Genomic DNA, 57500 nt, shown 5'->3' on the forward strand with positions numbered 1-57500 from the left:
ATGGTCAATGCCAATTTACCACATGATGCATATAAATTAGCCTGATTATCAATGTAACAGGGAAGTCACTGGATAGGTTAGTCATTCTTTGAGTTAATCCCTAGTCAGGAAATGAGAGCCCTGGTCTTACCTGCGTTACGTCCCTCTCCGCCCCCAGGTAGAGCCGCGGCAAGATGGCCGACAGCTGTGCCTCTGTTTCCTGGGACAAGACCATCTCTGCCTGCCTACACACACACACACACACACACACACACACACACACACACACACACACACACACACACACACCAAGCCCCGGGCTTATGGACACCTGCTGTGACACACTTTACTGTAGCCTCAGAGGAACTGATACTCCTCTTTCATTTCTCTCATATCGTGTCTCAGACGACCCCCCGTGCACTCCACTGCGGGCTCCATCTTGAAAGGCCCTACTTTTGTACTTGCCTTAAACCCAAGGTTGTTTTCCATCGAAACAGGCTATTCGTGTTCTTGAATATTGCATGGTTTTCAATACTGAGTCATTTTGTCATTTCTGTTCTTCTGGATGTGTAATTTCCACCGTTGTTGACAATAAATAATATGCACATAGCCTACTGTTGTATTTTGGACTCCTGTGTTGAAGCCTAGCGTAGTCTGTGGCCACCTTGTGATTTGTATCATCTATATTATTCTAAACAGGTGAGTTATATAAAAATTCACCCCCCTTAGGGGACATTCACACCAAAAGCGTTTTTTTTTCAGTCAGAACGCTATGAAAATCATGTCAAGAGCGCTTCCATTGTGCACAAAACACAACGCACGGAGCGTTTTTTTAGTGCTCCATTTGTTTTCCCCTGTAGTCACGTGCAGTACAGATCAGAACACAACGACCACACGGATGGTAACCAGCTAGTTTTGTCTGTTTTGGCAGCAGCCGAGGTTGAGGATACCTCGGGAGGAGAAAAGGTAGGAGAAGAGGAAGCTCCAAAAACGCTTTTGGTCTGAATGTCCCCTAACAGTTGTTATGAAAGGTGAAATTAGCTATATGGCTGTAAATATGCAATCCTGTTACAAAGTGGGGCATCCTGTGGGGCATTTTAACATGGGGATGAATGGGAACGACTCCCTTTTGGGTCCAGCCTCAAGTGGCCATTCGAGGAACTACAGCTTTCCATGCCTTCTTCCTCCAAACCCAGAGCTAACGCACTGTTTCCACCTGTAGCCACAGAAGAGAGGGTGCTGTTTCCCCGCTGGGAAGCGAAGAAAAACAACGGCCATTTTCAATTGAAAAAACCCCTCGGTATTAAAAACGATGCAATATTCAAGAACAGGAATAGCTCATTTCAACGGACAACAACCCTGGGTAATATGGCAAGTAGACTATTGTTTTCTTGTGAATGGAAAAAGTAGGGCCTTTTAGAATGGAGCCCGCCCGCAGTGGAATTCGCGGGGGGTTGTCTGAGACTCCGATATGAGAGAAATGAAAGAGTATCAGTTCTTCAAGGCTACATTTACTGCAACTTTCTGCACATTTACAATCTAGCTTGCATTGAAAAGTGATGCACAAGAACAAAGCCGTAAGGCGTTTTCTACTGTCGTGCAGCTATTTAGCCTACCATGCAGATAAAAAATTTGCAAAATAGTGAATATATTTGAATGCAATACAATAGTATAGTACTCACAGTGAAAGTTGCCCCTCTCAGCTGGAACTCTGCACTGCTGAAAGCTGCCTTGGCTTGGAACTGGATCTCGCTGGAGAATTTAGACACAAAACAAGATTTCCAGATGCTTTCTGTCCACTGGTTCCACACTGGTCTGTGCTCTGTCAGACTGGTTTGAGACTGATCTCTACTGGTCTGCAGCACTGGTCTGTCCTCTGTCAGACTGGTTTGAGACTGGTCTACTCTACTGGTCTGCAGCACTGGTCTGTCCTCTGTGCTCTACAGACTGGTGCGTGTGGAGGATGAGCTCATCCTCTTTCTAACAATAGATTTCTACTGGATGATGTCATTTTCAGCCAATCGGCGCCTTGCCGGACCCGCGCAGGCGCGCCCCCGCCGCATCGCGTTTGCCTCAGCAGAGAGAGAGAGGACTGACAGAAAGAGGGAGGGAGTGTGTGTGTGTGTGTGTGTGTGTGTGGGGGGGGGGGGGGGGGGGGTACTTCAGCAGCCCGTGCAGCTGGACTTGCTTGTCTCATCAGCCCTTGTGTGACCCATTGGTTTCAGTCAGTACGGGTTTGCATGGTGCTGAATGAAACACATTCCCATTGGCTGCTGTGATGCAGTGTTAATGCTGAAACACATTCCCATTGGCTGCTGTGATGCAGTGTTAATGCTGAAACACATTCGCATTGGCTGCTGTGATGCAGTGTTAATGCTGAAACACATTCTCATTGGTTGCTGTGATGCAGTGTTAATGCTGAAACACATTCTCATTGGTTGCTGTGATGCAGTGTTAATGCTGAAACACATTCCCATTGGCTGCTGTGATGCAGTGTTAATGCTGAAACACATTCCCATTGGCTGCTGTGATGCAGTGTTAATGCTGAAACACATTCTCATTAAGCTGCTGTGATGCAGTGTTAATGCTGAAACACATTCCCATTGGCTGCTGTGATGCAGTGTTAATGCTGAAACACATTCCCATTGGCTGCTGTGATGCAGTGTTAATGCTGAAACACATTCCCATTGGCTGCTGTGATGCAGTGTTAATGCTGAAACACATTCTCATTGGCTGCTGTGATGCAGTGTTAATGCTGAAACACATTCCCATTGGCTGCTGTGATGCAGTGTTAATGCTGAAACACATTCCCATTGGCTGCTGTGATGCAGTGTTAATGCTGAAGCACATTCCCATTGGCTGCTGTGATGCAGTGTTAGTGCTGAAACACATTCCCATTGGCTGCTGTGATGCAGTGTTAGTGCTGAAACACATTCCCATTGGCTGCTGTGATGCAGTGTTAATGCTGTATGAGGACGGGGAGGTCCGGACCTCCCCTAATATTTCAGAGGGGAAAAATAAATAAAAAATAAATAAATAAATAAAACAATCTGCATGGAAAAGCATGAAAAACACGGGATCGCTTTTATTTTGAAACGAAAGGCACGTCAGGCAGGAAGTCATCTGACGCTGCCTCCGCGGTAACTTGATTCCGAGAGAGCAGCAGCATGGTGGTGAGTGATGACTGTCTGTCTGCCTGGCGAGATAATTGAAGGTGAGCGAGCTGCGAGACAGTGAGCGAAGTGAACGACAGACAGTGAGTGACACTGACAGATTTTTTAGCAACAACCAAGAAAGTAAGTGTCTAGTCTGTCTCTTAAGTAATGTTACCTGTGTGACACGTTGGGATGCTACTGGCTAATCATGCATGATGCCAATTGCCAAGCTCCCGAAGTCAGGTATGCAGGTGGCTATATGCATGGTTTCAGTTTCATGACCCAATAAGTAACAAAAAGAGGTGGTGTAAAGTTAAAAACAACATAATATATTTTATTTTATTTTTCAATCATTCCTATCAGGAATAAATAAATGTCCCTCTGTATGTTTTTTTTATTATCGATGATGACTTTGTGTGTTGTGTACGGCTTGGGTTGTGTACCTGTGTTTGTAGGTGTCATTTTGATATGAATTTGGCTAAAACAGTTTGTGTTTGTTAGTTACAATTATGTTGACAGGAGAGCTGAGCAGGTGGTGACATGAAAGAGAATATACTGAATAATGACATCACAACAGTATAATCCTAATGTTGATTTAAAATGATATATTACTCTAAATATGGCTAAAAAAGGGGGAAAAAAAACCTCAAATCCGCCTCCCCTTGCTGGACCTCCCCTATTTCGGAACCCTGGTTACGGCCCTGGCTGAAACACATTCCCATTGGCTGCTGTGATGCAGTGTTAATGCTGAAACACATTCTCATTGGCTGCTGTGATGCAGTGTTAGTGCTGAAGCACATTCACATTGGCTGCTGTGATGCATGGTACTGAAACACATTCCGATTGGCTGCTGTGATGTAGCCTGGATAAACCCAGTCTCCACATTTATTACATGTTATCTTTATATTGAGAAGCTCTGAATATTTTAAAACGGCTTATCTTATTATACTGTAGCGTTCCAGGTAATCCAGGTATTACCTGTAATGTGATGTGCAATAGAAGTGTCTAGATCGCACCTAGGAACTAATGTGTGTGGGTGTGTTCCTAGGGGGAAGGGGGGTATATAGAGCCAACGGCCGTGGGCCGGATGTCAGTCTAGCTATGGAGCGAGCTGAGACGGTTGCTGTGTGTAGAGCTAGCTGTGTGAAGCTAGCTGCTAGGAGCTAAAGGAGCCTGTGAATAAAGACCCTGTACCAACTACAACTCTCCGTTCCTTGGCGTATCAGCGATACGTTACAATACGTAAAAGGGAGCAAGTGGGCAATGTTCTTTTTGTGAGCAACACACACACGCACGGCCGCACGCTCGCCAACAGGGCGGTGAGGCCACGCAGCAGCCGAGCTGCGGCCGAGGCCGTGCAGCGGCCGAGGTGCGTATGTGAGCTGCAGAGCCAGCTTGGTGAGCTGCAGGGCGGGCGATGCCTAGTTTTAGTTTATATGAACAATAAAGTGAACAAAATCTTTAAGCAGATTGGCAATTTGGTCCACGGGTCCCACTCGCCGTTGACTTCAATGTAAAATAGCAGTACCAAAGAAATCATAGAAAAATAAGATAATTAATTTTATTTATTAATGACCCAAAAGACACATGCCATGACAATATATTACAACTCGTCTGGCCATAGAATGTGCAAGATACACTGGAAATATTCGTTTTGACCCATATAAATCATGTGACATGTAACATTACACCATGGCAGTCAAGTAGCCAAGCTGGCTCTATCTATCTATCTCTATCTCTCGTAACGGGACAAGCCCCGTCTTTTATTGTCACACGAACACCACAACACATGCATGCGGCCACAACACACTCATGCTGACGGTGGCCGGTGAAAAGTGTCCTCTGCATTTAACCCATCCAGGCATGTCCTTTCCTCCGGGGGGCAGGCCTTTAATGTAGGAAGGCTAAATTAGCAACAGGCGGACACCGGAACTGGAGTCACATGATTTTAGATGGGTCAAAGTAATGTTTCCGATGTACCTTGCGCATTCTGGCTGGCCTTATTGTAATATATTTTGTCATGTCATGGTGTCTTTGGCTGCGTTGGAAAATCCACTCGGACACTCCACACTGCCATGAGAGCGCGGATCTATGTAGGCTACATTACAAAATGGCCCAGTGTGCGCTCTGGAAACGAGATTATTTTATTTTTTATTTTTAACTGCTAATTTGCATTGAAGTCAACCGAGTGGATTGTGTTTTCCCTAAAAAGGGGGCGAGACCATTAGCCGCCTACAAAATTACGTATTGCCGATCTCGTGGCTAAAAAACTACATGTCCCGGCATCCTTTGCCGGCCGGTTTGTGGGGAAATAAAATGGCGGCGATGGATGGGATGGGATCTGGGATGGGCCTCTTTATGTGCTTTTAAAACGGAAAGAAATCACTTGATGTTGTGTATAAACTGTGACTGTCCGTGTTACACACAGAGGCCAGAAGCTTAACCCCACACTGCACAGCAAAGGACTGAAGGTAATTGATTCGCACACATCTTCAGCTAGCATTGGCTAACGTTAGCTGGCTAGCAAAATACCTGCTGTCGGCAAACCCTGGCAGACACCAAGACACGCTTTTTGTTTGTTTTAATGTACGTTATCCAATACCACAAAGAATAGTCGACCTGCTTGCTAATACTCTGCCTATCTAACGTTACATAGACATACCGGTAAGCTAACGTTAACGTTAGCTGGGCAGTAGTGGGTCAATGTTAACACGGTGGCTAACGCAGAGGCATTAGCACTGAGGTTGTCCGATGGTGAGTGTACCCCTAACTGTAGTTACCTCTCAACAATGAGGACATAGGATGCATAACGTTACAACTAACTAACGTTATTCAGTTGACATTAACGTTACGTTACTCTATGGACATTACTAGTACAAAAGCTAGCCTGCCTATCCTGTTAATGGCTGCTGCTCTCACTTACACGATGGAAAGAATCATAAACCAGGGTGAGATTTGTGAAGAAAAAAAACTGGGGGGAGGGGGGTGTTTATGAACCCTTTGTATTCATTAAATAAATCAGAACCATAGGTATAGACTATGGAGCCTATTAGGCTAATTCTTGGAGCTTCTTTACAGTAACATTTATAGAATAGCCTAATTATGAACTTAAATAAAACAATTGTGAAACTTGAACTTGACCACTATATTTGCAGAAATATTTTCATGCAATCCATTTTTAAAAGTATAATTCATCAAGCATATTTTCACCCTTAGTGATGTAAGGGCTTTAGCCTATTATGTGAAATTCATGCTGCATTGTCCTTTACTCATCGAGATGTGATCATATACCAATACAAATAATAATTTCATGCCATAATTAAATCCCCCAACGCTCCTTCATTAACTTCCTGTCAGCCAGACCAATACACTTACTGTGATTCTTGTAAGTCACTGCAGCTCTGCGCACTGCGCAGCAAACGTTGATATTGAATAGAAAATAATCACAACATGGCACAACGTGCTGTCATAAGAAATAGGCTGGACCTTTGGATCCATGTTTGCACTAGGGATGACAATTTATTTTTATTTTTTTCCTGACCGCGACAACCAACGCTCATTAACCGAAATAACCGTCAACATTAAAATTAGGGGTTGGACGATTCACTTATGTCCCGATTCAATACTATCACGATACCTGGGTGCCGAATCGATATATATATATATTGCGTTTCTTAAGTATTGCGATTCTACGATTATTGTGAATCGATATTACGATTTACACACACACACACACCTGTATTATGTATTATAAATGAAAGAAACCTTCAGCATAGGGCTGGGCGATAAAACAATAACAATATATATCGAGATAGAGACGTCATCAATACAATAAAGAAATGGTTTGATAGCAAGTTCGATAGCACGGCTGCATGGTAAAATGTCCCTTGTTAATGGAGCGTGCTACAAGTGACACAGAAACAGCCAATCATTTAACAGACAGGCCAGACAAACCCCGAGTGTGCACCCACCCCAGCTCATAAACAGCCAATCATATCCCTTGACAATGTGCAGTGCTAGTGACACGAACAGCACGTTTGGTTTCAGCCGGCATCACGCCACCACACATGTGAAATTGCAACAACACAGAAGGAAGAGAAAGCTGAAAGCACAACACCGTTGTCTGTAAACGTTACAAAGGATTCAATGTAAGTTTCAATTCATGTTCACCTAAATTGACAATGTGTTAACATGTGTGTTCCACATCGAATTCTTTAACGTTTACAGACAACTTTGTCCTGCTTTGGCATCCCTTATTGACAATTAATTCCTCCATATCTTCTATCTATTACTGTATATTATGCTCCCACTCATCTCCTCCTTGTTCCGTTTCACATGCCGGGTGAGATCAAGTTCGCGTCACTAGCACTGCCCATTGTCAAGGGATATGATTGGCTGTTTATTAGCATTGTAACAGTTTGCGAAGCGGACAAGCCTGCAGGGTAGGCCCGCTACGACTGAGCTAATGCTAACAAAACTCGCTAACACAAACAACAAACATATCCGCTGCATCATCGGCAGCTTTGGTTTAACGTAATGCCAGCTTAGGGGTTTCCCCTCCTCTCGGAACCTGTGTGGGACATGGATTGCAAATTACAGTAGCTTTCTGATCATTGTGAAACTGAAAAACAGCAACACACTACACACTGGCAGCAGCCATGTTTGCGTCGCAGCTGTGATGTCACGAATGTGCGACAACAAAAAGCTCCGCTTCCGAGGCAAAAAATAAACAGGATTATTATCGGATAATTTATTGGAAAAAGGCCATTATCGGAATAATAAATAATAACGCAAAATGGCCATATCGGCCGATAATTTATCGGTCCGATAATTATCGTGCATCCCTACTGCTTAGTCTGCAGATAAAACACAATGACAAAAGGCATAGTAATTTAGACTCTTATTGTCATGTTACTGATCTGTTCAAATTTAGCATTGGTTCCAGTTCTCAGTGAATTGTAGCCTGGGCCCAATGAATGGTGCAGGCACTATAAACCATCTGTGTCGTTTCACTTTTTACTGAAAAATGCTGCCACCAGATTAAAGAAAAGACGCTATGTGATGTTGACTGATGCTTTTTATGTAGCCTAATGTGCACGACTGCGCCTTTGTTTTCCTTATTATTGGCTCTGTTAGATGGCTCTGTCCAGCAGCTAGCATTAGCTCAACTCCAAAGTCCCTTTGGCTTATAGTGGGACACCCGGCTAGCGTGGTTAGCTTAACGTTATCGAGTTGTTTTTTGGAGTTAAATACACAATCCCTGGATGTTTCATTTCGGGTAAAGGGGTTTCCATTAGTTTCTATAAGTTTTTTTTTTTAATCAAAGTTTATTTTCAATTTTTCAACATAAAAACATGGTATTTCAAGAAAGAATGAACTGAAGATTGGGCTCATAGCTCCAATATCCCTCCCCTTCATCTCCCCCCCACCCCACAAGCCCATTAAAAAAACAAAACAGAAACAAAAAACAGGAAAAGAAAATACACACAGCATATTCCCAACTTGGCAAGAGGCATCTCGAGAGCATTTGTGTTGAATTACTTTCCCACATACATACTCATTCATACACACACACACACACACTACAATGGGAAGAGAGAGAGGGAGGGAAAGAGGGATAAAAATCAATATAAAAGTAAATAAACAAATACAAAGAAACAGAATACTAGTCCATTCCAGCTAATAGCTGGGCATCTAAAGCCTCTACAAAATCAAGAAACGGCCTCCATGTTGAATAGAATTTGGAAACTGATCCTCTCATGGTATGTCTGACTTTTTCTAATTTTAATGACTGCATAACCTCCTTAATCCAACGTGCAAAAGTGGGCGGGGAAGCATCTTTCCATTTGGATAATATCAATCTCCTAGCTAATAAAGTAGTGTAGGCTACTAGATTTAACTGAGCAGCACTTAATTGTGCACCAGCTGGAACGACCCCGAAGATGGCACTCCAAGGGGAGGGTTCTAAATGATACTGCAAAATAGTGGCCAGGGCCTCAAAAATAAACTGCCAGAACTGAACTAATTTCGGGCATGACCAGAACATATGACCAAGACTGGCGGTTGTTTGTTTGCATCTATCACAAGTTGGGTCTAGCTCTGGATTCATTTTAGCCAGTTTTTCTTTAGAGTAATGAAGACGATGAACCACTTTAAACTGAATAACACAATGTCGCAAGCATACTGAAGAAGAATGTATTCTCTTAATTGCTAAATCCCATACTTCCTCAGAGATAGGCATTTCCATATCCTTCTCCCATCTATTTTTGAGGGGTTCAAATACGACTTGGTCAAGAGTGTTAATTATAAGGTAAAGCATACCAATATACCCTTTTATAACCGGATTCAATTTAAGGATACGGTCCAAGTGGTTTTCGGGTGGACGCCCTGGAAACTGGCCCAAATTGGACCGAGAAAAGTTACGAATCTGCAGATATCTAAAAAAGTGCGATGGGGGTAGGCTAAACTTATCAGAGAGCTGATCAAAGGATGCAAAGGTGTCCTCAATAAATAAATCCTCTAGAGTAGATATTCCCTTCAGTCTCCAAAGTTCAAAAGTACTGTCAGAAATAGAAGAGGGGAAGGCATAATTCTTTGTGATCGGTGTGTTAATAAGAAAATCTTTAAATTTAAAGGCCTGTCTAAATTGTTTCCAAATCTTGAGAGAGTCACATACAACTGGATTGGTCGTAATTTTTGTAATAGGGAAAGCCCCAGAAAAGGGTGAGCAGAGCAAGGAATGTAAAGACACTTGAGATACAGTTGAAGCCTCCAAAGCCAGCCAGCAAGGAGTCTCGTATCCTACTGGCTTAGACTGCCAAAAGGACATGGCTCTTACATTGCAGGACCAATAGTAATACTGAAAGTTTGGTAAAGCCATTCCACCAGCTACACGAGGTTTCTGAAGGACAGTTTTTCGTATTCGAGGCATTTTACCATTCCAAATAAACAATGAGACAATTTGATCCAAGGAAGAAAAAAATGATTTTTTGATAAAGACTGGTATTAATTGGAAAAGATAAATGAATTTAGGCAAGATGTTCATTTTAACTGCATTGATGCGCCCTGCAAGGGTCAAAGGGAGCCCCGACCAACGTGCCAGATCTAATTTGGTATGGCCCAACAGAGGGAAAAAATTATGTTTAAATAGTTCACTATATCTCCGCGTTACAACAACGCCCAGATAGGTGAACCTTTCAGGTGAAACCTTAAAAGGAAGGGAATTAAACACACATGTGTCTGCTGCAGCGTTAATCGGAATTAGTTCGCTTTTATGTAAATTAAGTTTGTACCCAGAAAAAATACCAAATTCTTTTAGCAACTTCAAAATCTTAGGGATACAAATTAGTGGATCCGATACAAAAACCAGCAAATCGTCTGCAAAAAGTGAAACTTTATGGACCTGGTCTCTGCGAATACCATAAATACTATGGTCACTACGCAAGGCTATGGCCAGTGGTTCTATTGCTAGGACAAAGAGCAGGGGACTTAAGGGACAACCCTGCCTTGTCCCTCTGTGCAGCTGGAAAAATGGAGACATAGTGTCATTTGTGCGTACTGAGGCCCTTGGGGAGGAATATAGTAGTTTGACCATGGATATGAAACCATCACCAAAACCAAATTTTCGTAAAACAAAGAAGAGATAATCCCACTCTACACGGTCAAAAGCCTTTTCCGCGTCAAATGACACTACTACCTCTGGGGTCTGGGAAGGTTTAGAATAGATGATATTGAAGAGACGTCGAAGATTGGAGAAAGACTGTCTCTTTTTGACAAATCCAGTCTGGTCTGGAGAAATAATCTCTGGGAGCACTGTCTCTAAACGGTGAGCTAAAACCTTAGCCAGTATTTTCACATCGGTGTTAAGAAGAGAAATAGGCCGATAGGATGCACAATCAAGGGGACTTTTACCTTTCTTAAGTAAAACAGAGATTGAGGCTTCGCACAGTGATGGAGGGAGCGAGAGTGCAACGATTGATTCATTAAACATTTCAGACAGTAATGGAGAGAGTAGCTTTGAGAATGTCCTAAAAAATTCATTTGGGAACCCATCGGGCCCCGGAGATTTCCCAATTTGCATGGTTCCAATTGCTCGTATTATTTCAGCTTCAGAGATAGACTCCTCAAATCTATCTCTGACGTCAATGCCAATGGAGGGGATCTCCAACTTTTGGAAGAAACTCTCCATTGGTGTCTGATCTTCAGGGAGGTTCGAAGCATAGAGATTAGAATAAAACTTTGAAAATGTGTTGTTAATTTCCTCATGGTTGGTGGTAACCATACCTGAGGAAGTGCGAATCTCAGAAATATTTAGTCGAACCGAAGATTGGCGAAGCTGATGTGCCAGGATTCTGCTCTGTTTCTCTCCCTGCTCATAATTGTTAGAGCGTGACTTCAAAAGAAGACGTTCAGCATGTCCAGTTGTAAGAATGTCAAATTCTGTTTGTAATGACAGTCGGGTCTTATAAAGCTCAGGTGAGGGAGAAGAAGCAAAAATTCTATCAAGTTTAAGGATTTCATTTTGTAAAAAATTGGTTCGTTGCGATTTACATTTGCGAACATGGGAAGAGTAGGACATAATTTGTCCTCTCATATAAGCTTTTAATGTCTCCCATAGAGTAGCTATAGATATTTCCGGGGTACGATTAATTTCAAGAAATGAAGTAATATGGTCAGATAAAAAAAGTATAAATGCTTCATCCGACAGTAAGAGAGAGTTAAAGCGCCATGTGCGATGGGTTAAAGGTAAATTTGGTAAAGTTAATTCAAGGAGTAGTGGAGCATGATCGGAGATTACAATGGGCCTATAACTACAACTTTGCACCGATGAGAGTAATTTGTTATCTAACAAGAAATAATCGATTCGAGAATAAGTCTTGTGGACATGTGAAAAAAAAGAATAATCCCGAGCTGTGGGGTTTCGACAACGCCAAACGTCCGACACTCCATGGGCACTTAAAAATGAATTAATGGCAGCAGAGCATTTAGAAAGTGAAGAAGGCTTCGGTGAGCTACGATCGAGAATAGTGGATAGAACACAATTAAAATCCCCCCCTAGGATCAAGCGATAAATATTAATGTCAGGTAGACGAGAGAGAAAATCCCCAAAAAAGTGAGCGTCATCCCAGTTTGGAGCGTATATATTGGCTAATGTAATCGAAGTGTCATATATCCGACCAGTGACAATAATGTACCGACCCCTTGAATCTGCATCCACTTTGGAGACTGAAAAAGGAATATTTTTATCTACAAGAATAGCGGCCCCTCTAGATTTGGATTTGAACTCTGAATGAAAAAGCTGACCCACCCAACCACAGCGTAGCCTAGCCTGATCTAAATCACAAAGATGTGTTTCCTGAAGAAATGCAATCTGCGTATTGAGCTGCTTTAGATGCGTCAGAACCTTTTTCATTTTTATCGAAGAGTTGAGGCCTTTTACGTTCCAGCTGGTGCACTTGATTGATCTACTCGTACCCTTCCCTGTTCCAGCTGGTGATGGCATCATGTGTCATTACAGAGAAGAGCAGTGTGGACATCTATTGACACAGTTGGAGAGAGAAAGATGTAATTAATATGAAACAATAACCTTAAGAGGACCAGTAGTAGACATTTGAATAAAATATGGAAAAGAAAAAAAAAGGGGGAAAGAGGGGGAAAGGAGGGGGGATAAAACAAACATACAACTCACATACACACATACATCCAACCCCCACAGGGGTTCACATACGCGATAGCGTATACCTGACAATCAAGCAGCAAATTGGGGTCCTGCCAAATGGAAATGTGCGAAAAATAGAAACAAAAAATGGATACATTTGTATATATAAGTGTTGGCACTTGGGAGTAATACTGAACCATTTCAAAGGGAGAGGGGGAAAAAGAAAGAATATAAATAAATAATGCACAATCAGACAACTTAAATAAAAGCAAAAAATTAAAGTAAGTATAGGTATGTACATATATCCAAATGTGCATATAGCCCACATATGCATATAAATCATACACACGCACGTGCAAACTCACACACACTCACATCCAGATGAACTATTTCTCTTCACATACAGTACATACATTACCCACACATGTTCACTCGCATATACACTCATCCGGCTATATATACATATAAAAAGTAAAAAATCATCTTATCAATGAAAACATAATACATACACTCTTTATAAAGAATATATGAAAGTAAAGAAAAAGGGAGAAAAGAAAAAAAGAAAAAAAAAAGAAAAAAAAAAAAAAAAAAAAAAAAAAAAAAAAAAAAAAAAAAGGGGGGGGGGGGGGGAGCACATTGGCGTTTAGTCTATTAGTGAGCCATTTCTAAAAGAAGAATTTACTAAGTAGCCATTCTAGTCTGGCTCCTCAAAGAGGGAAAAAAAGGGGTAAGGGCAGTTATAGTGTATTCAGGCACTGACGGCTTATGTAACAAAGCAGTATGATTAATATATATGGAGAGGGCAAAAGAAAAGAATTATTAAATTAAAATATATTCTAATATCACCTCTTACTCACATAGTTATGTATATATAAACACACATGCATCCTTTGTCTAAATACATACCCATACATACCTATTTCGCTTTTTATTAAATGTTATTGTTTTTTGATATTTATATTTATATTTTTATTATTTATAGTTTTTTGATATTTATATTTATATTTTTATTATTTATAGTTTCTATAAGTTTACGCCAGCTCTGTGTATTAAGTGTTTTTGTGGGGCTGTTTGATCACAAGCCACAGACTGTAAAGCAGTTTGTCTGCCAAGTGGACGAGCCTGACGTGTAGGCAGCTGTGATGTCACGAGCGTGCGACAACAATAGGTCCGCTTCCAAGGCAAAAATAAAGCATGATTATTGGCTGATAATTTATCGGAAAAATGCCATTATCGGAATAATAAATAATAACGCAAAATGGCCATATCGGCCGATAATTTATCGGTCCGATAATTATCGTGCATCCCTAGTAAGTAGAGTGCAAACTGCGGAGTAAAATGAGGTTTCCAATATTCCCGTCAGCAACACATGAGCTTAACGTTGCTATGTTACAGCAGGCTTTTCGCGTTAATATCGTTAGCCAATAGCTAACGTTAGCAGCTAAAACTTAACGTTGCGATTGGCAGTGAGCTAACAAGCTAATTAGCCTTCATCTGCATTCGCCACAACGTGCTTCCTTTTGAGATGCTCGTGCATCATACTCGTTCTGCCATGATAAGCGAGTTCAGCTCATTTAGCAGATTTTGCACTTCACATTATTGTGGGTGAAATGCTCCCACACTTTGGACGTATGAGGACGGCTAGACATTTTTTCTGTGGAGCACTGGGAGCAAACTGCAAGCACTAGCAGAAGCTCACACAAACAATTAAAACCAGAGGCTTGAATTAGGCATGGGTCAATTTCCGGTTTTGCCGGTCCGGTGTACGAGCTTAAACCGGTTTGATTTCCTGGCAACCATCTAAACGGAGATGTTTCATTATGCCAGGAACTGGTCAATTAAAACACAACTTTAAAAGGCAGCCTCAGCAGTAGGGGTGTCGCGATTTCTATTCCATCTCACCGCTGCTGCAGTCAGCCCTGCTGCCTGTCACTGACCTAGTCATGTTGTCATGCGCAGACAGGAGAGGATGAATATTTCTCGCATTGCGAATAGAACGACAAACTTATGAATAAAAGGCATTGGACTCGGTGTGCAATGTGATGTTTCTTTTCCGGATGACGGATTAAAAAATAAAATAAATTCGGGCATGTGCCAAGATCATTAATAGGACAGAATCAGAATGTTACTAGATGTAGCCTACCGGTGTTTTCAGCTCATGGACTGGGCTCAGCTGCTGTGTCGCTCCGCCTCCGCTGTGTCTCATTGAAAAGGTGTGTTTGTTTTTACTTAGCGCACGTGCAAGTGGGGTGGAGAGGGGGAAATAATACTGGTCTGGGAGAATCGCGATCCTGCCTGTAAGTTTGATGATTGAAATCGAACGCTCATTTCGATAATTTTTTTGATTCAGAATCGAAATCGCGACGCCCCTAGCAGGGAGTTCCCCAAGCCCCGGTAGCTGGCGATTTCTCCGCCTACTGGCCTCTGGCCTACCGGTTACTTTATACACTGTAAAAAGAAATCCTGTGGGAAACATAATTATTAGAATTTTCTTTGTTCTTAAAAATATACATTGCCTGTTTGTGTTTTGCAATATGGATATTATTTTATTTATAATTAAATTGAGCATTGGGTCTTTATAAGAATGTTTATTTGTATTATTTCAATTGTCACACTCATGGATACATATTTGAGGTTTGTTTATTAATTGGGAAAAGGACCACCGGAACAAACGCCGTGAACATGATCCGGCTACTTTTTCAATCTGACTGGCTACTCAAAAGTTTGGGGAACTCTCTGCCCTAGTATATTCTCCGTTCACTAGAAATTGCAGTTCATTGTGGGTATTTTACAGTGGACTATATAGTGAATCACATTAACAGTTGAGAATTCTGACTATAGTACAAAATGGCCAACACACTATATAGTCCACTATTTGTCACAGTGGCTCATGGTTCCTCTCCTTTCTTCTAGGACTTTGTGGATTTCTGTCCTCCAGTGTGGCCTTGCCCTCCATCACTCAGCTCCAGGTTCCAGGGTGTTTTGGACGACTGCTGACCTCTGGGTCAGCAGTCTCCCTGACCTCTGACCTCTGGGTCAGCAGTCTCCCTGACCTCTGACCTCTGGGTCAGCAGTCTCCCTGGCCCATGGACTTGACTCCAGCCCCAGGCTTCAAAAGGAGGCCTGCTGCCTCCTCTTCCCCCCATGGAGTTACAGAAATGGCCAAGAGCCCTCCTCCCTTCTCTCCCCCCTCCTCTCCCTCATTTCCCTCCTCCTCTCCCCCATCACCCTTGTCTCCGTCATCTTCTCCCGGGGCGACAGCGATGGGGTACCATAACCATGTGAAAGGCCACGCCCGGGTCTCCTCCACCTCAGCCTCCCTAGCAGCTCCGCCTCTCTTCACCCCTCCCCAGGTTATCCGCGGGATCTTAAAAAGTATTAAAAGGTAATCAAGTCTTAATCACCATTTTATGAGGTATTAGATTTGGTAGTTATATACTGCCTAGTTTATATACTGCCTAGTTATATTCTGCCTAGGTCGCCGACTCCCGTCCGAGAGAACGACGCCATCCACAAGCGATGAACTAATCTAGTGGACAATCTCCCCTCACTCTACCCCACCTTATCTGTTCCTTCTGTTAGAACGAGAAGGCTCATATTCTCTGGAGCTGTGTCCCCTGCCGGCCTATCTAAATTCTGCTGGGTCTATAGAAGTTATCACAAACTAAGACACTGTTTATTTTTGCCATCTGAAAATCAGTATATAGTAAATGTAAGTTAAAGGTAAATCAGTATATAGTAAATGTAAGTTAAGGTGTGTCGCTGATGGGATGAAAGTGCAGTTGAGGCCTTAAAATATTTAGAAAAAGGTCTTAAAAGGTATTGAATTTAACTTGAGGATTCCTCTTCAGGTTTGACGGACAAGACAAGAGCGGGGAGAAGGAGATATATGACCCCTTCCATCCTACTGAGGGCGAGCGGGACGGGAGAGCAGAGGACGAGTCAGAGGGGGACAAGTATGACCCCTTTGACCCCACTGGCTCCCCAGCATCAGATGCTGGAGAGGAGACGGGACGGGACGAGCGGGAGGACGGGACTGGCAAGGAGGGAGGGCTGAAGAGACCGAGTGATGAGGAGAAAGAGGAAGCCCCCCCAGACTCCACCAACAGTCTGCCTGTACTCCCAACCACTCTGCTCCCCCCGAGGAGGAAAGTGGAGCGGACCAGAGAGCCGGGGGAGAGCGGCGACTCGGACCACTCTGAGATCGAAGAGGGGGAGATAGTCGGGGCTGCTGACCGAGATGGAGGCGGTAAGAGAGCTGCTGGAGGAGTTAACCCTTTGACGCCCGGTGCCTGTTTCTTTGGTCCCAAGCCGGGGGGGATCGTCCGTGTGCTGGACGGGGACGGCTTTGTGTCGGTGCGGACGACGGAGGCCGACTGGCCAGTGGACGCAGAGCCCGAGGAGGAGGAGGAGGAGGAGGAGGAGGAGCCTGTGGTCGGGGTCGGGGACCTGAGAAGCAAGTTGGTGAGCCGGCGGAAGGAAAGATATGGCCCCTGTCCTGACCCCGCCCTCTCTGCTCAGGCCACACCTCTCCCCTCCTCCCCTCCTCCCTCCCCGCCCTCCTCCCCTGTCCTGCTTTCTGTGGAGCAGGGCAGCAAGGCCCGCAAGTCCTCCAAGACCTCCAAGATCTCCAAGACCTCCAAGGACCGCGACCGACACAAGCGCAAGGAGGAGAGAGCCGGGGACAAGGAGGAGAGGAGGCGCAAGAAGAGGAAGGAGAAGGAGAAGGAGGGCAGCCGGGAGAGGAGCAGAGAGAGAGAGAGAGAGCGAGAGAGCAAGACTGAGAGCCAGGCCAAGTCCAGGCAGAGGAGCAGCCGGAGCAACAGCCACAAGAGGAAGAAGAGACGACACAGCAGATCCTCAGGGAGGGTCCACTCTGAAGAGCGCCCACGGGAGAGGGACCAAGACAGAGAGCGAGAGAAACACAGAGACAGGGACAGAGAGAGAGACGAGGACAGAGAGAGAGACAGGGATAGAGAGAGAGACGAGGACAGAGAGAGAGACAGGGACAGAGAGAGAGACGAGGACAGAGAGAGAGACAGGGACAGAGAGAGAGACGAGGACAGAGAGAGAGACAGGGACAGAGAGAGAGACAGAGAGAGAGACAGGGACAGAGACAGGGACAGAGAGAGAGAGAGAGACAGAGACCGAAATCGAACCAGCAGCCGAAGGCGAGATGGCAGAGATGAAGACTCGAGCCGTAGAAAGAAGGAGAGGGAGAGGGAAGGCAGACCACACTCGAGCAGCAGAGAAAGAGCCAGTTCAAACCGGTCCAGAAGAAGCCGGGACAGAGGAGAGATCGACGGGGACAGGCAGCACGACGGGGACAGGCAGCACGACGGGGACAGGCAGCACGACGGGGACAGGCAGCACGACGGGGACAGGCAGCACGACGGGGACAGGCAGCATGACAGAGAAAGACGGAGGGATGGTCGTCCCGTTGTCCCGCCATCCATCCAGGACCTCAACGGTTCCGACCTTTTTGCCATAAAACGAACCATCACCGTCACCACCACCACAACCACCACCACTGTACCTGGCTCCCCAACGCTCTCCCTGGCCTCCGGGGGGAGCCAGGGAGCCATGCAGGACTCTGACAAGCCCCACAAGAGGAAGAAGAAGAGGAAACGCCACAGCACATTTGACGAGGCAGAGGACGGTGGGTCCCTCTCCCCACCAAGGTATCGCAGCTATGATTCAGACCGCTACTCGGACAAACTGGAGATAGACATGCTGTCTTTGGATGGCGAGGCTTTGGACTCAGACTATCCCTCTCTGGAGGACACACCGCCCCCTGCCCTGCCTCCAGAGCCCCCTGCCCCCACCCCCAAAACCAAGACCAACCCCAAAACTGGACGACATCACCCCAAAAAGAAATCTCACGCAGTAAAGAAAACCTCCTCCTCTTCCATTAGAACCAAAGGCAAAGGCCTCCCGCCATTGTCGCCCACCCAGGCTACTTCAGGCTCCGCCCCCATGTCCTCTGCTGTCCCCTCAACCAAACGGGCCAGGAAGTTGGTAAAGGACAAGGAACGTGAAAAGGGCAGCAGAAGAGAGTCCGGCCGCTCTGGCAAGTCCAAGAAGGAGGGTGGCAACGTCCGTAAAGCCAAGCTGCAGTCCAAGGTGTCGGTGCTGGTGCGCGAGGGCGTGAGCAGCACCACAGGGGCCACGGTCGGCTCAGGGAAGCTGGGCATGGACCTCCTGGGCCCAGGCGGCGCAGGTGGGGGTGCCGCGGGCTCTGTGGTGGGTGGATCTATTGCAGTGGTCTTCCGGAGGGACAATGAGAGCCGCTCTCCATTCCTCAAGCCTTGTTCAGAGCCGCTGTCGCTGGGCGGACGCAGTAAGGATTTGCGTAAGGTGGGCAAACGCAGCAGCCTGGCTGCACCCCCCTCCTCCTTAAGCAGCCCCGCAGCTTTAAGGTCCAAGAAAGCCAAGCCCAGCTCCACCACCTCCACCTCCTCCTCGGCCTCCTCCCCCTCCTCCTCTTTGGCCACCAAGCGCCGGCGCCGGCCGGGGAAGAAGACCACACGGGAGAAAGGCGGAGCTGTGGGGTTGACGGACGGAGATGGCAACCAATCAAAAGCCAGTTCTGAGGGCTGGGGTGGAGCCTCCACAGAGATACAGTCAGGGATTGGAGGAGGCAGCAAGTCGCTCAGTCCTCATGCTGCTCTAGCTCCTGCACCCTGCTCTTCCTCCTCCTCTTCCTCCTCTTCCTCCACTGGTGCCCCCCCTCCCTCCTCCTCACCCCCCCACACGCACCCCCCTGTCACAGCCTCCCTGCGGGACACCAGGGAGTCTTCTCCAGACTCTCAGACTGTAGACAGCAGCTGTAAGACCCCAGAGCCCTCCTTCCTGCCTGAAGACTGCTGCCCGGCCCCGACCAGCCCCCTGCTCCCGCCGTCCAGCCCGGCTAGCCTGTCCACCCCCCAGGGGACCGGCCTGACCACGGTGCTGCCTGCACCCAGCGTCAAGCCCCTCCCCCCAGATGATGCACCCAAAGTCCTGGCCTCTCCTCCGTGCTCCTCGTCCTCCTCAGGCTGTGGGCTCCCCTCTCTGTCCCTCCCTCCATCTTCATCAGACCCTTCCTCCTCTTCCTCCTCTGTGTCCTCCTCATCTGCCAGTAAGCCCCCGCCCCCTCCCCCGCCCCCCCCTGTAGTGGCCGCCCTCCCCTGGAGTCTGCAGACCGGAGTGGACTGCACGGCCGGAGGAGTCCTGGCATGTGAGTGACTTCCCTACACGGACTAAAGTCCTTTCATTCTTAGGGTGCAGTCAGGACACCTACAGTTTAGAACCATAAAGCACGTCCAGTTACAAGCAAACCAGATCTGGAAAACAAAAGTCACATGCATTTATTTGTTGAATAGAGTTTTGGTTGGAGAATAGAGATTTTGATGGCAGGGGCGGGTGGGATGTGGTGTCGTCAAAACACATCTGATTCCCCTCCCTGTAACTTTAGCTAAGCATCTTTGCTGTAACCTGAAATGTACCTTGTTTTGTCTATTACTTTGCCATATTTCTGGAATATCATGGACTTTTGAGTCTTATATATTTCAGACAGAAGTTGAGGGACTAAATTAAATTATGTGAGAAATTTAAGCCGACACTATGGGAAGTTCAGTAAATAGAGTTAATCAGTTCGGCTCCGATGGAAGTCCCCAGCCTCAATTGAGCCCCTTTTAGATTGGCCAAAAATCCCACTAATATCCACAAACTAGTGGCATCTAAAAGTTTCCAAGCCGGGCCGTTTAGCCTGACCTCCTATACTTGAGCCGGACTACGTGTGCGTTCAACGCTTTTAACGCACACCTGCCGGCCAATCAGAAAAGAGTATTCACCCACACCATGGTATAACGCACATCTGCCGGCCAATCAGAAAAGAGTATTCACCCACACCATGGTATAACGCACACCTGCCGGCCAATCAGAAAAGAGTATTCACCCACACCATGGTATAAGTTGTAATGCGGCTCTGTAATAATTCTGCTTCTCAGTGACGGCTCTGCTCTTCAAAATGGAGGAGGCCAATATCGCCAGCAGAGCCAAAGCACAAGAATTCATCCAAGCCACCAGTCAGGTGAGAGGGACACTGTGTGTGTGTGTGTGGGGGGGGGGGGGGGTTGTCTTCTGCTCAGTTTTCATTTTAAATTAATATTCCTGATTTGATAATAATGATTTGATAATATTTCCCCAGTCTGAAGAACGGCAAAAGCGTCTTTTCCTCAGAGAAACTCTGCAGGTGCATACTGCTGTTCTTGCTTAATTGTTGTTATTGAGTTATTAACTGCACTTATGGCTGTTTAAACTCTCAAAATGTTAATGTTATTGGCCGCTCGTTGCTTCAGGAGCCGCCATTACTGTTTTGCCAGCGGCGTCCCTGATTGGCCACCTGTTAGGTTGTCAACTACGAGGCAGGTGAGGCTAACTGGCCCGTGAATAGAGATGGCAAAAAAGATTCTTTTTTTTCCCTGAGTACTAGGTTGAATACTGAAACCCGGTACCACTGAGTACTAGATTGAATACTGAAACCCGGTACCACTGAGTGCAGGGCCCGAAATTAGAGCCCGCCACCTGCCAATGGCAGGCAGATTTTAGGTTTGGCGAGTTAGGTTTGGCGTCTGTCCGCCACGTGGCGGGTCCCAAAATAGTCGCCATGTAATATTACAACTGTGTATAGCCGGCTAACAACATGAGTGCTGAGGCTGTTTCATTCCGGCTCTCCCGTATAGGCTACCAAACGTGACTCTGGAATGAAATGCAGTCGTCAATTTAGCGGAGGTAAATTGACAGCCTACGTTGGGCGAATCAATCAATGAATCAATCGCTCTCACTTGTTGCCGACACTCGTATGATACAGTATATATGAGGAGATAATAGTTATCATGTGTGTTTTGGTGTGCAGCTGGCTAACACGAGTGCTTTGTGAGACTGTTTCATTCCGGCTCTCCCGTATAGGCTACCAAACATGACTCTGGAATGGAATGCAGTCGTCAATTTAGCGGAGGTAAAAAGCGTCTTTTAACCTCTGCTAAATTGACAGCCTACATCGGGCGAATCAATCAATGAATCAATCGCTCGCGCTTGTTGCCGAGCTCGTATGATGAGGAGATGAATCAAAATGCTTACCACCAATAAAGCCGAAGGGGAGCCGAGAACGAGTGCAGGAGAGCTAATGCAGGTGCCAGGTGTGGAGTGGGAGAGAAAGTGCGTAGCCCAAGTCAGTGTTTCCCATACATAAAGGAATTTGTGGCGGGCCGCCACAAAAGGATTTTGACCGCCACAAAAAGATGTTGACGTTTTTTTTACAGTGCACCTGAACGCAACATGCAAGATGCTTATTAGAAGCTGATTAAGTGTCCAATAAATGTTCATGCCATTCTGGCCAATACTTCTGTTATAGCATTTCAGTCTGGAATATGGAATATCTTTCAATAATCTATGATTTAGCTGCTAAATTGTCAAATACCGCCATCTGCTCGCTACCCAGGCACTTATGTATGTACTTAACCTAACTAACTTAATAGGGGTGTCACGATACACTCAGTTCACGAAACGATACGTATCACGATACTGGGTTCACGATAACGATACGATACGATACGATTTTAACAATATTTTTTTAAACTTGAATAATGACAATATATGACTGGAAAAGTAGTATTTTATTTGAAATGCACAAATACAAAACATGCTGTTGTGGGAAATTGTTATTACAATAACAACTAGAAAAAACATGAGATTGGAGATAAGGCTTATCTTGAAATAGAATGAGTTACACTGTCACTTAGATTTACTTTGAACTAAAAGGTTTCTCAGCAGTATAAATTCTCATTATGCATCTTCAGTTTTTCTTCAAACTCAAACAACAAGACTTTTCTTAATCTATTTTTTATGCATCTTCAGTTTTTCCTGTCAAGTAAACAGTTTTGCCAGAAACTCAATTGAATGGTTTCTCTCCTGTATAACTTCTCATGTGTCTCTTCAGAGACTTGTTCAACTGAACTACTTTCCACACATTGAACTTCAACAAACAAAGACGTTTCTTAGTCTATTTTTTGAAGAAAAAAAAAAAAAAATTTTTTTTTTTTTTTTCGATATGAGATTTCATCTCAACGATACATATCGTGACGTTTTACTATCGCGAAATTTCGTGGGACGATATATTGTGACACCCCTATAACTTAACCTAACTAACTATCCGGTGTGCACAACATTGTCAGCCTAAACTCCGGCTGACACCCCAAAAACCTACAATCCGCTACAGAAAAATGTATACCGTTTCTTTATTAACTGGCCCCTCGCCTTCTATCATTTCACGAAAGTGGCAAAGCAAGTTGAGTATCCCTGACCTATAGGGAGAAATTTTGTTTGTCATTGTAAACCCACAGCACAGTAATGATGACATGTTCTTCATAGATCTAGCCTTTTAATTTTGCTCTTAAGCTTTCTCAAAGTACACCAAATTCATGCATTTTACTTAAAACTACTTAAAATCCCCCACCACAAATACTCAAAATCCTGTGGGAAACACTGCAAGTTGTGCGCTGTCTGCACTGAGACTGTCGCAGTTATTACTTTTAGCTGCGTCGTTGTTTTTTTTTACAACAATTTAAGCTCAAGATTGACTTGACATGTATTGATAAGATTGACTTAACATGTCATCAATCAATATATTAAAATAATTTGCTTCAAATTTTACTCTGGCCTCTTATTTAAGTGTGTATTCTTCAACGGAATACCTTATCTATTGAAATGTACTGAAACAAATGGATATATATGGATATATGTGACACAAAAATGCGTTTTTTTTGGGCCGGTAAGAAATATGCTTGGCGGGTAGATTATTTCCATCTACCCGCCACTGGCCGGTGGGTCAAAAAGTTAATTTTGGGCCCTGACTGAGTACTAGCTTGAATACTGAAACCCGGTACCACTGAGTACTAGGTTGAATACTTAAACCCGGTACCACTGAGTACTAGGTTGAATACTGAAAATTTGCATACCAAATTGCAACACAGATTTCGGTACCTCAGCTACCTCATTTAGGTGCCAAGTCTGAGCTGCTGATTGAAATATCCGCCCTCTAGTGCTTGGAAACCAAACATCTTCACCTAACATGATCCTAACTGTTATTTACTGTAAAGCCCCAAACGCACAGGGAGCCAAACATGACGCGCGTCAATTTCTGCCCCTATTCACCTTATGTAGCCATGCCCATTTGACCCGTTTGTGTGGTTGTGTCACGACTTCTGGCAAAAAAAAGAAAAAGGCCGGCTGCTCCAATATCATCTAACTCTGAATTAACTAATAATTTAGCCAATTGTACAGTATGTAACATACCAAATAAAAGCAAACGGCAATGTCTAAGAATGCAACGCCATGTAACTGGCTCATTAAGTCTTGCATTCCAGGGAATTACGTTAACGTCTGCGGGTCTTATTGACGTAAATGGCTCGAGCTGCGCTCGGAGGAGAGAAACCCATCTGAAGCTTTCTTTGTTGGAGTTCAGGTTTGTTTTACAAGAAAGTGCTCGTCATTGTCGACAATAACGTTATCTGACCTGGCTAACAGTGGATACTCGGTTTGCTTGCTGTGTACCGAGCTCAAAGTAGTAGGCTACGTTCTTTGTGTTACCCCCTACACTGTCCGCTACAAAAACAACTCTCTTCTTCTGACGTTCTTTTGTATTTCGCGCCGTGACCGCCGGAAGTGTTAACACAAACCGGAAGAATTTGGCCCACCCCCGCGTATGAACATAAGGTGAATAGCGCACTGCAAGCATCAGATCTGAAATCTATACACCACAGAATGACAGAACCATCAGTATTTTGGGGGAAACTTTAGGCCACTAATTTATAATGTAGGCAGGCGGACCGATGAAAAAGAAGTTGTTAGACCGCAGTTTTGAGCCCCTGTCATTCAGAGGCTGTTGTGGATCATCCTACCTGTCTGCCGTGCAGAGGGGGAGGAAAAAAAGGCAGCGCTGCGCGAAAGAATTATGCAATCATTCTGTCCAAACTTTCACCGGTCCTGAGTTTGATTCTTGCCTGGGACGCTGTGGGCGCTGGAGTTGTGACCCCCCCATATCTTCAGTGCCTACTGCCCAGGTGGGCTATCTCGTCGAAAGGGCCTTTCTGTGTGGAGTTTGCATGTTCTCCCGGTACCCCCCAGGGGGTTCCTCCGTACATAACCCCCCACTAAAAACATGCAGAAGATCGTCATCCGACCAGTGACGACAACATCTGAAGTTGGTCCAATGATGGTCCCCGGGCGCTGGAAAGAAATAGCAACCACTGCTCCTGGCCTGCCCCCCGGAGGAAAGGACAAGCCTGGATGGGTCAAATGCAGAGGACATATTTCACCGGCCACCGTCAGCATGAGTGTGTGTTGTGGCCGCATGCATGTGTTGTAGTGTGTTCGTGTGACAATAAAAGACGGGCTTCTGTCTGAAATCGTGTTTTTGTTTCTTTTTAAACCTGTGATCAGGAGGATGAGCAGGCTAGTTATTTAAACCTGTGGTCAGGAGGAGGATTTAGCAGGCTAGTTATTTAAACCTGTGATCAGGAGGATGAGCAGGCTAGTTATTTAAACCTGTGGTCAGGAGGAGGATTTAGCAGGCTAGTTATTTAAACCTGTGGTCAGGAGGATGATTTAGCAGGCTAGTTATTTAAACCTGTGGTCAGGATGATTTAGCAGGCTAGTTATTTAAACCTGTGGTCAGGATGATTTAGCAGGCTAGTTATTTAAACCTGTGGTCAGGATGATTTAGCAGGCTAGTTATTTAAACCTGTGGTCAGGATGATTTAGCAGGCTAGTTATTTAAACCTGTGGTCAGGAGGATGATTTAGCAGGCTAGTTATTTAAACCTGTGGTCAGGAGGAGGATTTAGCAGGCTAGTTATTTAAACCTGTGATCAGGAGGATGATTTAGCAGGCTAGTTATTTAAACCTGTGGTCAGGAGGAGGATTTAGCAGGCTAGTTATTTAAACCTGTGATCAGGAGGATGATTTAGCAGGCTAGTTATTTCCCAGCTAGCTTTAATGTGAGAAACTCCAATGTTTTCTTGTCCTTGGCCTCTGTATGTCTTGCAGATCCTCTCTCAGGCCAATCAGAGCCAGTCCCAACAGCCTTCCTCCTCAGGCTCCTCCTCTTCCTCACAGATCCCGCCCCCTCCATCACTGCCTCCGCCCCCTGGCCCAAGCCCCGCCCATTTCATCCTCCATGGCTCGCTGCCATTGGTTGGCTGCACCAAAACCCCGCCCTCTCACCTGCACCCTTCCATAGGTGGTGGCTGTGCACAGACCCCGCCCCCTCCCTTATCTGTGGGGCTGTCAGGGGCGACTGGGAGCTTTGGTGACTTTGGTGACTTTGGATGGGACAGTGAGAGCAAAGACCCTGATAAGGTAAGGACCTGTGTTCTCTCTGTCATAGGCCCTTTCCATACGATGCGTACGTGGATGGATTTCCTACATGTTCATTAACAATGTGATGTTGGCGGAAGGAGAAGGTAGAACTCAATTGCGAGAGCATTTGCAGCACCCGGACCGTCTACCGCGCGACCCGGCACAGTTATCTTGTCAGCACATCCTTCGTTATAGTAAATCTTAAAAGAAAAAAGGCAGCAACCATTTATTGATTCGTGAAGCTGATTTATGGTAGGGCGCACTCGACAGAAATAGAGAGCCGCGCGACGTTTGTAATTTATGCTTTGGCGAACGTAACATTTGACTGTTAAAGGAGAATTTCGTTTTTTTTAACCTGGAGCCCTCTCCTCACATTAATTATTATCTGACGACTCACCCAGTGTTCTCCGGTGCGATTTGGAGCGTCGTAGGCATTGTTGAGATCTAAATAGTGTCCAAGCCAGTCCTTGAATGCGCTCTGTCGGGGCCACATGGCAGCGTGCTGTTACTCCATGTAAATAGACCGTTTTCTTCCCGTGTTCTTCCCATATCGTCATTATATGATCCCTAAAGAAACATCAGACTGCTAATCACCTCCGGGCTATTTCCAGTAGTCTTTACCAGGGAGACAGGACAGACGCGCGAGAGATATGAGCGCAGGAGCTGAGCTTCCGCACACAGGCCGGCCGGCAGGAAAGTCTCGCGGGACTTGACGAGAGTTGATGACACAGACCACGAATGAGGAAATTAAATCCCTGGTAAAGACTACTGGAAATAGCCCGGGGGTGATTAGCAGTCTGATGTTTCTTTAGGGATCATATAATGACGATATGGGTAGAACACCGGAAAAAAACTGTCTTATTTACATGGAGTAACAGCCATGTGGCCCCGACGGAGCGCATTCAAGGACTGGCTTGGACACTATTTAGATCACAACAATGCCTAGGACGCTCCAAATCGCACCGGAGAACACTGGGTGAGTCGTCAGATAATAATAAATGTGAGGAGAGGGCTCCAGGTTAAAAAACAAAACAAAATTCTCCTTTAAGACACAAGCCAAGTAACGTTATTGGTAAACTTATTTTCATCCAATGAGTGCCAATGGAAAAGGCCTATTTATTAGTCTCTTTGCTTTCCTCCAGGTTTTAGCATGATGGAATGTGTCTGTTTCCCCCCTGCTGCTCAGTACCTGAAGAAGCTGCACACCCAGGAGCGAGCGGTGGAGGAGGTGAAGCTAGCCATCAAGCCCTACTACCAGCGCAAGGACATCAACAAAGACGACTACAAAGACATCCTGAGGAAAGCCGTGCATAAGGTCAGAGGTCAGCCGCAGACACAGGCACCGTGCATAAGGTCAGAGGTCAGCCGCAGACACAGGCATCTGTTATAGAGTGCTGCAGGGAGGGCGGGTTTTTGTAGGCCAACCCGGTAGTTAGCATCACACTGAGACAACCATAAAATAAATGTGCATTTTGTGATAAAGCATATCATTTGGTACACTTATATATATGACCATAATTCTGCCAATAAGAGCCCGGGTGCTTATTATGCTAAATCAACTTGGACCCCGGGCGGTAAAAGGAAGACGGGCGGCAATTAGAGTCAGGCGGTTATTTTTATTTTCACATAATTGAGCCAGGCGATTATTATTCTTTGAACAGAAATGCCTGCTCATCAAAAATGGAAAGTATCAAATTGCTTATTTAAACCAGTGAGATAGTACTTAGTACACACAAGAGGGGTAGGTACAGGCAGTTTTGAACATGCCTAGTATTGTACAACGGACTGGAATGAACGAAAACAACTGATAGCCTTCATCATCATCATCCAACTATGTTACGGTATCAGTTCATTGCTCTCCTCTTCTCCATACCATCTTTTAAACAAGTAACATTAGCCTACCGCTCACACATTCAGCTGTTTGTGTTTCATTGGAAAGAAGTCAACGTTATGAGTCTCGCTTGCCAGACTCTCCCAGCAAAGCAACGTAGAAGGCACGCTAACGTAGCTACCAAGCTAACGCCAAACAAACAGCACTGCAGCACTAGACAAAACAAGCAAACTTAACCAAATACCGGTAGGTAGACGCCAAGTTTCCAATACATGTCCAGTATAATGGGTATAATCCATACTGCATTTATGATCGCTGTTCCGCTGAGAGAAATGCACTTTTACAAGGCACAACTGTAACATTACACTATGTTAGCGTAAGTTGCCCACCGCTCTCGGTTAGATAGCATCTCCAGCACGTTGCATACAGGAATCCGTAGCATTAAACAATGCGGTATGCATACTTGAAACATGTCGGTTACAGCATGTATAAATAAAATATAAAACTGTCTGACAGGAGGAGAAACTTCTGCCTGACTTCCTCCAAAACAACGTCATTACCGTAAGTGACTGAATTTAGTCAACACAAAAACATACAGTACAAACAAACCGTATTTATTCTAATAAACGCCCCGGCGGCAAAAAGAGTTGGGCGCTTATTATGCTAAATCAACTTGGACCCGGCGGGAAATGGAAGACCGGCGGCAATTAGAGTACAGGTGGCAGGTGCTTATTGGAAGAATTAGGGTATATATATTATATATATAATTTGGCACACTTATAACCAAAGGCAAGGTAAGCTGCACAGCTAATTGGCTTTTGGCTTTCAAATACACGCAATATTTTCTCTGACAACATTTTAACGTTATAAATTAAATTCTGCTCAATTTTGACTGTTTTCTGGTGGTTTTCTTACTTAGACTAGTCGACTACTCTAAATTAAAATGTCTGTTTAACCGACAGGGAAATTAGTGGCTAGGAACATCTCTAATAGGCTGATGACTAGAGCATGGCTAATCTGCTGTGTAAGTGCAAAGTTTGTCATGAGTTTTATCAGGCCTAGATTAAGCAGAAGCATGTGCGTCTGTCCGTCCATGTGTCTGTGTTTATTAAGCAGAAGCGTGTGCGTCTGTCCATGTGTCTTGTGTAGGGATGCACCGATCGATCGGCACGTGACCGGAAATGGCCGATTTTCACGTGATCGGCCTCGATCGGTGATCTGCGACTGGTCTGGAGCCAGTCTATAAACTCCTTGTCCATGGATCATTTTGATGTTCTGTTGCACCTGTTTTCTTTTGGAAAAGTAAATGCATGATAGCTGTGGGATATAGGCTATTGGATTTAATTTAATTTTTGTATTCATTGTATTTGCACAAAAAAGCTCTGTCCAGTAGCCTAACCTGGAACACTTTTATTTTGAGATGTGTTTGAGTGAGATGGTCCTACTTCATGCAAATAATAAGAATTGTTTATTTGTTTATTTGGATCCCCATTAGATGTAAGAATTGTTCTATGAATCTTAATTTTCAAACAAAGTTACAAAAACGTTTGTGTAAGCTGTCAATTGTTGTTTTTAGAAAAAAAAATCGGAATCGGCAAAAATCGGTATCGGCAAGTCAGACTATTCAAAAATCGGAAATCGGAATCGGCCAAGAAAATGGCAATCGGTGCATCCCTAGTCTTGTGTTTATTAAGCAGAAGCGTGTGCGTCTGTCCATGTGTCTTGTGTTTATTAACCAGAAGCGTGTGCGTCTTCCGTCCATGTGTCTTGTGTTTATTTTGATCCCGCTGTCACTGTCAGATCTGCCACAGTCGAACTGGAGAGATCAACCCGGTGAAAGTCAGCAACCTGGTCAAGCTGTACGTCCAGCGCTACAAATACTTCCGGAAACACGGACGCAAGATGGACGAGGAAGAGAGGGAGGAGCGGGAGCTAGGAGCGCTGCACTTCCCTGCCTGACGGGGGCGCCGCACCCCCACACCACACGACGTGGTCTGGGCCTGGAAAGCCAGGCTGACTTGTCTTTTTTTATTGTTTTACTATCATCCCACCTTCTCTATGTGCTCATGTCATCTTATACAAGCCCCTCCCACCTTCTCTATGCGCTCATGTCATCTTATACAAGCCCCTCCCCTCGTCTCTCTCTGTGCTCTGGCTGTGAATGCCTCTCCATGTAGAACTCACGTATCCTGTACATGGCAGGTCATGTGACGCCTGCACACGCCCACATTCTGTTGTAGATACTGTAATCACACTACACCACATGCCCCTCCCCCTCTGCACCACATGCCCCTCCCCCTCTGCCAACCGTATGCAAGCTGAACATCTCAGTAAAGTGGGACGTCTGACTGGAGAATGGGTTCAATAGAGATCTGACACTTGTCCTCTGTCATTTATTTCACTCTGAAGTGCTCCCTGTTTTTGTGCATGTGTGTGTGTGTGTGAGTGGCTAGGAGGCCAAGAAGGTGGTTACATTTCTTTACAAATTGACTTCAACGAAATATAAAGGTTGCTTGAAAAACGTATACACATTAGTGTGCTCCTTTCATGTCTTCTATGGTCTGCAAAGTATGTTGTGATCTCTCTTCCACTTACATAGACTCTTTCTCAGTTACAACCCTAACCCTAGTAAATACACTCAGGGCCTGTTTACACTCAGTTACAGTCAAACTTAGGTCCCTACACATATAAGCTGTTTTTTCCGCTTTAAACGCGCCCGAGTTAGTTTCCTCGGATAGTGCGCTTCGTTTGGGGTGGTGTGAAAGCGCAAAGCTCTGGTGGGAACATACAAGCGAACTCTGGTCCGCTTGAAAACGTGGGTCTCGGTTCGTTTCCAAGTGAACTCTATAGCGCGGTTTCGTTTGTGGTGTGAAAGCAACCCGCACTAAACACACGAGCAAATATAGGAAGCGCCAGTGCATCATGAGTAGAAGGCGGTAGAAGGGAGCAAAACACATTGTTGTCTCTCAACAGGGCTCGCGTTCTCCTTCGGCACTGCCTCGCTCGTCTCAGCTGCAGAATGAAATGTTCAACAGCTCGCTGCCTCATCTGCTGCGCATATTGGCCACATTCTTGTCAAATATTCATTTTATAGTTACACTATCATGGTGTTGCTCCATGGTTTGTGTTTCCTGGATTCACTTGTGTTGTTCAGTCGGCCCTCACCAGGCAAGGCAGCAGAAGAGGAGAGATTTCCCTTCTATATTCTGTCCAATAGACGAGTGACTTTTGATCATGTGACATTGTTCAGAAAGTTTGGTGCTTGTGACAAATTGCTGTGTGAAAGTGAAACAGACCAAATGAAAGATGCAACAATGTTGCAACTTCACCCCCCGAATCACACCGAGTCCACCAGCTTATATGTGAAAGTGACCCTATTAGTAAATACACTTGGGGCCTGTTTAGACTAGGGATGCACGATATATTGCCAATCATTTCGGTATCGGCCGATGTTAGTCATTTTTTAACATATCTGTATCGGTCCGATGTTGCAATGTTAATATCGGTTATCGGTATCAACCAAATTCTTCACATTGAGATGAAATAATGCCGTAAATCTATGATTTATGGGCTTTTACAAATGTTTTTGAAATAAAGAAATGCATAACTTTTTCAAATTCAGTGTTTACATGTGTTTTTCAGTATGTACAACATTTTATTATCATAGAAATGTGTTTTTATACAGATCATATCGACATCGGTAAATATCGGTTATCGGCCATAACAGCAATCTTAATATCGGTTATCGGCATCTGCCAAAATTTTCATATCGGTGCATCCCTAGTTTAGACCACAACGGTTTCTGTTTAAAACAAACTTGTGTTTTGTCCTTCTGTTTTGGGGACGTTGTGATACGTCTTGAGGCAGGAGGTCATAGTCATTCCTTAATATAATATCTGGAATATCATCTTTTTCCAATGGTATGACATTATTGTAGCATGGCAGGTTGAGCGCTAGGTGGAGGTAGAGAGCACTGCAGGGATTCACTGATCTCACACAGGAAAGTGGTTGCCTCTCTTTCCATATATGGTAGGTTGGTGTTTTGCTAAAAGGACCAGCAGAGACGCTCTCAGGTGAAAGCAGTGTGGGCTAGCAGAGGGACTGGCTACTTGAGTCCTACAGACACTAGCCAAGAGTCACAAAACAGCACTTCACCGTCACCGATGGTCAGGCTGCACGCCACATCACTCCAATGAACTGACCCCTAACGAGGCCTGAGCTGGCCAAGCCCAGACTGGGAAGTTGATGTGACCAGAGTCCTTCTAATCTCAGACGTCCGGAGAGTCGTATCCATTGTAACTTATTGAATTGCTTCATCTGGGCCATGTAATAAAACATGGGCAGAGGGTGGCAGGATATTTAAAACATGGACTGAGCATCACCAACATTACACTCAACCTAAATGTGGGGAGCTTGGGGGCGGGGCCTTGGCATTATTCCTCTGATCAAAGGTGGGTTTTGTAAGAGTGGATAGCTGGGAGATCAAATAACTGCAAAGATGATGTAGAAGGAATATTTTGAGAATGGAGATTTGTTTCTTCAATCGTCACCATTCATAATATGCAGGCTATAGACAGTTTTAACTTGACAACAATAACAACCGTCACAACCCACCTGAATATCCGGTTTACTTCCTGTATACATAGCTGAGCACAGGCTGATATTCGGCTCATATTAAATGTTAACGTTAGGCCGTGTCTCCGACAGACACATTAACAAGGTAGCCTATTTCGGTCTTTATGTCTTGTAGTAGTTAGTAGTAGTTGTTGTTGATAGTTGCCATAACAACCCCTGTCGGAAAGACGTGCACACGCTGGGTAGGAAGCGTTGTCCCGGAGGCGATATTTTTTTTTGGATGATGGTGAAGGCTATGCAAAGGCATACCCGCCCCTCTCTGCCTCTGATTGGCCTAGTGTCAAACTTCCATCCAAACACATTCGCTTGGCTATCCTGCATTACATCTCTGTTACAGTCTGTGGTCAGACTCAGACATACAGCAGTTACGCTTGCTAGCCTGCATGAAAGTGTTTATGTTTTTAATATAGTCATATCTATGGTTTATAACGCTGCCACTAATCAGAGGCAGAGAGGGCCAGGGGCGGGTTATGCCTTCGCCATCATCCGAAAAAAAGATATCGCTTCCGGTAAGCTAGCTAGCTAGCTAATGTTAGCTGCTGGTTGGTTGGCTAACTAGCGAATGTTAGCCGTTAGCCTCGGGGGGAGGAAGTCCATATATGGTCCACCCGGTCATGGGGCACAGGACATTACTCATCACAGGATAATGCGATTGGCTGGCTCAGATCTGTTTAAATCTGAGCCAGCCAATCACGTTGTCCTGCGCTGTTTGGGACCGTGTATAAAAGGCGACCTGAGAGAGAGAGGAGGGGAGGGGAGAGGAGTGGGAGGGGAGAGGAGTGGAGGGGGGAGGAGAGCGCCGCCAGCGGCACCACCCCGCTGGGCACAGACACCCAGGCCAGCCACCCCAACCTCCAGGCTAAGTGCCCCTCTGCTGGGCAGACACCCAGGGCAGCCACTCCCACCACCAGGCTGCCACCACCCGCCCTGCCCGGGTCCCACACCCCCCGGCTGAGACCCCCCTCCAGAACCCCGCGCACCAGGCGGACCCGGTGCATGGCGCGACGCAGTAAACAAACTCATGTTTCCCTCGTCACCAGTAATGCTGGACATCAGTACAAGTGTGAGATCCCTCTCATTCCCGCAAATATGTAACGTAGCCTACGTAAATACAGTGTTGTGTAGTGGACAGGTTCGCCCATAAGGGGGGGTAAAGGGGTAAGCTTCGAGGGGCGTCGCCACTAGGGGGGGCGCTGGAGCCAGGCATTTTTTTTTTTTTTTTAATACTAAAATATATCTCCCATCCTGAAAATGCGGCAACTAATTTATTTTTATGCCTCCGCCGGCGATAGCCAGGCCGGAGGCATTATGGATCCGGGTTGTCCGTCCGTACGTACGGCCGTCCGTCCGTCCGTCCGTACGTACGATGTTTGTTAACGCGATATCTGAGGAACTCCTGGACGGAATTTCATCAAATTTGTCTCAAACATCGACTTAGACTCAAGGATGATCTGATTAGATTTTGGTGGTCAAAGGTCAAGGTCACTGTGACCTCTCGAACGCCATTTTCAAGCTTGTTAACGCGATATCTCAGGAATGCCTTGACGGAATTTAATCTAACTTGTCTCAAACATCGACTTGGACTCAAGGATGAACTGATTAGATTTTGGTGGTCAAAGGTCAAATGTCAAGGTCACTGTGACCTCTCGAACGCCATTTTCAAGCTTGTTAACGCGATATCTCAGGAATGCCTTGACGGAATTTAATCAAACTTGTCTCAAACATCGACTTGGGACTCAAGGATGAACTGATTAGATTTTGGTGGTCAAAGGTCAAGGTCACTGTGACCTCTCGAACGCCATTTTCCAGCTTGTTAACGCGATATCTCATGAATACCTTGATGTTCAGAGAGGCCTCTTCCCTTGTTTTGTTTTTTAATGGGAGATTTTCCAGAAAGCCGGGAGTGAAGACATCAGAGAGAGGCATGAAGACATCAGAGAGAGGCATGAAGACATCAGAGAGAGGCATGAAGACATCAGAGAGAGGCATGAAGACACTCTTTGTCCAGTTCATTGTGTATCTGGACAGCTTACCGAATAATTCTAGAAGAGGGGGGATAGATTTTTCTGAGTTATGTAGGTATAATATTACATCGTCGGCCTACAAACTAATACGCGTTTCAACACCACCAACCTCCAGGCCTGTAAGACTTGGGTGGCTACGTATTTTTTGGGCGAGGGGCTCGAGCGCAACGGCGAAAAGGGCCGGCGAAAGAGGGCAATGCCGCTGGACCGAGCGAAGTAGTGGAAATCTGGTTGACTTGTCACCATTGGTTATAACTGAACATGTTGGTCTAGCGTATATAAGCTTTACCCAGGCCAGGATATGAATGATTCGCCAAACCCGAATCTGTGCAGTGACTTGAACATATAGGGCCACTCAACGTGATCAAATGCCTTCTGTGCTTCGAGCGATAAAATGGCTGCATCGCTGGTTTTACTATGATCGGTGTATATGGTGTTCAGGAGGCGTCTGACATTGGAAAAGGAGAGCCTGTTCGGGATGAACCCTGTCTGGTCAGGATGAATGATGGATGACAAATGTTTATTTAGCTGGGTAGGGTTGGTGATTATCTTTCTGTCAAAATTCTGAAGCACTACTTCCTCCTTACCCTTCTTAAAATAAGGGAAATGTTAGCTTCATACAGTGTTTTAGGCAAGGCATTGTCCTTCTTAGAGCAGGATGTCATTCTGAGGAGTGGAGCAAGAATGTCACAGAATTTCTTGTAGAATTTTGCACCAAATCCATCCAGCCCAGCCGCTTTGCCTGATGGGAATGATTTAATGGCAGAAGGGATTTCTTCCAGTGTGAAATCAGAATCTAAAAAAAGGGTCAAAAAAGTCATTTAGATCAGACTGAGCAGCGTCATACTGAAATGAGTAGAGTTCACTGTAATGCAGTTTGGGAATGTCAAAGTCCCATGTTCCATATATGGGCATGGTAGCCAGTATGTTGCATAATGTCTGCTTTCCTTCAGTTCTAGCAGGCACACAGGGAAGGATGTGGGTTTGCTGGGCTGCTGCTTCCTGTAGTCTACTGTCTCTTTAATCTGCCTGGCCCTGGGAGGCTGACACGCACACACACACACACACACGCACGCACACACGCGCGCGCACGCACGTATGCACGCAAGCACGCACACACACACACACACACACACACACACACACACACACTCAGTCAAGGGTTTATATTGCTGGTTCAAACTTTATTACATCTATGCAGGGTAACACAGAGCAAATATGCAAAGCAAGACAACAACAGCACAGCAGTTTGACTATAGTTACATACAGACTGTAGTTACATAATGTATATGACTGTGTAGTTACATACAGTATATGACTGTGTAGTTATACAGATGACTAGTTACATACAGACTGTAGTTACATAATGTATATGACTAGTTACATACAGACTGTAGTTACATACAGTATATGACTGTGTAGTTACATACAGTATATGACTAGTTACATACAGACTGTAGTTACATAATGTATATGACTGTGTAGTTACATACAGTATATGACTGTGTAGTTATACAGATGACTAGTTACATACAGACTGTAGTTACATACAGTATATGACTAGTTACATACAGTATATGACTAGTTACATACAGCCTGTAGTTACATAATGTATATGACTGTGTAGTTACATACAGTATATGACTAGTTACATACAGACTGTAGTTACATAACGTATATGACTGTGTAGTTCAGGGATGGGCAAATGTTTTTTCAAATAAGTGAAGGGCCACACATTGCAGATTATACCTGCCAACACCTGATTTCCACGGGAGTCTTCCTATTTTTAACCCTCTCTCCCGCTGTGATTGGTAATTTCTTGTTGATCTCCCGATATGTGATACCATCGCTGCCATCGCTGCCCCAACCCTCTGGAACTCTCTGCCCCTCAATATCAGAAACTCTGACTCACTCACCTCCTTCAAAACCCAACTCAAATCCCACCTCTTCAAAACAGCCTACAATACCTGACTTCTACCTCTAACCACCATCTCATCTCTGCAATCTATTGATTTGTATTTGTTTTCGTTCTTGTTATTTAGTTTTGTTTACTGTATTATTTTTCTATGTATTGTAAAGCGTCTTTGAGTTCCCCTGAAAAGCGCTATATAAAACCTATGTATTATTATTATTATTATACAAATCCAATGGCTGTAGCAGATGAGATTTATTAACATAATTCTGCCTTTCATTGAATTTTTGGGGGTTGTTTTGTTTTTCGTTGAGGACCTTGGGGGCCGCATTTTGCCCATGTATGGGAGAGGGTTAACGTTAGGGTTAGGGTTATGCTTTGTGGGGGTTCAAACTGAAAGTAAAAACACAATGTGCCTCGCTCGGGAGTCGAACTGGTGCTCTGTCGCTTGCAGGACGGAAAGGCCTTTTGCCCTTTGGTGCCAGTGACCTACCTCAACATGAGGACACAGGACGGACAAGCCCGTCTTTATTGGTCACAGACGACCACCACAATGCATGCAGGCGCCGACACACACACGCACGCACACACACACACACACACACACACACACACACACACACACACACACGCACGCAATTTAGAGGCGCCGTGAAATATGCTCTCCGCATTTCTCCCATCCAGGCTCTTCCTTCCTCCTCAGGACAGGCCAGGAGCGGTGGGAAGCTTTTTCCTCTCAGCGCCCGGGGACCAACTTCCTCTCAGCTGTCGCTGGTCAGGCAACGATCTTCTGCATGTTTTTTAGTGGAGGATTCATAATGTTATGGAGGAACCACCAGGGGAGCACGCAAAGAACATGCAAACTCCACACAGAAAGGCCCTTTTGACGAGATATAGCCCACCTGGGCACCAGGCACTGAAGAAATGGGGGGGACACGCCCTCAGTGTCCCAGGCAGAAATCTAACCCAGGACCTTCTAGCTGTGGGACGACAGTGCTGCCACTGCGCTACCATGTCCCCACCATGCCCTCAACATGAGACAGCCGTCTATGACGTGTAGAACCTTCATATTCACGTATCTACAAACGTCATGTCGTGTTTTGCTTCAGAAATCCTGGCGACTGGGCTGCTGGTGCGTACGTGTTGAGGGAAGTTGAGAGAACATCACTGTGTGTGTGTGTGTGTGTGTGTGTGTGTGTGTGTGTGTGTGTGTGTGTGTGTGTGTGTGTGTGTGTGAGTGTGTGTGTGTGTGTGTGTGTGTGTGTGTGTGTGTGTGTGTGTGTGTGTGTGTGTGTGAGTGTGTGTGTGTGTGTGTGTGTGTGTGTGTGTGTGTGTGTGTGTGTGTGTGTGTGTGTGTGTTTTTTCCTTGAGTACGGCTTGGAAAAAGCGGGCCATGATTTCCGGAGTTGCACAGAGGGGAGGGGCTGTTTTGTTTGTCCTCTGACTTCCTTGTGTTCAGGAACAGGAAATGACAGCGAGCAGCATCCCTGAGGGACGACAGTCCTGCTCTGAGCCCAACTCTCCACGTTCATCATCAGGGTTCTTATAAATGGCCTGCATTTATATAGCGCTTTTATCCAAAGCGCTATATAATTCTTAGAGAAATCTCCAAATGTCAAGCGTTTTTTATACCAAATCACATTATGCATTTTGCTACGGTGTTCCTCAAGGTCTTGAGTCTTAATGTGGTATCTTGGAGGGATATCATATCATTCGGCCTGCATCATTGTTTATTACAGTACAGTTACCATGGTCAGAAATACATGGAACCAGAATTGTCCCCCTTTCTTATATCATAGAACATTGGATATGTGGATATTGTAACGGCCCGGGCGAGACTGGTATCGAACCCGGGTCTGTCATTCACAAGTGTAACACAACCATCATACCAGACAATCCCGTTGACCAAGACCACTTTATAAGATTGAGACACCGGATCGCTACACTGCCCCCTGTAGGAAGCTTCAGCGTACATCGCAGCCAATAGTTCATGGCGACCTTCCGCTCCCTCACGCAACTGAGGGGCCTGCGCCTCCGATGACCGTGCGGCCATCCCTACCGACAGATCCCACTTCTGACACCAAAGTAACGGCACAGGCCGCAGCCGAGGCTAGTATTGAACTCCCAGGGGGTCTGTCATTCACCAGTGCAACACGTTAACCTGTCATTCACCAGCGCAACACGTTAACCTGTCATTCACCAGTGCAACACGTTAACCTGTCATTCACCAGTGCAACATGTTAACCTGTCATTCACCAGTGCAACACGTTAACCTGTCATTCACCAGTGCAATGCGTTAACCTGTCATTCACCAGTGCAACACGTTCACCTGTCATTCACCAGTGCAACACGTTAACCTGTCATTCACCAGTGCAACACGTTCACCTGTCATTCACCAGTGCAACATGTTAACCTGTCATTCACCAGTGCAACACGTTCACCTGTCATTCACCAGTGCAACACGTTCACCTGTCATTCACCAGTGCAACATGTTAACCTGTCATTCACCAGTGCAACACGTTCACCTGTCATTCACCAGTGCAACACGTTCACCTGTCATTCACCAGTGCAACACGTTCACCTGTCATTCACCAGTGCAACACGTTCACCTGTCATTCACCAGTGCAACATGTTAACCTGTCATTCACCAGTGCAACGCGTTAACCTGTCATTCACCAGTGCAATGCGTTAACCTGTCATTCACCAGTGCAACACGTTCACCTGTCATTCACCAGTGCAACACGTTAACCTGTCATTCACCAGTGCAACACATTAACCTGTCATTCACCAGTGCAACATGTTAACCTGTCATTCACCAGTGCAACACGTTAACCTGTCATTCACCAGTGCAACACGTTAACCTGTCATTCACCAGTGCAACATGTTAACCTGTCATTCACCAGTGCAACATGTTAACCTGTCATTCACCAGTGCAACATGTTAACCTGTCATTCACCAGTGCAACACGTTAACCTGTCATTCACCAGTGCAACACGTTAACCTGTCATTCACCAGTGCAACATGTTAACCTGTCATTCACCAGTGCAACATGTTAACCTGTCATTCACCAGTGCAACATGTTAACCTGTCATTCACCAGTGCAACGCGTTAACCTGTCATTCACCAGTGCAACATGTTAACCTGTCATTCACCAGTGCAACACGTTAACCTGTCATTCACCAGTGCAACACGTTAACCTGTCATTCACCAGCGCAACACGTTAACCTGTCATTCACCAGCGCAACGCGTTAACCTGTCATTCACCAGTGCAACACGTTAACCTGTCATTCACCAGTGCAACACGTTAACCTGTTAACCTGTCATTCACCAGTGCAACACGTTAACCTGTCATTCACCAGTGCAACATGTTAACCTGTCATTCACCAGTGCAACACGTTAACCTGTCATTCACCAGTGCAACATGTTAACCTGTCATTCACCAGCGCAACACGTTAACCTGTCATTCACCAGTGCAACATGTTAACCTGTCATTCACCAGTGCAACACGTTAACCTGTCATTCACCAGTGCAACATGTTAACCTGTCATTCACCAGTGCAACACGTTAACCTGTCATTCACCAGTGCAACATGTTAACCTGTCATTCACCAGTGCAACATGTTAACCTGTCATTCACCAGTGCAACACGTTAACCTGTCATTCACCAGTGCAACACGTTAACCTGTCATTCACCAGTGCAACACGTTAACCTGTCATTCACCAGTGCAACATGTTAACCTGTCATTCACCAGTGCAACATGTTAACCTGTCATTCACCAGTGCAACATGTTAACCTGTCATTCACCAGTGCAACACGTTAACCTGTCGTTCACCAGTGCAACATGTTAACCTGTCATTCACCAGTGCAACATGTTAACCTGTCATTCACCAGTGCAACACGTTAACCTGTCATTCACCAGTGCAACATGTTAACCTGTCATTCACCAGTGCAACACGTTAACCTGTCATTCACCAGTGCAACACGTTAACCTGTCATTCACCAGCGCAACATGTTAACCTGTCATTCACCAGTGCAACATGTTAACCTGTCATTCACCAGTGCAACATGTTAACCTGTCATTCACCAGTGCAACACGTTAACCTGTCATTCACCAGTGCAACATGTTAACCTGTCATTCACCAGTGCAACATGTTAACCTGTCATTCACCAGTGCAACATGTTAACCTGTCATTCACCAGTGCAACATGTTAACCTGTCATTCACCAGTGCAACATGTTAACCTGTCATTCACCAGTGCAACATGTTAACCTGTCATTCACCAGTGCAACATGTTAACCTGTCATTCACCAGTGCAACATGTTAACCTGTCATTCACCAGCGCAACATGTTAACCTGTCATTCACCAGTGCAACACGTTAACCTGTCATTCACCAGTGCAACACGTTAACCTGTCATTCACCAGTGCAACATGTTAACCTGTCATTCACCAGTGCAACATGTTAACCTGTCATTCACCAGTGCAACATGTTAACCTGTCATTCACCAGCGCAACATGTTAACCTGTCATTCACCAGTGCAACATGTTAACCTGTCATTCACCAGTGCAACATGTTAACCTGTCATTCACCAGTGCAACATGTTAACCTGTCATTCACCAGTGCAACACGTTAACCTGTCATTCACCAGTGCAACATGTTAACCTGTCATTCACCAGTGCAACATGTTAACCTGTCATTCACCAGTGCAACATGTTAACCTGTCATTCACCAGTGCAACACGTTAACCTGTCATTCACCAGTGCAACACGTTAACCTGTCATTCACCAGTGCAACATGTTAACCTGTCATTCACCAGTGCAACACGTTAACCTGTCATTCACCAGCGCAACATGTTAACCTGTCATTCACCAGTGCAACACGTTAACCTGTCATTCACCAGTGCAACATGTTAACCTGTCATTCACCAGTGCAACATGTTAACCTGTCATTCACCAGTGCAACACGTTAACCTGTCATTCACCAGTGCAACATGTTAACCTGTCATTCACCAGTGCAACATGTTAACCTGTCATTCACCAGTGCAACATGTTAACCTGTCATTCACCAGTGCAACACGTTAACCTGTCATTCACCAGTGCAACACGTTAACCTGTCATTCACCAGTGCAACATGTTAACCTGTCATTCACCAGTGCAACATGTTAACCTGTCATTCACCAGTGCAACACGTTAACCTGTCATTCACCAGTGCAACATGTTAACCTGTCATTCACCAGTGCAACACGTTAACCTGTCATTCACCAGTGCAACATGTTAACCTGTCATTCACCAGTGCAACACGTTAACCTGTCATTCACCAGTGCAACATGTTAACCTGTCATTCACCAGTGCAACACGTTAACCTGTCATTCACCAGTGCAACATGTTAACCTGTCATTCACCAGTGCAACACGTTAACCTGTCATTCACCAGTGCAACATGTTAACCTGTCATTCACCAGTGCAACATGTTAACCTGTCATTCACCAGTGCAACACGTTAACCTGTCATTCACCAGTGCAACACGTTAACCTGTCATTCACCAGTGCAACGCGTTAACCTGTCATTCACCAGTGCAACACGTTAACCTGTCATTCACCATTGCAACACGTTAACCTGTTAACCTGTCATTCACCAGCGCAACACGTTAACCTGTCATTCACCAGTGCAACACGTTAACCTGTCATTCACCAGTGCAACACGTTAACCTGTCATTCACCAGTGCAACATGTTAACCTGTCATTCACCAGTGCAACATGTTAACCTGTCGTTCACCAGTGCAACACGTTAACCTGTCATTCACCAGTGCAACATGTTAACCTGTCATTCACCAGTGCAACACGTTAACCTGTCATTCACCAGTGCAACACGTTAACCTGTCATTCACCAGTGCAACACGTTAACCTGTCATTCACCAGTGCAACATGTTAACCTGTTAACCTGTCATTCACCAGTGCAACATGTTAACCTGTCATTCACCAGTGCAACACGTTAACCTGTCATTCACCAGTGCAACACGTTAACCTGTCATTCACCAGTGCAACACGTTAACCTGTCATTCACCAGTGCAACATGTTAACCTGTTAACCTGTCATTCACCAGTGCAACATGTTAACCTGTCATTCACCAGTGCAACACGTTAACCTGTCATTCACCAGTGCAACATGTTAACCTGTTAACCTGTCATTCACCAGTGCAACATGTTAACCTGTCATTCACCAGTGCAACATGTTAACCTGTCATTCACCAGCGCAACACGTTAACCTGTCATTCACCAGCGCAACACGTTAACCTGTCATTCACCAGCGCAACGCGTTAACCTGTCATTCACCAGTGCAACACGTTAACCTGTCATTCACCAGTGCAACACGTTAACCTGTCATTCACCAGTGCAACACGTTAACCTGTTAACCTGTCATTCACCAGTGCAACACGTTAACCTGTCATTCACCAGTGCAACACGTTAACCTGTCATTCACCAGTGCAACACGTTAACCTGTCATTCACCAGTGCAACATGTTAACCTGTCATTCACCAGTGCAACACGTTAACCTGTCATTCACCAGTGCAACATGTTAACCTGTCATTCACCAGTGCAACATGTTAACCTGTCATTCACCAGTGCAACACGTTAACCTGTCATTCACCAGTGCAACACGTTAACCTGTCATTCACCAGTGCAACGCGTTAACCTGTCATTCACCAGTGCAACACGTTAACCTGTCATTCACCATTGCAACACGTTAACCTGTTAACCTGTCATTCACCAGCGCAACACGTTAACCTGTCATTCACCAGTGCAACACGTTAACCTGTCATTCACCAGTGCAACACGTTAACCTGTCATTCACCAGTGCAACATGTTAACCTGTCATTCACCAGTGCAACATGTTAACCTGTCGTTCACCAGTGCAACACGTTAACCTGTCATTCACCAGTGCAACATGTTAACCTGTCATTCACCAGTGCAACACGTTAACCTGTCATTCACCAGTGCAACACGTTAACCTGTCATTCACCAGTGCAACACGTTAACCTGTCATTCACCAGTGCAACATGTTAACCTGTTAACCTGTCATTCACCAGTGCAACATGTTAACCTGTCATTCACCAGTGCAACACGTTAACCTGTCATTCACCAGTGCAACACGTTAACCTGTCATTCACCAGTGCAACACGTTAACCTGTCATTCACCAGTGCAACATGTTAACCTGTTAACCTGTCATTCACCAGTGCAACATGTTAACCTGTCATTCACCAGTGCAACACGTTAACCTGTCATTCACCAGTGCAACATGTTAACCTGTTAACCTGTCATTCACCAGTGCAACATGTTAACCTGTTAACCTGTCATTCACCAGTGCAACATGTTAACCTGTCATTCACCAGTGCAACATGTTAACCTGTTAACCTGTCATTCACCAGTGCAACATGTTAACCTGTCATTCACCAGTGCAACACGTTAACCTGTCATTCACCAGTGCAACACGTTAACCTGTCATTCACCAGTGCAACATGTTAACCTGTTAACCTGTCATTCACCAGTGCAACATGTTAACCTGTCATTCACCAGTGCAACACGTTAACCTGTCATTCACCAGTGCAACACGTTAACCTGTCATTCACCAGTGCAACATGTTAACCTGTTAACCTGTCATTCACCAGTGCAACATGTTAACCTGTCATTCACCAGTGCAACACGTTAACCTGTCATTCACCAGTGCAACATGTTAACCTGTTAACCTGTCATTCACCAGTGCAACCTGTTAACCTGTCATTCACCAGTGCAACATGTTAACCTGTCATTCACCAGCGCAACACGTTAACCTGTCATTCACCAGCGCAACGCGTTAACCTGTCATTCACCAGTGCAACACGTTAACCTGTCATTCACCAGTGCAACACGTTAACCTGTCATTCACCAGTGCAACACGTTAACCTGTTAACCTGTCATTCACCAGTGCAACACGTTAACCTGTCATTCACCAGTGCAACACGTTAACCTGTCATTCACCAGTGCAACATGTTAACCTGTCATTCACCAGCGCAACACGTTAACCTGTCATTCACCAGTGCAACACGTTAACCTGTCATTCACCAGTGCAACACGTTAACCTGTCATTCACCAGTGCAACATGTTAACCTGTCATTCACCAGTGCAACATGTTAACCTGTCATTCACCAGTGCAACATGTTAACCTGTCATTCACCAGTGCAACATGTTAACCTGTCATTCACCAGTGCAACACGTTAACCTGTCATTCACCAGTGCAACATGTTAACCTGTCATTCACCAGTGCAACATGTTAACCTGTCGTTCACCAGTGCAACACGTTAACCTGTCATTCACCAGTGCAACATGTTAACCTGTCATTCACCAGTGCAACACGTTAACCTGTCATTCACCAGTGCAACACGTTAACCTGTCATTCACCAGTGCAACACGTTAACCTGTCATTCACCAGTGCAACACGTTAACCTGTCATTCACCAGTGCAACACGTTAACCTGTTAACCTGTCATTCACCAGTGCAACACGTTAACCTGTCATTCACCAGCGCAACACGTTAACCTGTCATTCACCAGTGCAACACGTTAACCTGTCATTCACCAGTGCAACACGTTAACCTGTCATTCACCAGTGCAACATGTTAACCTGTCATTCACCAGTGCAACATGTTAACCTGTCATTCACCAGTGCAACATGTTAACCTGTCATTCACCAGTGCAACATGTTAACCTGTCATTCACCAGTGCAACACGTTAACCTGTCATTCACCAGTGCAACATGTTAACCTGTCATTCACCAGTGCAACATGTTAACCTGTCGTTCACCAGTGCAACACGTTAACCTGTCATTCACCAGTGCAACATGTTAACCTGTCATTCACCAGTGCAACACGTTAACCTGTCATTCACCAGTGCAACACGTTAACCTGTCATTCACCAGTGCAACACGTTAACCTGTCATTCACCAGTGCAACATGTTAACTTGTTAACCTGTCATTCACCAGTGCAACATGTTAACCTGTCATTCACCAGTGCAACATGTTAACCTGTCATTCACCAGTGCAACATGTTAACCTGTCATTCACCAGCGCAACACGTTAACCTGTCATTCACCAGTGCAACACGTTAACCTGTCATTCACCAGTGCAACATGTTAACCTGTTAACCTGTCATTCACCAGTGCAACATGTTAACCTGTCATTCACCAGTGCAACATGTTAACCTGTCATTCACCAGCGCAACACGTTAACCTGTCATTCACCAGTGCAACACGTTAACCTGTCATTCACCAGTGCAACACGTTAACCTGTCATTCACCAGTGCAACACGTTAACCATCAGACCAAAGGAACAATCCTGTTGGCTAAGGACCAACATGCTCACATTACATGGAGACTGGAGCACGACAATATGACTGTCTGCCGCACTGGAAATGTCCCAGCTTTTCATTTAAGAAAACAAATGTTACCTTCTCACAATTTTAAAGTCGTTTTCTTTTCTTTTTTTTAATAAGCAAAATGTTTTTGGAACCGGAAGTGGGCTTGACTTTGGCTCTCCAGCAAGCGCAGCAACTCGTGTGATTTTCGGACAACTTCAAGGAGGCGTACCTTGAAGCTACCAAGTACGCCCCCTTCCAGGCACGCCTCTGTGTTGCGGTGTGTGTGTAGGCGGACCTGCAGAGGGAGAGCAGAGGAGCAGAGCCGTGTGATCCTCTCCTCTCCTCACAGCGCAGAGCCAGAGAGACATGACGGCTCCAGAGACGGAGCGCGACGGAGGAGGACCAGCTCAAAAGTCCGAGAAGGATCAGGTGTGTGCGTGTGCGTGTGCGTGTGCGTGTGCGTGTGCGTGTGCGTGTGCGTGTATGTGTGTGTGTGTGCGTGCGTGCGTGCGTGTGTGTTGAACTGTACTGTAAATAGCAGAGCTGTGCGCAGCTTGGCTGTGAGTTGATAGTTTTTTTGTTTTGTTTTTTACCTGTGTGCCTGTCTGATGTGTAGTTAAAGCTGTATGGGGGTATGGAAGTTGTCTTTATAGATGTCAGATGTCATCTATAAGCACATAGGCCTACTGGTTAAAGTTGTCTTAGTGCTAAATAATAATGTCATCTAACCACATAGTGGTTAAAGTTGTCTTAGTTAAATCATAATAATGTCATCATGCATACTGTCTGCCAGATTGAGGTCTAACTGTTTAAAGTAGGTCTTTGAAGCAGAAACAGTATACTGTTTGTGCGAGTGGAGACTTGAAAGTGTGAAATGCCTCAGGCTGTCACTGCTGGCACGTCTCAGATGCCTCCTTCTTTCACAAGGCTTTACACTAGGGTTGTCAAAAGTATCAATAGTATTGAAGGTAGGCTACTGAACATTTGAATCGGATACAATACTCATTTGCAACAGTTTCGATACCATCAGTGATTTCTTTTAATAATGAAAAATCACAGATTTTTCCCTCCCTATCATTGGGTATCTGTTGCTTCAACAAGCTAAACGTGTTCTGATGGCTAGAGCAGGGCTAATCTGCTGTCTAAATTCAAAGTTTGATCAGGCCTAGATTATGGAGACGTGTGCGTCTGTCCGTCCATCTGTCTAACGGTATTTTTATGCCTTTATTTTTAAGATGTGTCGTCATCCCCGCCTTCCCGTGGTATTGAAAATGGTATCGAGTATTGATATTTTCCTGGGTATTGGACTATTGGTATCGAAGTAGTATCGTGACATCCCTACTTTACACAGATGATGTCTCTGGAGTCAAAGATAGTTCAAAATGACACAATTTGATCTTCCTTCTGCTTGATGATGATGATGTGGGGCGGCTGTAGCTCAGGAGGTAGAGTGGGTCGTCCACTAATCGCTTTGGATAAAAGAGGTTGGTGGTTCGATTCCCAGCTTCTCCAGTCTGCATGTCGAAGTGTCCTTGGGCAAGACACTGAACCCCAAATTGCTCCCGTTGGTGTGCCAGCACCCTGCGTGGTAACCTGCCGCCATCGGTGTGTGAATGGGTGAATGTACCTACTGACTGTAAAGCGCTTTGGATAAAAGCGCTATATAAATGCAGGCCATTTACCATTTACCATGATGAGCGATTTAATCAAATTTGACAAATCAGTTTGAACATCTATATTGGGAAAAGTGTGAGAACAGGCCGAAATGTGTAAGACTGCTCCAACACTTGTCTACGGCTATTGGCAGAATGATAGAATGAAGCATTATTATTATTTCATACGGTACTATAGGCTATAGATAGATGTATGAACACTAATTGCAAGGAAAATGCCTATGTGGGGGAAGAACAAACCAAAATATCAATCAAAAATGGTGGATATAGGTAGTATAGTTGTCACACAAATGATCAATAAAATAATAATGTGCACAATCAAAATAGTCAATATAATAATCACATAAGCACAAGGTAAGATAAATTAAAAGACTGAGACATGGACATATAGGCTACATTATTTGACCTTACTATTCATTTTTTCATTTGTTTGAAAGTAATTGGCAAAGATGAAAGAGGGTAAACATTGGTCTCTATACCTGATCAGCCATGTGCTCCATGTGTTTAATCCTGAAAGAAGTCATGCTGTAGAAGGTTGTGTCTAATACAGAAGTCATGCTGTAGAAGGTTGTGTCTAACACAGAAGTCATGCTGTAGAAGGTTGTGTCTAATACAGAAGTCATGCTGTAGAAGGTTGTGTCTAATACAGAAGTCATGCTGTAGAAGGTTGTGTCTAATACAGAAGTCATGCTGTAGTAGAAGGTTGTGTCTAATACAGAAGTCATGCTGTAGAAGGTTGTGTCTAATACAGAAGTCATGCTGTAGAAGGTTGTGTCTAATACAGAAGTCATGCTGTAGAAGGTTGTGTCTAATACAGAAGTCATGCTGTAGAAGGTTGTGTCTAATACAGAAGTCATGCTGTAGAAGGTTGTGTCTAATACAGAAGTCATGCTGTAGAAGGTTGTGTCTAATACAGAAGTCATGCTGTAGTAGAAGGTTGTGTCTAATACAGAAGTCATGCTGTAGAAGGTTGTGTCTAATACAGAAGTCATGCTGTAGAAGGTTGTGTCTAATACAGATGAAAGAAGTCATGCTGTAGTAGAAGGTTGTGTCTAATACAGAAGTCATGCTGTAGAAGGTTGTGTCTAATACAGAAGTCATGCTGTAGAAGGTTGTGTCTAATACAGAAGTCATGCTGTAGAAGGTTGTGTCTAATACAGAAGTCATGCTGTAGAAGGTTGTGTCTAATACAGAAGTCATGCTGTAGAAGGTTGTGTCTAATACAGAAGTCATGCTGTAGAAGGTTGTGTCTAATACAGAAGTCATGCTGTAGAAGGTTGTGTCTAATACAGAAGTCATGCTGTAGAAGGTTGTGTCTAATACAGAAGTCATGCTGTAGAAGGTTGTGTCTAATACAGAAGTCATGCTGTAGAAGGTTGTGTCTAATACAGAAGTCATGCTGTAGAAGGTTGTGTCTAATACAGAAGTCATGCTGTAGAAGGTTGTGTCTAATACAGAAGTCATGCTGTAGAAGGTTGTGTCTAATACAGAAGTCATGCTGTAGTAGAAGGTTGTGTCTAATACAGAAGTCATGCTGTAGAAGGTTGTGTCTAATACAGAAGTCATGCTGTAGAACGTTGTGTCTAATACAGAAGTCATGCTGTAGAAGGTTGTGTCTAATACAGAAGTCATGCTGTAGAAGAAGGTTGTGTCTAATACAGAAGTCATGCTGTAGAAGGTTGTGTCTAATACAGAAGTCATGCTGTAGAAGGTTGTGTCTAATACAGAAGTCATGCTGTAGAAGGTTGTGTCTAATACAGAAGTCATGCTGTAGTAGAAGGTTGTGTCTAATACAGAAGTCATGCTGTAGTAGAAGGTTGTGTCTAATACAGAAGTCATGCTGTAGAAGGTTGTGTCTAATACAGAAGTCATGCTGTAGAACGTTGTGTCTAATACAGAAGTCATGCTGTAGAAGGTTGTGTCTAATACAGAAGTCATGCTGTAGAAGGTTGTGTCTAATACAGAAGTCATGCTGTAGAAGGTTGTGTCTAATACAGAAGTCATGCTGTAGAAGGTTGTGTCTAATACAGAAGTCATGCTGTAGAAGAAGGTTGTGTCTAATACAGAAGTCATGCTGTAGAAGGTTGTGTCTAATACAGAAGTCATGCTGTAGAAGGTTGTGTCTAATACAGAAGTCATGCTGTAGAAGGTTGTGTCTAATACAGAAGTCATGCTGTAGAAGGTTGTGTCTAATACAGAAGTCATGCTGTAGAAGAAGGTTGTGTCTAATACAGAAGTCATGCTGTAGAAGGTTGTGTCTAATACAGAAGTCATGCTGTAGAAGGTTGTGTCTAATACAGAAGTCATGCTGTAGAAGGTTGTGTCTAATACAGAAGTCATGCTGTAGAAGAAGGTTGTGTCTAATACAGAAGTCATGCTGTAGAAGGTTGTGTCTAATACAGAAGTCATGCTGTAGAAGGTTGTGTCTAATACAGAAGTCATGCTGTAGAAGGTTGTGTCTAATACAGAAGTCATGCTGTAGAAGGTTGTGTCTAATACAGATGCACATTTGTCTGCTTGTTGTGAAAACAGTGTTAAGCTGACAGTCATCAGGTCACAGCTGAGACAGGCTGCACTGCACATTGATCTCAGGCATACTGTAACCCTGTGCTGATTATTATAGGGATAGCTATGGAGCATGTGAGGGTCTACGTATGATGAAAAGCACAATCTTTTTGAGTTTATCCACTTGTCTCGGCTTGGTCAGGTTGTTAAGACTATAGGGTGACCAGATCCCAGCAAACTAGATGTGGGACAAAGATTACGTTTGTGTGGGACAGTGGGGGACACGTTACCGATGCTTTAATAGTCTAAAATTGAGATATAATGTCTGTCTTACTTAGAAAAAAAAATCTACATTTCTATTCTCCCCTCTCTTGCCCTCTGGTTGAATGATTCAGTAGCACACAAAAGAGTCTGCATATCAAAACTTCACAAATATATTTGATTTGAATGCAACTTTCCCAACTTGCACGCTAGGTCAATAGACTAAGCATAAAGCGAAGCTTAAGTTTCACAGTGCTTCTTCTCCAACACATTACTAGACTAAAATGTGTAGGCTACAATAAAACAACAGACAGGTTGCTGTGCTGACATGGTCCATATAGAACAGGGGTGGGCAACTGCCGGCCCACGGGCCGCATGCGGCCCCCGACCTCACTCAGTGTGGCCCCGCCCCTGGGTCAATTTCATTTCATGTTTTTTTTTACAAGGTGGACATTTTTAGTTAGGTTAGGTTAGAACACCCAAATCTGTTTTTATTTTATTGTACATCCCAGAACATGGCGCTAATGGTATTAGCATTGTCCATCCACATACTGTTTAATGTTAGCATTTGAGCTAATGCTATTGTAACAAACTATATCATAAACTATGATTACCAGTCCTTTTCATCAAATTAGTAGCTATGATTGGGAGTGATGGTGTTACAGTAGGCTACAGGTGAAAGTGCACGGTCACAATCTGAGGAATTTTTTGTGTGGCCCTCTCTATCATCAAAGTTGCCTGTCCCTGATATAGAATATAGATATATTAGATATAGAGTAGGCTAGTAAGCTACATAATTACTGTTCATCTGAACAAAACAAGTATAACGTTACAATAAGAGCACAGCTTAGCTGTTGCATTAATATGGGTAGTATTATCATTAGTGTATGTATTTGGCCTTTGGTATTGTTATTATTGCTAGTTACTGGGAGTACTCACACATCTCTCTGAGGCTGCAGTTTGTGAAGTTAACCGCGCCTACATATCTCTTGCCCAGAGCCGCAGTGTGCGCACAGACAGGAACCGCTGGTTTCCATCTCCCCCCCTCTCTCTTTCTCTGTGTCTCTCTATGTCATTCAAAATGCGGGACATCTTCTCAATTTGCGGGACGTGTGAAAAGTTATGAAAATGCTGTGGTCACCCTATTAGAATGGAGAACCCCTCCCCATCCCCCCCACCACCACACACACACACACACACACACACACACACACACACACACACACACACACACACACACACGGGGGTCGCAGGTTCGTATCCACGTGTTACCTCCGGCTTGGTCGGGCGTCCATACAGGCAGGATTGACTGTGCCTGAGGGTGGGAAGCCGGGTTAGGGGTTTGTGTCCCGGTCGCTGCACTAGCGCCTCCTCTGGTCGGTTGGGGCGCCTGGTCGCGGTGGAAGGGAACTGGTGGGAATAGCGTGATCGTACGTCCTACCGGTGAAGCTCCCCGGTGTCAGGCGAAAAGAAGCGGCTGGCAACTGCGCATGTTTCGGAGGAAGCATGGTGCTAGTGGCTCTCTCCAGATCGGCAGAGGGTTGAAATGTGTGTGTATATATATATATATATATATATATATATATATATATATATATATATATATATATATATATATATATATATATTATATATACATTTATATATATATATATACATTTATATATATATATACATTTCCACCCTCTGCCGATCTGGAGTGTGTAACCCAAGAGATCAACAATACAATGATTTTCTGAGCAGCCAATTACTACAGCTCGGTTTTGCCTAGTCTTGTTTTTACAGTGCACATGGTGCAGCGCGGGCCAGGAGGACTCATGTTTTTACAGTGCACATGGTGCAGCGCGGGCCAGGAGGACTCATGTTTTTACAGTGCACATGGTGCTGCGCGGGCCAGGAGGACTCATGTTTTTACAGTGCACATGGTGCTGCGCGGGCCAGGAGGACTCATGTTTTTACAGTGCACATGGTGCTGCGCGGGCCAGGAGGACTCATGTTTTTACAGTGCACATGGTGCTGCGCGGGCCAGGAGGACTCATGTTTTTACAGTGCACATGGTGCTGCGCGGGCCAGGAGGACTCATGTTTTTACAGTGCACATGGTGCTGCGCGGGCCAGGAGGACTAATGTTTTTACAGTGCACATGGTGCTGCGCGGGCCAGGAGGACTCATGTTTTTACAGTGCACATGGTGCAGCGCGGGCCAGGAGGACTCATGTTTTTACAGTGCACATGGTGCTGCGCGGGCCAGGAGGACTCATGTTTTTACAGTGCACATGGTGCTGCACGGTCCAGGAGGACTCATGTTTTTACAGTGCACATGGTGCTGCGCGGGCCAGGAGGACTCATGTTTTTACAGTGCACATGGTGCTGCGCGGGCCAGGAGGACTCATGTTTTTACAGTGCACATGGTGCAGCGCGGGCCAGGAGGACTCATGTTTTTACAGTGCACATGGTGCTGCGCGGGCCAGGAGGACTCATGTTTTTACAGTGCACATGGTGCTGCGCGGTCCAGGAGGACTCATGTTTTTACAGTGCACATGGTGCTGCGCGGGCCAGGAGGACTAATGTTTTTACAGTGCACATGGTGCTGCACGGTCCAGGGGGACTCATGTTTTTACAGTGCACATGGTGCTGCGCGGTCCAGGAGGACTCATGTTTTTACAGTGCACATGGTGCTGCGCGGGCCAGGAGGACTAATGTTTTTACAGTGCACATGGTGCTGCACGGTCCAGGGGGACTCATGTTTTTACAGTGCACATGGTGCTGCGCGGGCCAGGAGGACTAATGTTTTTACAGTGCACATGGTGCTGCGCGGGCCAGGAGGACTAATGTTTTTACAGTGCACATGGTGCTGCGCGGGCCAGGAGGACTAATGTTTTTACAGTGCACATGGTGCTGCACGGTCCAGGGGGACTCATGTTTTTACAGTGCACATGGTGCTGCGCGGGCCAGGAGGACTCATGTTTCCACATCCTTGATGTGATTAAGTTTGAGAACCACTGGACTACCTGATTTGCATCCCCTAGCTAGTTTGCTTACTTACTTAGCGGAAATGATCTGAAGCATATAAATGATATTTGTTTGCTGGCTAACGAGCTAGCTAGCTAATGTGTGTGAAGTTGACAGATGACTTCCCATGCCGTTTCAAACATAGGTTTCATCCCTAGCACATACCTTCTACAAACATTCTACAAAGTTTGGTGGTGTTACCTGAATCTGTTTGGGAGTTGGGTGCCTTTTTGGGATTGGCCACGACCAAATTTGCCACCGCCCCTTTTGGCTAGTGGGCGTGCATGAAAAGTTAAGCCCACGATCAACCTTTCTACAAAGTTTCGTGTCAAATCCATTTGTGTGAATCTGTGAAAACAACATGAGCCGAACAACTGGGCTCATAACTGGTGGAATGCATTGAACATGACAGTGTGATTGAATAGTGGGAGAGGATCCAAAACTCTACAACATGACACTAATAACAAGACAGGTTTAACCTGTAGCCTCAATGAAGCAGCCTCAAGATGATCTTACTACTGCTTCTTGTATTGCCACGTTTTGATGCATCTATGTTAGGAGTTGTTTATTAGTACACGTTTTGATGCATCTATGTTAGGAGTTGTTTATTAGTACATGTTTTGATGCATCTATGTTATGAGTTGTTTATTAGTACACGTTTTGATGCATCTATGTTAGGAGTTGTTTATTAGTACACGTTTTGATGCATCTATGTTAGGAGTTGTTTATTAGTACACGTTTTGATGCATCTATGTTATGAGTTGTTTATTAGTACATGTTTTGATGCATCTATGTTAGGAGTTGTTTATTAGTACACGTTTTGATGCATCTATGTTATGAGTTGTTTATTAGTACATGTTTTGATGCATCTATGTTATGAGTTGTTTATTAGTACACGTTTTGATGCATCTATGTTAGGAGTTGTTTATTAGTACATGTTTTGATGCATCTATGTTATGAGTTGTTTATTAGTACATGTTTTGATGCATCTATGTTAGGAGTTGTTTATTAGTACACGTTTTGATGCATCTATGTTATGAGTTGTTTATTAGTACATGTTTTGATGCATCTATGTTATGAGTTGTTTATTAGTACACGTTTTGATGCATCTATCTTATGAGTTGTTTGTAGTATGTTATTAGTACACATGGTTGTACCATGTGTACCATGTGTACCTACCATGTACCTACCATGTACCTAAACCTACCATGTACCTAAACTTGTACCATTGTTCCTTCAGAAGTTGTAGTTCAATCAGGAGAGACTAGAGACCAAAGGATGAATAAAGTGATATTTATTACAATAAAGTGAATAATTTACGACAGAAAGAATGATGAGAATAAAGTATTGTTATTAGTCTTTGGCGGTTAGACACCGCAGGGAGATCTTGAGAGAGCTGCACCAGCCCAGATCAGCATCCAGATATATCCCCCTGCAGTGTCTAGATACTGGTGGTGCTGGTGATCTCCTTCTGAGACTCATGATGAGACTCTTCTGACTGAAGAATCGGATAGGTCTGCGATGACCGGGAGGAGAAGGGGAGGAGGAGGGTGCGAGCCTGACAGCAGCGGTGATTGAGAGGCTGAATGAGACAGAAACAAGCATATTTAAGGAACCCGTCTCCAAGCAATTGGCTTACGACTGGGTTGAGGAGCAATGTGATAGGCTTACACTGGAGGTGCGTAGGGTGAGAGGTGATGAGAGCAGTGATGTGACACTATGCAATTGGTTAACAGAGACTGGGCGGCAACCAGCTGATTGATCATTGAAACCCGGAAATTGATAGCTTATTATGATCTTGTGAGTAGATTGAAGAGTGGAGATATAAAGTGAATTAAGGAAGTGTAAAAGATATTATAGTCTTCCTGGCTTGAACTTACGTTGAGAACTACATTTGTCATAGACTGTGCTCCATAGTTGATTGCTCTATTGCTGACAAAAAATGTGTTATTGTAAGTTGCTTTGGATAAAAGCGTCTGCCAAATGACGTAATGTAATGTAATGTAATGGTTGTTGTCCAAACAAAATGAAGTTAAATGTGAAGCAGCATGTGATCATGATGTGTTGTGATGGTGTGGAGTTTCTTCTCACACAGCCTTGTCCGTCCCCCAAGTCACAACTTGATTCCATCTTCTTGCATTCCTAAGATTTCTCTCTCCTTCTCTCTCTCCTTCTCTCTCTCTCCTTCTCTCTCTCTCCTTCTCTCTCTCTCCTTCTCTCTCTGTCTTTCCTTTGCCCGCCCGCCCCTCCCTCCTTATTTAATCTCAAGCAGCTGATGCCTCCCTCTCCCTCTAGTTTCTGTCCGTCTGTCCACTTCTCTCTCCTCTCTGTTTCACTGTCTTATGACCATGATCTCACATTCCTTGCTTCATAATACACACACACACACACACACACACACACACACACACACACACACACACACACACACACACACACACACACACACACACACACACACACACACACACACACACACACACACACACACACACACACACACACAAAGGCTTTTCCATCTCCACCCTAATTGTCCTTGAATGCCTCAGAGGTAAACTGTACCAGCTGTGTTGCTCTGTTGACTCCAGGATCTTTTCATTCTATTTAGTTGTTTTCATCGTAAGCTAGCTTGTCTGCAACCTTGCTTTTTAAGGGTGCTTTCTCACTGGCGCCCCGGTACCGTTCCCGAGCACACTTGTTCCCAAATTGATTCCCAGTTTTGGAACATTTGAAGAGTGTGAACGTTGCGTTCTGTTCTGTTCTGCGCCCGGGCGCGCAACAGGGAACCGTGACGGGATCCACTTGAAAAGGTGGTCTGGGGAACGCTTTGGCGTGCCCGCACGGCGCACGCGGAACACTCGCGAGTGTGAAAGCCAACCGTTCCGAACCACATAGACAACAACCGGGCGAGGATAAACTCCAGGCATAGTTGATGACGCAAGTGCACTCTGTTCAATTTCCGAGCGTGGATGAAATGCTGTAATGTGAAAGCTGACCAGCAGGGGAGAGGGGAGGGGGGCAAATCGTTCCCGAGTGTGGAACAGAACGGAACGAAAGCAATCGTTCCCAGTGAGAAAGCAGCCTAAAAGTGACTCTCCCGTTCCTGAAAAAAGAAAAAAAAGAAAAAAAAGAAAAACAACAACAAACAAACAACAACAACAACAACGTAATGGCGGAATCGATGAAGCAAGCGATAAACGTGTTAGTAAACGTGTTAGTAAACGTGTTAGTAAACGTGTTAGTAAACATATTAAACTTGCTAGGCTACCTACCTCTTCACTTGTCATTGTGGGACATGTTTATTGTTGTTGTTTATTGACGGGTTAAAAAGGCACAAAACAAAATACAACTGCATCTTTTTCTGGAAATGATGGTGGTGTCCAGATGGTTTCCAGTATCCAACCTGCCTTATGCAGTGGCGGACGTAGTGTTTTGGGGGTCTAAAGGGCGGGGGGACAGACTCCAGGCGTGCTCCCAAGCGCGAGGGCCGTGCGGCCAATATGACATCGCGCTGGGGGCGAGGCCTCTGCAGCCGTAAGCGCGTCGCCAGATTTTTCTAGCAGCTCCACAGCTCCACTGGGAGCGCTGCGCTTTGCAGGGAGAGACAGGAAGAGAAATGAAATGAAGAAGTAAGTAGGCTACACTGAGCCATGTTTTGACCACATGTCTTGACCCATGTGGTAAACTTTGTTTTCTAACTGTTAGTTTTTAGTCATTTCAAGTAATGTGCAGTGTTGAGACAGATCTAGGCCTATTTACATTCAATAAAAACAAGATTGGTGATTCTATTCGTGTGCTGATACGATCGTTTGAGAGTGAAACCGCAGTCTACTGAACATTTTAATTGAGTTTCATTGACTTTATCATGGGCCATTCACTGTACTATGTAAGCAGCGGTGCTCTGAGTATGAACACCTCGGCCCGAGCGGGGAGTGCGCTCCTGTTTTTTTTTGCGGAGCTCCGCCTCGCGCTGCCTTCCTGGAAGATGTCCTAAGCTTAAGGCGAACACAGGCATGATGGGGCCCTCCGCACACACACACACACACACACACACACACACACACACACACACA

The 57500-nt window shown here is 44.9% G+C and overlaps 3 protein-coding genes across 3 annotated transcripts in view; 2 read left to right on the top strand and 1 right to left on the bottom strand.

The window, feature by feature from the left end:
• LOC310787860 (uncharacterized protein) overlaps positions 1-214 on the bottom strand; it is a gene marked incomplete at both ends in the record, with an annotated part of 3587 nt that extends 3373 nt beyond the window's left edge. The window contains one exon of the mRNA XM_083649322.1: positions 131-214. Within this exon, the coding sequence (XP_083505448.1) occupies positions 131-214 (84 nt within the window). The remainder of the gene's footprint in view (positions 1-130) is intronic.
• A 5270-nt stretch (positions 215-5484) lies between these two features.
• Positions 5485-30541, top strand: scaf1 (SR-related CTD-associated factor 1). The gene is made up of 7 exons (XM_083648900.1): positions 5485-5605; positions 15706-16177; positions 16644-20011; positions 20784-20866; positions 25881-26192; positions 27379-27507; positions 29824-30541. Exons 2-7 carry the CDS (start codon positions 15879-15881, stop codon positions 29980-29982), a joined length of 4350 nt encoding a protein of 1449 aa, XP_083505026.1. The 5' UTR covers positions 5485-5605; positions 15706-15878; the 3' UTR covers positions 29983-30541.
• A 15752-nt stretch (positions 30542-46293) lies between these two features.
• The window catches only part of trpm4a (transient receptor potential cation channel, subfamily M, member 4a), a 72465-nt gene continuing 61258 nt past the window's right edge, over positions 46294-57500 (top strand). Inside the window, exon 1 of the mRNA XM_083649378.1 lies at positions 46294-46407. Coding sequence (XP_083505504.1) covers positions 46345-46407 — 63 coding nt within the window. The 5' untranslated portion in view covers positions 46294-46344. The remainder of the gene's footprint in view (positions 46408-57500) is intronic.

The sequence above is a fragment of the Poromitra crassiceps genome (assembly GCF_964638095.1).
Source record: "Poromitra crassiceps genome assembly, chromosome: 13".
Taxonomy (NCBI): domain Eukaryota; kingdom Metazoa; phylum Chordata; class Actinopteri; order Beryciformes; family Melamphaidae; genus Poromitra; species Poromitra crassiceps.

Coding starts and splice junctions, on each gene's coding strand:
- scaf1 (XM_083648900.1), top strand. CDS start 15,879: ATGGACTTGACTCCAGCCCCAGGCTTCAAAAGGAGGCCTGCTGCCTCC. Junction 26,193..27,378: donor AGAGCAAAGACCCTGATAAG/GTAAGGACCTGT, acceptor CCTGCTGCTCAG/TACCTGAAGAAGCTGCACAC. Junction 27,508..29,823: donor TGAGGAAAGCCGTGCATAAG/GTCAGAGGTCAG, acceptor TGTCACTGTCAG/ATCTGCCACAGTCGAACTGG.